At 29.8% G+C, this 56,486-nt stretch overlaps 4 protein-coding genes across 8 annotated transcripts; all 4 read left to right on the top strand.

Annotated features, from left to right (window-relative positions):
• The first annotated feature begins 8,284 nt into the window (after window positions 1-8,284).
• LOC109791028 (protein YLS7) lies at window positions 8,285-14,913 on the top strand. 2 transcript variants are annotated; one of them, XM_020350291.3, is made up of 4 exons: window positions 8,285-8,561; window positions 8,750-9,609; window positions 12,149-12,423; window positions 13,840-14,913. In XM_020350291.3, the coding sequence occupies exons 2-4, from the start codon at window positions 8,877-8,879 to the stop codon at window positions 14,641-14,643; spliced, it is 1,812 nt and encodes a 603-aa protein (XP_020205880.1). In that variant the 5' UTR covers window positions 8,285-8,561; window positions 8,750-8,876; the 3' UTR covers window positions 14,644-14,913. The 2 variants fall into 2 exon arrangements, with proteins under 2 accessions (XP_020205880.1, XP_020205871.1); XM_020350282.3 differs by having other exon boundaries at window positions 8,286-8,622.
• Window positions 14,914-18,021: 3,108 nt separating this feature from the next.
• Window positions 18,022-23,655, top strand: LOC109805907 (65-kDa microtubule-associated protein 3). The gene is made up of 13 exons (XM_020368195.2): window positions 18,022-18,236; window positions 19,123-19,210; window positions 19,328-19,534; window positions 19,769-20,014; window positions 20,137-20,346; window positions 20,447-20,602; window positions 20,698-20,857; window positions 20,950-21,101; window positions 21,194-21,281; window positions 21,727-21,800; window positions 21,894-21,968; window positions 22,098-22,371; window positions 23,020-23,655. The coding sequence occupies exons 2-13, from the start codon at window positions 19,139-19,141 to the stop codon at window positions 23,487-23,489; spliced, it is 2,184 nt and encodes a 727-aa protein (XP_020223784.1). The 5' UTR covers window positions 18,022-18,236; window positions 19,123-19,138; the 3' UTR covers window positions 23,490-23,655.
• A 3,757-nt stretch (window positions 23,656-27,412) lies between these two features.
• On the top strand, window positions 27,413-33,738 carry LOC109795573 (AT-hook motif nuclear-localized protein 7). Its single transcript, XM_020355116.3, has 5 exons — window positions 27,413-28,229; window positions 30,220-30,287; window positions 31,174-31,305; window positions 32,543-32,704; window positions 33,034-33,738. Exons 1-5 carry the CDS (start codon window positions 27,887-27,889, stop codon window positions 33,325-33,327), a joined length of 999 nt encoding a protein of 332 aa, XP_020210705.1. The 5' UTR covers window positions 27,413-27,886; the 3' UTR covers window positions 33,328-33,738.
• A 3,192-nt stretch (window positions 33,739-36,930) lies between these two features.
• LOC109795350 (damage-control phosphatase At2g17340) lies at window positions 36,931-42,663 on the top strand. Of its 4 annotated transcripts, none has more exons than XM_020354817.3 (13): window positions 36,931-37,158; window positions 37,493-37,655; window positions 38,457-38,522; window positions 38,762-38,828; window positions 38,994-39,062; window positions 39,329-39,469; window positions 40,347-40,475; window positions 40,581-40,667; window positions 41,578-41,652; window positions 41,725-41,802; window positions 41,944-42,021; window positions 42,305-42,367; window positions 42,464-42,663. In XM_020354817.3, exons 1-13 carry the CDS (start codon window positions 36,981-36,983, stop codon window positions 42,536-42,538), a joined length of 1,269 nt encoding a protein of 422 aa, XP_020210406.1. In that variant the 5' UTR covers window positions 36,931-36,980; the 3' UTR covers window positions 42,539-42,663. The 4 variants fall into 4 exon arrangements, with proteins under 4 accessions (XP_020210406.1, XP_020210408.1, XP_020210405.1 ...); XM_020354819.3 differs by having other exon boundaries at window positions 38,441-38,522; XM_020354816.3 differs by having other exon boundaries at window positions 37,487-37,655.
• Window positions 42,664-56,486: the final 13,823 nt, after the last annotated feature.

Genomic DNA, 56,486 nt, shown 5'->3' with positions numbered 1-56,486 from the left:
TATCTAACTATTATAAAAGTCTTAATTTTTCTAAAATTTTATATACATGATCATTGAAATATATTTAAGTTGTTCAATGATCAAATCATTGAAGATTATTATATATTAAGAGTCGTCGAGTAAAATAATTTTAGTTTGAATTATTCATGAAATAACTTTGTTAGGTATAGGTTTGTTTTATATAGTAGGTAATTGCATATGATATAGTCCTTGATAATTATATAGAATAATTAAATATGGCAAGTTTAATTTTTTTAAAATCAAAACTGAAGTTGAGATGTGTCAACTCTATTGTTACTAGTCTTAATTATTGAGGCACACTAGTTAATGCTAAATCATAAGTTCATGTAATTTTTTATTTTTACATTTTTATTAGAAAAATAAAATATATTGAAAGGAACATATATAAAGAGTATTATAGTCTTATACAGTCTAATCTTATATTCAAGAGCACAACATTCCTTCATGGTCTAGTCCTTGAACAAGTTTTTCATATATGAAAAAGGGATAAAAACTAATTAATCTGAAAAAGAAATGGAGTCTCCTACTTTGGGAATAATCCAAGATTATGAACACAATTTAATAAGTTCCTACAATCCCGTTAATATATATCAACTATCATCTTTCTAAAATTAGTATCATATTGTTAACGACACTATTTTTCAACTAAATGTTGAAGATATTTTAAATAGACAATTTTAATTAAGTGTTACGATACATTATTTTGATTAAGTGTCAAAAACTCAAAATATAGCATTTCTATTTGTTATGACTTTTGATAAGGTTGTGATAGAAAAAAGTTAATATTCAAAGAAATTAAGTACGTGAAGATGAAAAAGGTTATTAGAAAAAGTTATGGATAATTATGATTTTTTAATATAAAAAATATTATATAATAACTTACAAAAATTGTCATTATAAATATAGTATATATAAATATAAATTAATTTAATATATAATTATATACAATTTTAATGTTAATATTAAATAACATTTAATAATATATATTATATTTTATTATAGTTTATATACACTTTTTAACAATATCAACATATATTATATATATAATATGAGTAAAAAATAATTTTTAGTTATAAATATTATATATTTACATGACAATTTGTTTTTCATAGTGTATTTATAATAATTAGTTTACACTATGTAATAAAGATTAAAATTTTTTAAAACCCTACATATTCTAAATTCTTCTCCAAACTTAATTCTTTTCTTTTTTTCTCAATTTATTGTCAAAACTTTTAACTTTCTATGTTTTAACCCATTGAGAGATTTAACCACCATTTTTGTGTATTTTAATTGCTTAATTTGTTGCTATTTATTTTTTACTTTTTTGTTTACAATTTTCTCCCATGATTGATATTTGAGATTCGATAAATAAATAAATATATATATATAGAGAGAAAGAAAGAGAGAGAGTAAAAAAACCTTCATCACGGTTGAAGGCCTCCAAAAGAAATGAATTTTCACTTTCTCAAATATTTATGAGATTATATTTGCTCACAAAAAAAAATAAAATAATAATAATAATAATAATAATAATAATAATAATAATAATAAGCACAAAATTTCATAGTGAGCAATTGCAATAGAGTTAAATTGGTGTGATTAAATTAACTAAAGAGTTGTTAATCAAGAGACCACTAGATTTTCTGCAATTGTTTACCCCTAGTTATTGTTAGGGGTATGCCATGGATTGTCGTAAGTTAATAAGCTTGTTTAATTTGTAGTTTGCGTATGAGAGCTTGCATATATAAATATGGCTTATGCGGTTCACCTGTTTAGCTTGTGAGTTAAATATTTAATTAATCTATATAACATATATTTTTGAAATTAATTAGTTATTTGTTAACTAATTGCTAGATTAATTATATTTGAGATTTTGGTGATTACTTAATTGATTATATTCGAGACTATTTGATATGTTTGTTAGTAGTTATTTGGTAATTTAGCCTTTTTTTTTCTTTATCAAATTTTCTAATATTCAATAGTAATATAAAAGTTATTCCATCATTACTTACACTTACTTTACTCATGTCAACATTTTATCCAACTCAGCCCTAACATTTTCTCTTTATTTTCATTTTACGTTATTTTTAATGATGGGAGTTTTATGATTGTTTAGTTAATTTTATTGATTGAATGATTATGTGAATATTGTTATTTTAAAGTTGTAAAATTCTAAGGATTAAGAAATTTTTATGAATTTAATTGTGTTATGAGTTATTTTGAGTTTGTGTCAAAGTTGACCAAGTTTAGAAAAAGATATACAATATTTTTTTTAAGATTTAAACTTCATAAGTTCATATTCTAAAAAAAGTTAAAGAGATAAACTTTGGAATCAAGGGAAACTTTTCTCCCTTTTGACTTTGTGGTTTAACTTTGATTCTTCCCTTATAGCACTATTAGTTGAAGTTGAGATTTAAAACTTCAAAGTTAAGAATCATAGATTTGAGTTGTCATGTCACAGGAATCAAGGATTTAAGTTCTCTACCCGTTCTTCCTTTTCTTCTTCTTTTTCGAAAGATTTAAGGAAAGGGAAGTTTATTGATTCATGTTTATTAGATTTCTATGTTGATTTTTGCATTAATTCATCTCTTGATGGCTATTAAATAGATTCAAGAATGAGGAATGCTTGTATTATGTTTTGGTTCATTTTGAATGTGATTGAAAGGGGATTGGTGTTCCTTGTCTTTTGATGGTTGCATGTGTTGTACTTTGATGAAATTGAATTGATTAATGTGTGTAAATGTTGAATTGTGGAATGCATGTTGGGTTAAGTTGGTTTTTTTCGTAGGTTTTGAGTCAAGTCGCGATTTTGTCAAATGCAAAAATCACCATCGCTTCGGGTATGAGACAAGTTAGGGGCTCTTTACCTCATTGACTCCAAGCGTGAGATTCATAGTGTCAAGCGTGAGTTAATTAAGAGTTACCTGACTTGGTCACGTCAGGCATGGAATGAGAGGCACTAGACGTGATTGCTTGAGGAGCTCTTTGACTTTGTGACGTCGAACACAAAACAAAAAGACCTTAGGCGTGATTAAGATATTGTGGTGTCGAGCTTGGGTTAGGCAGATGCTCTCCTAAATAATGTTGGACATAAGTATTGTAACGTCGGCCATGGTGTACATAAGGACTCTTTGTCTCATTTTTTGTTGGACGCAAGTGGTTTGACATAGGGTATGAGTGAGCTAGAGGCTCTCTATCTCATTGACATCGAGTAAACGACATTAAGTATAATGACCTATCAAGTCCTTACACTTAACAGTTCACAACTAACGGTAAGAAACATACACAACTAAATACCTTGAATTATTATTCAATGGCTATTTGGAAAAATATATACTAATATATACATGTAAGAACTTCAATAACAATAGAGACATAAATTTTGTACAAGCATATAAAGATATAAAATAATCTAGATACAAATCATAATCTTAGTAGTCAGTCAAATCTACAAAATACACTTGATATCTCTATACAAGAGTAACTCCAAAAGATTAGCACCACCAACACAAAAACAACCTCAAAAGGAACTCCATCTTAATAAACTATCTATGCTTTGCTCCTGTACAAAATATAATCATCATATTTCAACCACATGGAAACATGTAAGATTAAGGTAGTGTTTGAAATAATCAACATAAAGAGTATGAAAGTAAAAACAACTACTTTATTTACTTACCTACTCAACTTATGCAACACATCATCAACAACTACCTCTTTCAAATACAACATACTATCAACTTGAACAACACAACATCAACACCTCAAGTTGCAACACCACAACACATCTCATCACGAGTCAACATCGCATATGAACAACACAATTCAATCAACACATCATATACACAACATAACAATTATATGCACCATCATACATTTCAATTAGGAAATTTCTTACAACACATGTGAGCAGTTTAAGTGACTTGATCCTATCAAATCAACAACCCAAATTTTTTAATTCAATTAGATCAATAGTTAATTGGGATATCAATTCCTAACAAAATGATTTTTTAGATGTCGTCAGTTAAATTAAGATGTCTAATATTTCTACTAGGATATATAAAACAACTTGTGTGTGAGTTTACAACAACATTGACTTCCATGATTAATTAAGTCACCTATATGATTAGTCTGTCGATTATCCTCTAAATATTTTTCCATTTCAATACTTAATTAGGGATTTTGATCCTTAACCTTGTACCTTACTCTAATTTGACTGTTTTATACAGTATGTCTCAACATTATCTATATATGAAGCAATAATGGTTGCTTATAGTTGGTATGATAACCTACCCCACATACCACATCAATTAAAGTCATAGAAGAGACACAACTATCCACTTCAAAAATCATTTCCCAAGAAGCATTTTCACAAACTAGGCTTCTGGAGCACCACAATACAATATCCTCATAAAGGGATATGCAACTTTAAAACAACTTCTCTTATAGTCCTAGTTCGATAAACACAACTTTCAACACCATGCGTTAAACATTCTCAACACAACTACTCAATAAACAACATACAACTAAACTCAAACTTTCAACCATTTAATCAACTATACATTATCATATATCAATGCATACAAATTCAACATCATACATCCATATACAACATATAACACAATTTAATCATCATATAACATGTAATAGATCCAACTATCTTATACATGTTCACCAATTTCATCATAAAACAACAAGTTAAGTTAAGGTAACTTGCATCTGGCATTATCAACCCTACACCCTACGCCATCGAGGTAAGGAGCCCTTTGCCTTGTCCAACTTGATGTTATTACAACCTGCACCCGCAATGGATGACTTTATGATTTCAAACTAAATTGACCAAAATTATTTTTTATGATTTTCAAACCATACATACATAATTACATAAATACATACATACATACATATATATATATATATATATATATATATATATATATATATATATTTGTAACATGAATGTCTAGGTATTGCATCATGGTAACTATAATGTATTTAATTAATTAATTATTTTCGTTGCTTACATGTTGGATTGTAAAATTTAGTAACTTGTCACATTGTTACACTTTAATGAAAATAAAAATAAAACACAAATACTATTGAGTTACTTTTTTTTTTACGTCAATGGGTTTATTTTTATTTTTAAAATCAATGATCAATTAATTAAAATTTATCATTTTGTAAAGTAATTATTATAAAAATAAACAAACTTAACACACATAATAACTTGCCATACATAAGTATAAAAATTCTTACAACATTATTAATTTACATTTAAAAAGTTTTCGTGTGATAGTGTATAGACACAAAATTCCATATTATTTATGCAATACTGTTTTATAATATTTTTTTTCTTTATTACATTACTTGTTTTATTATTATTTTTTTCTAATAAGAAAAATTGTATATTTTTTTTATACAAAAACAAATTTTCAAATAATAACACTCAAACGTGCGTATGGATGTCCGTTAAAAAAATGTGCAACATTGTTCTGTGACTCTTAAAGTGGAAAAATTGTAAATCAAATATATGTTTTAATGAGCTCTTGATATAGAATAGTAAGTAAGGAATATCATAAAGAAAAGACTATTCCATTTTGGATATGACCTGTTTGTCCATTCCAACTTTTATTTATCAGAAATACGCAACTTTGCAATATAACACTAATGCTTTTTCTGTGAAATTAATTAATGAAAAAATGATGATAACCGAAAAGGAAAAACCACTAAATTGAAAGGAGGCAAAAGAAAAAGAATTGGAAGAAAGAAGAGGTATCAAGTTGATTTGTTTATGAAATTAAAACGTAGGATTAATTAAATTAAAATGAAAATGGAGTCCAGTGGTGAGGATGGTTTTAGAGAGGACCCAGTAGCCAAATGAATGATGATAAAAGCATTTAAAAGAGATATTGAAGAAATGAAAGGCTCCCTTTTAATGTCAAACAAAACACTCATTTTGCTCTATCTTTTCTCTCTCTATCCCATATTTGATGGAGACCTATGTGTGTCTTACAAAGAACCCACTAGGAGTGCTTTTGGAAATTAAGGTTAAAATGGGAATGGAGGAGGCAGGGAAACAGAGGTTATGAATTAATTATGTCCTCACATTCATCAGAAATGAAGGAGTTATGTTCCACTTTGGGTGGACATTCCTTTAAAGAATGGTCCCCAAACGGTGAATAAGCAAAGCAAAGAGTGAAGAATGAGGAAACATGGCAATTGACAAATGACCTACATCATGCCTATTTTCTTTTTTCTTTTTTCCTTTCCTCATTTGCCCCTCAGTCATCAACTATAATGTGCACGTGTGTCATCATCATGGTAGGCACGTGGTAGACCAAATTATTGAATCTCACAAGTCACAAGCACGTGCATGAACCGGAACACAACCATTGCTAAATAGTTTGCCATTTCAAATTCAAGATGCATTTTTTTTTAATTTTAAATTTAAAATAGTTGGGCCGTTTGAGTGTCTCTCATTGCTAAGGCTTGAGTGACGGAAAAAAAAAAGTCTATACATGTGGGCCGTTTGCTGGTGATTAGAGTAGGAGATATGGGCTGCAATCCGCGGACTGGCCTGTTTAGCCAGTAGCCCGCGAAGGCTTGAGCCCAATTATGAGTTGTCCATTAAATATAGTCCAACGCAGGTTACCTCGTTTAGTCCACAAGTTAAACGGGTATGGTTTGCGAATTTGTGGACCATCCGGTTTAATCCACTGTTCATAGGTTGCTTATCATTTTAGAGTTTTTTATTATTATTATTTTTTAATTTTTTTTAATTTTTTTTAAGTGTTGGTCCAACTTGACATTTTAAGAAGGAGATAAGTTTTTTTTTGACGCCATTAATAAGGAGATAAGATAAAAAATTTATTTTAAATAAATATATCATAAAATTGTATCATAAAATTAAAAATAAATATTTAAAAAAAATAAATTGATTCAAATATAAAAAATAAATGACTAAAATGAATATTTTATATAATAAAAAGATCAAAATAAATCTAAAAATAAGATAAAAAATTAAAAGTATAATTTTATCTATTTTTTTAAAATTTTATTTTATTTTTAATTTTTTAATCCTTTCAAATAAATATCAAGATAAATAATAACAAATATTCTTTTTCATTTAAAACATATCGAATCATCACATTTACCACATTGTTTAGATTTTTCTTAATTACCTTTTTTGTGTATTTTTTATAATTAAAAATTCTATTTTAGTTTTTCTAAATATTATTTTTATTTTTTCTATGCTTTTAGACTTCTAAATTTGAGTTATATATGATTTTTGTTCTTTCAAATTTTAAATTTGAATTTTTAGTCCTCAAAATATAAAGTTAATCATTTTAATTTAAATTATTATTTTGATTCTTAAAATTTTAAATTTATCTTTTTAAATCTTTATAATATTTAAAAATATTATCTTAGTTACTAATATTATAAGATAATGACAAATTGAGAAATTAAAATAATATATTATTTTTAAATTATAGGGTTAAAAACACTAAATTTAAATTTGAAAGATATCTCTCTATATATATATCAAATTTGAGGAATTAAAAATATATTTAAATATTAATAAAAAAATACTTAAATTTGTTTCTATTTTAATTCCGTGATCTGATGATTATAGAACAATAAATAAAATTTACGAAATCATAAAAACAAAAAAATTGTATGCATAAAATTTAAAATTAAATATTTATAATAATAGAAATTGAAAGGTAAAATTAATAAAATTGTAGGACCAAAGATATAATTATTAGTTTTTTTAAAACTTTTTGAGAATGTTAAAAAAAATCAAGATTCAGAAAAAAAAACAATTTAATTTAACCATCTCATCATTAATCTATTTTGTATATAACATTTATTTTATATTTTTTTCTAAATTATAATTGAAGGCAATTAAAAATAGATTAATTCAACAAATGCATTAATTGACGGGTAATTAAATTATTCATCTAAAAGATCATTTATAAATTACTGCAGGAATATTCAATAAGAATTTAGTTAATTACTAGTTTCCATATATTTCCACATATATATAAGATATAAGATAAATAATCAGTTCATTCATTGATAACTTACCCAAAAAAAAAAAAAAACCAAAACCAAAATCAATTTATATTCTAATACCTAATTAACTGATTTAACTCTTTATAGTTTATAGGACATTGGAGTCGGTGGATCCTTAACCTTTGAAATTGAAGTGTGTCTTGTGTCCATTATCAAAACTTTTCCTATTTTTATTTTCCTTTTTAGAGAAACATCTATAAAAAAAAGTAAAAAAAATCACATGCATGTAACCTAGAAGTAGCCATGAATTTTAGGTGAGGCTCTTGTTGATAATTGATAAACAAACACATCTGAGGCTCTCTCTCTCTCTCTCGAACAACGTTTCATTCCTTGCGCATTGAGACAAGCATCCGAAACCAAGGCAAAACTTGTTGCCATTCCACCCCAATTCCGCGTCTTTTCGGTGATCCAACATTTTCACTATCCTCTCCACTGTATACCCACAAAATCTCCTCACAAAGGTTTCTGCTTTTCGTTCATTTGGGGATCCAAATCTGTTTTTATCTTAATTTTCTTTTGTGGGTATGTCCATTTACTTAATTTTTCTTCTTCTTTTAAATTAAGTTCTAGATATTTATTTTTTTCACATTTTCTGTCACTATTCTTTGTATCATATTGATTATTTGTTTTTTTGTGGTCATGATAACAGGGTTGCTCTAGGGGATTAATCTCATCTTAGGCACTAGTTGCTTGAATCTCTGTGGAAGCTTATGTATTTTGTCTAGTTTTGAAGGATTTGACGCTTCAGGGTTTAGTGTAGGGCTTGATTGTATTGAATGAATGACATGGCTTGGACTTCCCTCAAAGGTTCTCCTAGATTGTCTTCTCATCCAAGGCCTCTTTCTTGGATTGTAGTTTTGGTAGGAGCACTGGCAGTTTTCTTAATTTATGCTTCTTGGGTTCTTGTATCATCACCAGTTGGTGCCACGGTTCAGGGGTATTTTTATAGTGTAGGTAGTTCTGAGAAGTTAGATTTGCCTGTGTCTCCAGCAAATGAAGCTTCTGTTGATAGCCACTTGAATAAGAGTTTAGATCTTGTTGATAATAAATCTCCCTCTAATCAGCAACCTTCCACACTTGCCACGGAGGTGTCTAGTGATAATAAGGTAGAACAAACTGATGCTAAATCAAACTCACAAGTAGACTCAAGTGAGTCTATTTCGGCAAACCTGCCATTGACCAAGGAAGTGAATAGCGATCCTGAAGCTTCAAATTCAGGAGAACCAGCGTCTTCGTTAGGTGGCAGTGGAGATGTAGCCAATAGTAGCTTGTCTACTCAAGAAAATTCAAGACCTGATTTGAATTCAAGTGCAACTGTGCCATTGGCAGGTACCAATTCTTCCACCAAGACGGATAATATTAGAATGGAGGAACCCACTTCTGTGCCTTTGATCAATCAGACTAGTGCTGTAAGTACAGCATCAAATGATACCTCTATGTCTTCTGATGATTCCACACCAACTGCTGTCCCAGCATCAGTAGAGAAGCCGAATAACACATCCAATGCTGGTAAGCTGGTTCAGTAAATTCAGGTTGCAGTTGTTATTTTTCCTCCACTAGCTTGCTGTCGATGTATCATTGTATTTACGATTCTTGTTGTATATTATCAATTATATCAAAGTCACAAAATTGCTTTTGCTTTTCTTTACTTCACTTCCTTTTGGAAACACATTGGAGCCATAGTGTCAGAATTAGTTTCATTTTATTAATTTTAATTCATTGCTGTTGTCTTCTAACTTGCTACTGTGATCTTGTTTATGTAACACCCGTTTCATTATCTGTCCAGTTAATTTTGAGAAGAAAATGAAGGAGCGATAGATTTATTCTTTAACACGTGAATATATACATCCTGCTTCAAATTTACCGTTGTTCTATTAGACTTTGTTAGAGAGAGAAAATTTAATTTTTGTCTGGAAAAATATTTTTGCTGTGGGCAATGATATGCAATTGTGAGGGCCTGAAATGAGATTCCTGTTTCCACCAGTTTAGCTTGATTTTAGTATGATTGTCTAGTAGCCTTTCATTTACTTTGGTCTTTGTTTAAAATTTTAAATAGAGTTAACTAAGAGTGTGAAAATGCTTTTCCTTGGGGATAGGGAGCAGAGTAGTCAATAGCGCACTGTAGTGGTGCTATAGCAGAGCGGCCATACCACCCTAGGCCGCTATTGATTTCAGATAGCGGAGTGGTTTTCAATAAGAGCCATTGTGGCCAAAATAGCACCTTTTTACTTGCTATAGTAGTGCTACCATGATTTACACTTCAAAAATCCATTTTTTGCACAGGGTTTTAAATAGCACAGTATAGTGTTGCTATACCTGCAGAGTGGCCCCTAGCTGATGCAGGGGCTTCCATAGCAGAGCGTTCTAATGTAGTGGTCATAGCGGACCAAATAACGGGCTGAACAGTGGCTATAATAGACAGGATAGCAGCCCTACATGTTGATTTCAATAAAATCCCTCAAATCAGAGAAGTTAGGGCCTTTTTTTTTTCTTGGGGGGGGGAAGGAGGATGAAATCTATGGCTATGGCTGTAATAGTAGTGGAAGTGATAAAGAAGATTTGGATTTAGAAGGTAATGATTGATGCTTTTTGTCTTGGAAACTTATATTTGACTTTTATCTTTGGTGTTTACTTGTATGTTTGTTTAATACATCTATGACCTTTTGTTGTTAATTATGAATGCCATGAATTTTTAGTAGTTTTTATTATATATGAGGAGAGATTCACTTACTTACTAGTAAATCTTAGTAGACATATCTTACTGAATAACTCATGTTCTACATCAAATTTCAATGATCGAACTGTTAAAATTTTTAATGCATACAGTATACAAATTTGAAAAAACTATTTGATACTCCATTTCAATAATTCAAGTTAACGGATAATCATAAAATTATTTTATATGTTAAATTTGAATCTATTTAACGAAGTATGATTTTTCAATTTTTTAAAAAAATTTGTACATCTATGTATTAAGAACTTTTAGTTATTGTTTAACGATTAAATAGTTGAAATTTAATATAGAACATGAGTTATTGTGTGGAGTAAGTCTTGAAATAAGTGAATTCCTTCTCTCTCTCTTTCTATATATATATATATATATGTATATATAATTTCACAACAGTGGCTACACATCTTTATCTGGGATTTAAAACAGCTTGCTTTTACCATTGTTATCAATATCGTACGGTACACAATCCAATTCACACTACTGGCAATGCAACTCAGTGAATGAATCATTTTGGTTCTCAAAACGCACCATGAATAATTTGAATTGCATTCTGCACATGAATCATGCAGTTCTGTGCAACTAGAGTCCTAGAGTCCTGTTTCAATAAACCATAAAAAACACACTGTACAACAAACTGTGCACACCAATTCCTATAAACTACACCACATACAATCAGATAACTGTTACATAACTGCCCTATTACACAATTTAATAATTACTGCATAAGTGCATAACTGCCCCATTATAAATTCTGGCCTGCTTAATTGCTGCATAAATGTATAACTGCCTTACCATATAACTACCCTATTTTTAATTCTGGTCTTCCATTTTATTGTATTTCTCCTACAGTAAACAAGCCACAATATGAGTTCATTGCCTGCGTGTTCCATAACTAGACTGATGTCTTGACTTTGGGTTGTAACATTTCATTATATGGACTACTGAGTCAAATATGAAACATCTGATTCAATTTTGTTTACGGGTTTCAAAAACATACTACAATTTAAGCCCTCTGTAGTCTAGTTTGGTTGACAAACATGACACAGACACAAACACATACAGATGGACACAGATTACTAGGTTCGAATAATTTGCTAATGTTTCGCGACAAATAGCTATTGTTTTTTGAAGTGAGGAGATTTCATTTGTATTGCTACAGGTTTCAAATGTTCTCAACATATGTTAGTTGTTAGTAGTTGAATCCTGTTAAAAAAAAATTCTCATAGTAAATTGGTACAATCTTATTTCTTAATAATATTGTTTGGAGTTACTCTGTGCATAATGGGTTTTTTAATTCTTTCCCTTTCTGTTGTGTAGGCTGTGATCTGTACCATGGAAATTGGATTCATGATCCACTGGGACCATTATACACAAACAATACATGCCCTGTATTGACACAGATGCAGAATTGCCAGGGTAATGGAAGGCCTGACCAGGATTATGAAAATTGGCGATGGAAGCCCTTTCAGTGTGACCTCCCACGATTTGATCCCAAGAAATTTTTGGAGCTGATGAGAGGGAAGACCTTGGCTTTCATTGGGGATTCAGTAGCTCGAAACCAGATGGAATCAATGTTGTGTATTCTGTGGCAGGTTGGTTTTTTTATTCCTTATTGATTTGACTTGCCTAAAAGATAAAATGATTCCAAGATGATACAAGTATTCACTTTTTTGCTGACTTCTTGTCAATATCTTCTATTGGATGATATGCATATTTTTTGTGATTATGATTTTTCTTGAAATAGGGTTACCTCTTAAATATTTAAATTTGGATACTGGTATTCTGGTCATGATAATGAGATTATCCATAAGGTTGCCCAATTCAAACATGACTGAATCATAGATAGTTGATAGTTCAATTTGTCTGCAAATTATAGACTAAATCTTAAGGAAATTCCTGCTTCAAGGGAAAGACTTAAACATGATAGTTCTTTAAAGAAACAAATGGGATAGCTTTTGATGTTAATATCAAACTGTGAATTTCCTTTTGAGTTTAGATTTGTTTGGTTTTGGGTCACATGAAGAAATAAATTGTCTCTCTGATTGTGATGGATGCTTAATTTTTGTAAAATTTGCATGCAATACTAGGCTTAGATTTTAAAATTTCAAGAAAATCCTCTTGGCACTTGTGAAATACATCCTTTAGCCATTTTGAAGCAACCCTTGATTTCTTATACTACCTCCATTTTTATGTATAAGACCCAATTACCTAATTCAGCAAGATTAAAAAAAAGTAATTAATTTAGTTAATAACAATAAATTTGTCCTATTTATATATTTTTTTCTTTCTAAAACTATCCTTATACTACATTTCTTTCTTAATTAATACTCACATATCTTCTATCCAATTAAAGCGTATGTTGTATACTATTTTTCTCTCCTAATTAATATTTATCTTTCTTCTAACCAATTAGAGTGTATGATCTTTAAAAATTTATAATTAATGCATTTTACCAAATTAAGAAAACACACTCTAATTAGGGGTATTTTAATCTAAAAATAATTAACATGAGACAATATGAATTGGGTTTTATATAAAGGAATAAACAATTGTTCTAAGTTGGGTCTTATAAATAGGAATGGAAGTAGTATTTGATATGTCTATATGTGGCATTTTTCTGTAATAAACATGTTTAGAAGGTAAAACCAAGCTCCGAGTGAGATGCAGTTCATTTATCTCAATATTTCATTTTTTATAAAATTGCAGATGGTCCTGCAGTTCTTTATTTTCATCCTAACTTGGTTTTTTAATTTAATGCTTCCATTGCCTTTCCCATCAAACTCATTAAAATTAAAAAAAAAAAGACATAATTTTGCACCAGGTCAAGAGTTGTCTTCATGTGGCCTTGGTGCTGCAGCTGCCATGTTCATGATCAAATGGTTTGTTGCCTGTCAGCATCATGTATTTGACTTTCTATATTTGTATAAAGTACACATACATGGGTTCTACATACGTGAACAACCATTTTATGGCAGTGAGAAGCTTAAATAAAAATATTGTACTTTCAGGTAGAGGAACCAAAGAATCGGGGAAATCGTCATATGCAACGATATTATTTTAGGTCTGCCTCTGTTATGATTGTCAGGATATGGTCCTCATGGCTTGTCAAATTAACATCTGAACCATTTGATTATGCTCCAGCCGGTGTGGATAAGCTCCATCTTGATGCCCCTGATGAGAAGTTGATGGAACATATCCCAAACTTTGATGTGGTTGTTCTTTCTTCTGGTCATTGGTTTGCCAAGCAGTCTGTGTATATTTTGAACAATGAGATAGTGGGAGGACAGTTGTGGTGGCCGGACAAATCTCGGCAGATGAAGGTTGACAGCGTTAAAGCATACGGCATATCTGTTGAAACAATTCTTACTGCAATTGGTACAATTCCAAATTACACAGGCCTTACAATTGTGCGTTCCTACTCTCCTGACCATTATGAGGGTGGGGCATGGAACACCGGTGGATCATGCACTGGGAAGGTTAAGCCTCTTGCACTTGGTGAACTGGTGGAAAATGTACACACAAATATAATGCATGAGCAACAGGTCACAGGTTTTGACCGAGCAATGAAAAGAGTAACAAATAAATCAAAGTTGAGGCTAATGGATATCACTGAAGCCTTTCAATACAGGCATGATGGTCACCCTGGCCCTTATAGGAGCCCTGACCCTAATAAGATCACAAAACGTGGCCCAGATGGAAGGCCACCACCACAGGATTGCTTGCACTGGTGCATGCCTGGCCCTGTTGATACCTGGAATGAACTTGTGTTTGAAATCATTAGGAGAGAATATGAAGGTGGAAGGGCATCATGAGATTTGTTTATTTTTTTACTATCAAATGTTGTGCTTGTGCACTCAATTGGGTATGACTTGTGTAGAAATGTGATTGTTTGAGAAGGGGTAAAAGATAGTAGCCAACTTGAATCTTTTTCATAGAATATTTATTAATTATAGAGATTTTTTTTTTAAAAGATTGGGATGATAATATGTTAGGTTATTCCACAACCATCAAAAGTCATCTGTACTACTACATGATCCTGTACAAGTTTTGATATTAAATATCACCTTATATTGTTTCTTGCATTTGCGTGTTACCAGGGCATTGGCCAGGATAGTTTTTGATATTTTGTGCCAAGGATTTGTGCTAAATATTGTTCTTGTTTGGAAAGTTGTCCGACAGACACAGGAAAATGATGGATACTTGGTAACCTTTCAAAGTATTTTGAAATTTGAGGATCAGTATAATCTCTAAACACATTCACTTCTCTTAAATTCATTTTCATTTGTTAGAATTTATTGAAAATTACAAAATTATAAGAAAGAAAGAGTTGTTAAATAATGTCTAAGATAACTAAATTTTATGTTTTCTAATAAAATTTAACTAATTAGAAAGAGTATGTTTAAAAGAGAGTATGAGAGAGTATTGTGCCAGCATTTCTCTTCAAAACTATACTTCTTTAAGTTATCCAAGTTTTGAAAACTTTGGCAAAAGAAGTTCAATTAAGTTATTCTTAGCTAATGTTTGACTTGATTTATTTTGAGTTTCTTTTTTCCTAAAACAGGCAAAACAAAAAGTTAGAAAGGTATCATTTTTTCATAAAGATAAATTTAAGAATCTTACAAAAAAGTTTAAGAGTAATTATATATTAATATTATTTTTTAAATTTCAAGATTTTGAATTCAAATCTTATATTTGTAAGAATAATTATTTTTTAATATTTAAAAATTTAAAAGTAAAATTATTTAAAAAAAATACGTACATCAAATCAAATTATTATCTTTATTTATATGTTATAGATTATAGATTATAGATATAGATATTATTGTTATTATTATTAAATAATTAGTGGAAATAAGATACTTTATGTTTTTTTTTTATATATTTTATTTAAAAAAGTAAAAAATGAAAAAGAAAATAAAAGTTAAGATAAAATAGATTATTAGTTATAATAAAAAGTAGAAAATATCCTATACAAATGTGTTAAAAAAAAAAAAGAGAGTCAACTTTATTAACATATAGAAGTATAGATATGTGACGGTTTGTAATTTATTATTATTATTATTATTATTATTATTATATTATAGTTAGACTTTACTTTTATTATAATATATTTTTTAAATAAATAAAAGCTTGTACATAAAATTTATATATAAATTACTTTATTTATTATAATTTTTGTTTTGTAGGATATATAAATTTTAGGTTAAATTATATTTTTAATATCTCTATTTTCATCAATTCATAATTTTGGTCTCCCTATTTTAAAACAAACACATTTAGTCTTTTTAATTTTAAAAATACGAAATTTTGATCTTCCTATCAAATTAATATCTACTAATTGTTAATTATAATATATATTCATATTTAAGTTATATGACATTTAGTAACATGAAATTTTAAAATAAAAATTAAAAAAAATATACAAATAAGATTTTTATTAATAAAATAAATATCAATCACTTATAAAAAAATAGATCCAAACAAAGATCTTTTTCATGTTATTTTTAATTTTTATTTATGTATGTCATGTCACTAAATATTATATTACTTAAATTGTAATAAATCATCATATAATGTTAAAATGAAACGATCAATGAATATCAACTTGATGAAAAAATCAAAATTTTATATTTTATAAAATAGAAAGATTAAATATTTTATTTTAAAATAAAGAAATTAAAATTACGATCAACAAAAATAAAAGAACAAAAAATATAATTTAATCAAAATTTTATCTTCAATAGATAGAAAATAGTCAAAATGTGCTTTCTATATTGATAGTTTTTAGAGTAAATTTAATTATATATGTAATTAATTTTTAATTAAAAATGAAGGATAATTGTGGATAAATAACTGTTACGAGAAGAGTAATTTTTAAAATCAGTTAAAAGATAAATGAGTAAAAAGAGAAAAGTGTAAATCAAATATGATTATTCACCTTATTATTATTAAATATATTTTTTCTTATAATTTTTGCAGTGTTTTATTAATATTTTGTATAATATTAAAATATTTAGAATCATTAGAACTTAGGAGCAGCCTAGTGAGATATTAAGTTTGCATTTGATAAAGAGAAAAGAAAAAAAAATGTAAAAAATATAAAGAAAACAAAGTAGAAATAATAGTCATTTGATAAAGAAAAAATAAAATAAAAATTTAATTTTTATACATATTTTCTTTTTCTTCTTACACACACCCTAAAATAGTATGGATAAGGTTATATATTTAAATTTTGTTGTCATCATAATAATTTTTATTAATAAAATTTTTAAAATCTTTGTTGAATTAATAAATCATGACATCTCTATCACTTAATTGGTCTTATTTTAAGAATATTAGAAGTATCAATAATCTCATATTTAATTTTGACTTTTATTTAAAGAAAAAAATTAAATGAAGGAAGAACTGAAAAGTTATATAAAAATAGTTAAGAGTGCAAATGGACATTTTAAATTGAATGGTGAAGATAGTTTTATATTGTTAACTAATCAAATATCACTGTTAATATTTATTTATTATAAAAGTTAAAATATATCATAAAATGATAAGCTTGTAATTTGATGAAATGTAAAACTGTTTTTAAATATTTGGTGCATCACCTTATTTCACATACTTTTTTTTTAATAGAGATGAGAAATGTCCAAATGCAATATATTAACAATTATTAGTATCCTGCACTAATTTTATAGTATATAATTTTGTATTTCTTCGGTGCTAAAAGTAGCATTCATGTGAAAATGTCATTATTTAACAACAATACCTTAAAAAAAACAAGTCAAACATTAAACTAAGAAATTCAACAAGAACAGTAGTCCATCTTACAGGTAAAAGCATAGTGTAGGTTACGTTAATCCAATCCAATTCTAACCAACATTAATATATTATAACTAAAATTTCCAATTCAATTAAAAAACAAAATACCAATTCATTTACCAAAAATGGAAATCCCAATTCATCCAATTGGTAAGAATTGTGTAGCAAGTAATTAATAAATAATACTTTGAAATCAAAACCTTACGACTTTCTCTCTCCTCTGAATTTGAAATTCAAATATGTTGTCTTTTTAATTTCCCATTTCACTCTCAAACCTTTTTCTTTTCAAAGAATCCGAATCCCACACAAAAATAAAAAAATTATTATTATTTTTTTTAGAGAGAAGAAAAGCAATAAAATCGAAATCGAAATCAAATCCACAACGAGCGCTCTTCAACGGTCCCTTTTCTTCAAAATCAAAACGGCTACATTCTCTCTCTCTCTCTCTCTCTTTCGCTCTCAACAATTCAAACTTCAAATCCATTTTCTTCCAAAACTCATTTTCATTTTCATTTTCACCACAAAATCAACTCATTCCTCTTCTCAGCACCGACCACCACGAAGCGATTCGCAGATCCCTTGTGTTTTTCAGGTCAGTTCTCGCATCAATGAAAAAACTGGAACCAGTCAAATCTCAAATCCCTAATATGGGAAATTGAAACCTCTGTCCAAATCTAGATGGTTCAATTCACTTCATTTGTCGCTGTCTAATCGGTTACTCTGTTTCTCGCTTCTTGAACCCACGCGACTTTGTGCTTCCTTTCTCGCTTTTCTGAAATTTTAATAATGTAGCTACTTCCACTTTCTTCCAGCTGAGATCGCTGCACTCTTTCTCTGAATCGGATTAATACAACAAAGCTTTATGCTCTTTCCTCTATTTGGGTTCAATTGATTTTTATTTTTTTTTGTAAATGTTGTTTTGTTATTTTTATTTCTATTTTTATATTCGAGACGATGAGTTTGAGAAAATGAATGTACTGCTTCAGCACTAGCAGTAATGTCACTCATGTAGTGTTTTGCTCTTTAGTTGTTCTGCCGAGCCCTTGGTTTTGTCCTTGTGATTAAGGTGTGGTGGATTTTACTTTAGGTTTCACAGGTTTTTGTTTTGTGAAGTGTAACTGTAGAGGCTGTATATTTGCAATTCACTGTTTAGGAACGAAAAAGTTGTCTCATTATGGATCGTTTCACTTGCAAACGTATTTATTTGAATTGAGCCCTAACCATTAACATATTGGGAGTGTTGGCTGCCCTTTTGGCATTGGCTATAAAATTGCTTTTGAACCGCGATCAAAATTCAAAGTCGTTTTCTAAATTGGTACCCCTTGAATGAAGGCTTCTTTGATTTGTAGACAAGTGTTTTGTTACTATCTATATGTATGATATATTGATTGTATGATACAAAAATGTCCTGTCAATTTAGTATGACAGCTATTTTGCGATGTGGTCTTTCTGAATTTTAATGAGAATGTCTCTCGCAGATATAAGTTCCCCAAAATGTCCAAACCTCAAAATGATCCGCTTTTGCAATCGGAAACAACTTGTGGAACACTTCTCTACGAGCTTCAGGTACGTATTAAATTTTGCTGCAGTTGTCTTTCCCATCGCCCCTTTCTCACCAGCCGGTGGTGAATATTCAGTAAATGTGCAAGAATTTCTCATTGTTTGCCTCGACCTATTTATTAGATAATATGGGACGAAGTTGGGGAGACTGAGTCTGACAGAGACAGAATGCTGTTTGAGCTTGAACAAGAGTGTCTAGAAGTATACAGAAGGAAGGTTGATCTGGCAAATCGGTCTAGAGCTCAATTAAGGCAGGCAATAGCTGATTGTGAGGCAGAACTTGCAGCCATTTGTTCATCAATGGGAGAGCGACCAGTGCATATTAGACAGGTTAGATATTTTATGAATGTTGTAATCTGATTGCTGTTGTTTTAAGGCATGTCTGTACTATCTGAATCCGGTGGAAAAAGTTCTTAAAAAAAAATCCACATTAAAAGAAAACGCATCCCTAAGTGGATTTACCGCCCTATATATAGCTTTAAAGACTAGTTATTTGCTATTTTCGGTCAGGATAGTTTGTTAGTTTGACTACTTGTAATCTTTGTGTCTTTCTCATTTTTCTAGTCTGATCAAAATGCTGGAAGCCTGAAGGAAGAGCACGCAAGAATTATTCCGCAGTTGGAGGAGATGCAAAAAAGGAAATCTGAGCGTAATAGTCAATTTATAGAAGTTCAAGAGCAGATTCAAAGCATTTCAATTGAAATATATGGTACCAGAGAGTACGTTCCTGCTACTGTAGATGAAACTGATTTATCCTTGAGAAAACTTGAAGAATTGCACAGGCAGCTGCATGCACTTCAAATTGAGAAGGTCAATTATCTACTTCTACTTTAGTTTTTTTTTTTTTTTTGACTGTTTCATTGACTCGTATAATCATTTTTTGTGTCCCTTATTACTTTTAGTAACTATGCTTGTATCTTATCTTCATGCAGAGTAGCCGCTTACAGAAAGTACAGGAGCAGCTGTATACATTGAATTCTCTTTGTTTAGTGCTTGGTTTGGATTTTAACCAAACAATTAGCAGAATTCATCCCAGCTTGGTGGACTCAGAAGGATCTAAGAGTGTAAGTAATGACACCATTCAGCAATTAGCTGTTGCTATACAAGAACTGCGGGAAGTTAAATTACAGAGAATGCAAAAGGTAAATAATGATTTAGAAATAAATTTTATTGCTCTGTATTTTTGAATTTTGTGTTTTTTTCCCTCTGGTAATAGTTGTAAATAACTTATGGTTTTGACAGCTCCAAGACCTTGCAACAACAATGTTGGAGCTCTGGAACTTGATGGACACCCCTGTTGAAGAGCAGCAGATGTTTCAAAATGTTACTTGTAATATAGCTGCTTCAGAACATGAAGTAACTGAACCAAACACCTTGTCCGTGGACTTCATCAACTGTGTGAGTTATAAGTTGCTCGAGTATAATAGGGACTTTATTTTTTATTTTTATGGTTCACAATTCATGGAGTGCCAATATTGTCATTCATCACACAGGTTGAGGCGGAAGTAGCTAGGTTAGAAGAGTTAAAATCAAGCAAGATGAAAGAGCTTGTATTAAAGAAGAGAACAGAGTTGGAGGAGATTTGTCGAAAGACTCATTTGGTTCCAGAAATAGATAATGCAGTGGAATATGCTGTTGATGCCATAGAATCTGGTAACTTTCTGCTTTCTAGTAAGGTGTTTCTGATATGATTACAATTAATTCCTTTGCAATCTTAAAGGTCTGCCTCTTCCTTTTTGATGCAGGAGCTGTGGACCCTGCTTGTGTGCTTGAACAAATTGAACTTCAGGTTGCCCAGGTCAAAGAGGAAGCTTTTAGCAGAAAAGAGATACTTGAAAAAGTTGAGAAATGGTTAGCAGCGTGTGATGAGGAGTCTTGGCTTGAGGAGTACAACAGGGTTAGTTATTTATAACCTTCAAAATTGCCATTTTGACTCACTTTTTAATCATAGCTATAATAATTTAACTGTTTATTTTGTTTATCTTCCAGGATGATAATCGATACAATGCTGGGAGAGGTGCTCATCTTACTCTCAAGCGAGCTGAGAAAGCTCGGGCCTTGGTTAACAAAATTCCAGGTATTTATAGATCTTAACTTTTAGCTATATTTGTAACTAATGTGTTACTTGTTATTGGACCTTTACCATTATGGCTCAATGAGCTAACATCAAACTAAATCACGAACCAGCATTATAGTGGATTACATTATAGTATAGTGAGTCCGAATATTTTGACTTTGCTTGTGAGTTCCAATAGCAATTATGTAGTAATGATAGTTCTTATTGTTCTGACTTTGCTCGAGTTCCAAAAGCAATTATGGAGTAATGAAGTATGGACGTTAGTTTAGTTATTTTCTTGATTGATATTGTTTTCTTCAAGTTTTGTTTTGCACTACATTTTTCTTTCAACACTATTTTTCTATCCAATGTCCAAGCCATGTGATTCTGCTTGTTGGATGGAACTTTTGTTTTTCTCCGTTAGTGTTTGTGTATAATTTTAAAACGTCTCTCCTTTTGCATATAGCCATGGTGGATGCTTTGTCTTCAAAAACTATTGCATGGGAAAAGGAAAAAGGCATTGAGTTCACATATGATGGTGTAAGTACTCTCTCCAAGGAACTTGTCTGATAATGAAGTTTTGGTTGTTCAAGTAAATCCTCAAAGTGATTTCTTCTGTGTGTGGTTTTGTAGATTCGTCTGCTTTCAATGCTTGAAGAATACACTATATTAAGGCAAGAGAAAGAGCAAGAACGTCGTAGGCAGCGGGTAAGGGCTTCTAATCACATTTAAATATGAATCCCAAATAAATTTCCAAGCCTCATTATTTTGACCTTACATCGTTTTTGAAATAGATGTTTTATAAATTTGTTTAAATGTTACATTTTTTTGTTTCAGGACCTGAAGAAACTCCAGGGACAAATGATAGCAGAACAGGAGGCACTATATGGGTCAAAACCAAGTCCTTCAAAGCCCCAGAGTGTAAAAAAGGGACCTAGGATGTCAACCGGAGGTGCATCTAGTAGAAGAGTGTCGCTTGGAGGAGCAATGCTTCAAACTCCAAAACCTGATTCAAAAGCTACACATGCACGTGCTATGAGAAAGATGGACAAAGCACACCAAATTGAGCATCTAAATTACCTGGATGATGGCGTTTCATGTTTGTCACCAGGTAGTTTCTTTAAACTCTATTGTTCTCTACCTTTATTTGGTCATACTATCGGGGGTTGGTTACAAATACCTCGCTTAGAGTTCATAATTGTTTATTTTTCCTGTTTGTCCGAATAGAAGAAAAAACTCTATTGCTCTCTTAGTTTTTAGCAGGTTTTGGCTCAAGTGGTCAGTGTCTGTTTGATCGGTCAAGGTTCTTTTGCTCCAGATCTTGTGAAGCAAAATAAAAAATGTTGTTTGGAAACACTAGCTTTTCTTCTCTTGCCTTCTTTTTTCTTCGTTTAAGGAAGGAAATGGTTATGTAATATTCCAGTATCATATAATGTTTTCCAATCTGTGAATTTTATTCTCAAAATGGATGACACAAGGACCTTGCTCAATGTAGCTGATGTATCCAACTTGTCACAAAAACCAGCTATTACAGATTCTCTGAAGTAACTCTTCTTGATGATGGCTTTTTGATTTAAGGTTTTTATGTGGAATCAAAGATATTTTTATGCATCTCGTTTTGGTTTGATATTGAAGGAGGAAGTCAAAGCCACATCTATCTGGCACATTAAGTTACCAATATATAGGCATTATCATTTTTCTTGTACCACATGGATCTATTTAGAAATTAACAGTTGTGGTTTTGCTTATGTTTTCACAGCTAGAAGAGGACTGGATATTGCTGGCGTTCCTGTAAAAAAGTACTCATTTGGTGCGGGGACTCAAGTCATAGAATCTCCTCTGACGCGACAACCTTTTTCTCCCATCTCTTCTAATGTATCTTCAAAATCTAATATGTCAAATGCTGCAGATGAACGGAATAAACAGAGTGAGAAGTTGCAGAAAACAGTGCCGCTTAACAATGTGCCATTTACTACTCCGATCAAGACAGCTTCTGTGGTAGATGAAGAGAATAGAACTCCAAAGGCTATGCCTATTCCTGTCCCAGCGACCCCTTCCACAGTATCAATTCCAATGAATATGGCCATGACTCCAGTTCCTTCATCAGTGTTGAAAAATATAAACTTAAATTCAACTCCCACATCCACATCAGTTCTTTATGGAGGTGACTTGGTTCAAGAGATTGAATATTCCTTTGAGGAAAAAAGGCTCAGTTATATGTTAGCATGATTCTTTTCTTTGGTGTTTCATTTTACTTCTTGTAGTTTACCTGTGATGGATAATGATAAGTCAATTGTAATTGGCTTCCTGATTGTGTACATTTGGAGAAGTGGAACAACAAACTTACTAATGTGAGATTTTGCGGTCTAATGCCATTTACTTTCCGATTGTTTCATCTGGATTGGATATCCACTTTATGGGGATGGATTATTAATATTTTGAATTCAAAATATTTCATCATGAGATTTAGCGTTAATGTGCCTTATCGTTATTCTCTTTCGGTGATTAAAATTTCAACAGGAGCTTGATTGACAAGTGGAGTGAATTGTAATGTTTTTCATTATTTTTTTTTATTTTATGGATATGATATAGTATTCTAAAACTGAATAACCAAAGATTAATTTATATTTGTAGGACATTATTTTTATTGATTAAACATTATTTGAATAACTGAAGATTTAATTTATATTTGTAGGATATTATTTTTATTGATTAAACATCATTTTAATAGTGACCAAGCTTTTTCCTTTATTTTATTTTACCACTTGACTTTTTTCATCAAAATTATTTATTATTAACTTCAATGTTGATTATAATGCCATCAAACATATTCAGTTTTCATGGGCTCTTCATTTGTTGCCGCTAAAGCTACATTTGTCAAAGTGATTTATTAGTCATCGGATTCTTTAAAATTGTTGAAAAGAAAATTGTGTGGACATAAATAATATCATAAAGCCAGGCTTTGAGAAGCTATAAGTCAAAGAGTGTGTTTGGTAGAGTGGAAAACGAAGGAAGAGTGTGGAAGTTAGCTTTGAGAGTGTGCTTGATCGAGTAAAAATAAGTGAAAGTGTAAGAAAGTTTTGGTGGCTCCAAATGAATTTTAACTCTCTCTAAATTGAAAGAATTTGTGTAAAAATTGTTTTAAATTGCATAACTATCTTTCACCAATTAAAAGTGTTTATAAAAGTAAAGTAATTTAAGGGAAGTGTAAATTAGTTTTAGTAGATTTGCAGTGAATTTTAGCCTCTTCTAAAATAAGAGGATTTGTATGAAAGTTGTTTTAGACTACAAAACTACTTTCCGTCACCAATTAAAAGTTTTTGTAATAGTAAAAGGTAATTATGTAATTTAATCAAATATAAACCAATTAAAAAATATCAATTTTTCATTTTTCTTCTACTTTCTTTTACTTTTTTTTTTATTGAACAATAATTTTTACTTTATTTCTCACATACTTTCCTTCTTTTCACTTCTCTCTCTCTTTTTTTTTTCCCTTTTTTTTTTACCAAACACAAGCACAGTGAGTTATTTGCACATATATAAAATTTGTTAATGAATTAGGTCAAACTCAAAGCACCGTAAAGAGATGCATAAAAATATCAAACCCTTCGTTCTAACAATTTTATACAAACCTTCGTCAAATCAACAAGAAAGAAGATAAAAAAAACGTTAATATCAATTTTATAATTTTATATACAATTTGACTTGTTATCAATATTCTGTTTAGGATAAATCATATCAATTTCTAAAAATTATTTTTTCAAAATATGTTTTGAGTCATTTAAATATTATAAGATTTTATTTTAGTTCCTCAAATTTAAAATGTATTATAATTTTTTTTTAAAAATATGTGCAATTCATTTTACTAACAAGGTTAATTTGAATAGATGAAAATGGCATGTTATCCACTATCATAGGTACAACAATGTTATGCAGATGTGATGTGGCTTAATAGTTCTAGCTATGTCATATATATGTTTCAAATGGACTGAAGCTAATAGAATGGGCTTTAGGGAGAATTTTTTTTAAAATAGTTGAAAGAATTTATAGACTGGTATTAGATATTTATCTTGTAATTATATTATTTTTATTTTCTTAAAATAATAAGATAATGACATCGGTAGAATCATTCTCAATATTTATTAGGTTATAAAAATGTATTTTTAGCTTTTAGAAACATCAATAAATAAAATTGAATATTATTTTTATTGTAATCTTATCTTTTTCATAGTTCTAATAATAACTATAGAGTATTTTATAATAGTGTAGTTTTAACTTCCTAACAAAAAGTTTATTTTTTACATCTATATGGACCAAACATTTTATCATATTAATTTGTAAATATATCTAATAATATTATTTGCTTAATATATTTAAAATGTCATTTAACATTGTAATTTTACTTTGTAGATTAAGTACATCAAATCTAGAAAGTATTCATAAACACGCAACAATAAAAAATAAAAAATAAAAACCATTGGCACAGTAGAACTAGTTGCATATTATCCTGTTAATTTTGATAAATAAAGTCAAATTAGTGATGCATTATTTGATCAATATTTTGAAATTTGTCACAAAAGAAGGATAAGATCAATGATGAATATATGTTACTACAAGTGGGGGCTAAGGTGTACAAACACATGCTTTTGTTATTTAGCAGCAATACATGATTTTTTTTAATCTCATAATGTAATAGATAAAATATACTTCAACTGTTGATATAAAAATTAAACCAACATAATCAGTTACTCAACTTTCACAAATTTCTTGATTTACATAAAAAAAAAATAACTTCTACGCACTTGATGAAACATACAATAAGAGATGTTTATTACTGTTGTTGTAATATTCACTCTGATTAAAAATTATGATGAGAACCACCAAAATCTTGTATACATATGATGGAATATATGACTATTTAATGTTAACTTACTTCATTGTTATTAAATTGATCATGCATGGAATTTTTCTTCAATAAACAATTTTACAACTAAGCTTTATTTCAATAACAGTAGACAAATTAATAATACTACACTTTTTTAAAAATTAAGAGAGCAAAATAGGATGATTTAAACTTAAGTGACTAAAACTAAATTTTGACAATGATAAATAAAAAAACTGAATTTTGACACATTATATTTAACCTATTTTTTATATATAAATTTTACGTACAAAGTTTTAATTACAAATTATGTTATCACGAAACAGGAACTCAATTCATAAATACACTAGATTTTAAAGTAAGTTTGCGACTTGCATACTCAAAATTTACATTCATATGTAACCAAAAAAATTGGGTCAAACATGTACCTACTTTTTATTTTGGTACAAGGAAATATCTATTATCTACCTACTTACGAACAGAGTTGTACAAACCTGACGTACTGTAACGGGTCCATAATGTCAGTACTCTGGATTCAGAAGACACAAACAGCAGATTTTGAGCATCATAATAAATTTTAAAATTCATATGATGACATACCAAATTTCAACAAAATTTTGTGAGAAACATGATATTGTCTGTCTTTTTTATTTCCTAAGTTGATTTAATTTTCCTGATAAAAAGGGAAAAAGTGGAATTTATGAAACAGTACTTTTGGTCAACAGAAGCTGTAAATGAGGAGAAGAAAGCGGAAAAAAGAAGAAGCAGATAGCATGCGTTTACAGTGGCATTTACAGTAGATTAACCAAATGAAGAGGGCATTTCAATTTTCATATTATTTTTTCTTTGGAGTTCATCAATTTGAGTTTCTTGGTCAACTTTAATTTATTTTAACTGAAAAGACAAAGAACTTGTCAGTAGTTGGGAAAATGTAATGGCTCCTATCTTAGCTTTACAGCTTTGAATATTTATTTTTTAAGAAATGCTTTATTTAAATAAATGCCGGTTTTATATTAAACAAATGGCAATTTCTTTCCTTTTCAAAAATGTTACGTATTTTTTTAATGCATTCAAATTAAGTATCTGCATTCACAGTCATTTATTAAATCACCTTTATTAAATTTCCAAGACGGACGTGAACCAATTTCTTAACCAAATTTTATACTTTCAATTTTACAATTAAAATATTAATTCATAATTAAATTCTCAATATTTAATTACTTTATTTTAACAATTATTTAATTTTTCAATTTTTTATCAACTTTATTTATTTACTCCACCTTTTCCTGGAAAACCCTAAATTCACATACCACTCTGGAGAATTTATGAACTGGAGTTTGTATTTTTCTCTGTAATTGTAGATTTTTTTTTCTCAAAATTTTTTGTTAATTTCAAAGCTTTCTGTGTTCTCTGCAATGGTGCAGATTTGAGCTTGCAGCACTGCGATTTTCTCGGAGGAAGCTCAATCTGCTTTAATTTCATTTCTGGGTTCTCATCTTTTCCCCATTTCATACAAAAAAATTTGTGGTTTTGAAGTTTCCTGTGAGATTGTAAATTTTTCCGGCACCCAAATCTGTTTTCTCTTGAATAAAGTTAGCATTTACCCCCATTAAAAAATTTCAATTCTTTTTGGAATTTTTTTGGGTGATTGGGTGCGGAAGAGTTTGATACTTCAATGGGTAGGGTTTAAGTAAAGTTTTTTGAGGTTTTGGGGTATCTTAGTTTGTCTTTGATTTGCATAAAAATGGAGGGAAGAGAGAATTTTGGTGTTGTGGTGGGTGATGAAGCCCCAGAGAGCTTCCATGTGGCTCCTAGAATTGAGAACAACTTGGACTTTTCAAGGGCCACCGTGCCGGTGCCGGCGCCGGCGCTGGGGACGGAGGTGAAAAAGAAGAGAGGGAGGCCTAGGAAGTATGGGCCGGACGGCAAGGTGGTTGCGGGGGCGGTGACGGCGCTTTCTCCGATGCCGATTTCGTCGTCGATTCCGTTGACCGGCGAGTTCTCCGCTTGGAAGAGGGGTAGAGGGAGGCCTATTGAATCTATCAAGAAGTCTTCGTTTAAGTTTGACGTTGAAAGCCCTGGAACAGGTATTATATAGTCTTTTGATCTTTTGAATTGAAGACTTTGATCTCAGTTACTGCTTATGTTTTTAATCTTTTGGGGTTTTACTGTTACATCTGCTGCTAAGGTTTTATTTTTACTGTTACATTTGCAATTTGTTGAGATGAGAGTAGGGGAGTCATAATAAATGAGTGAATCCTTCTAACCTGGTGGCTCTTGTCATTTAGCTCTTTAATGGAGGAGTATCATAAATGTTATTTTTTTTTGGGTCCTAATTGATTTGGGGTAAATCACTTGGAATAGTAAGTTATTTACTTTGATCTGTGTTTTAGTGTGAAGTGAACTTTTTGGATTTGGATTTTGCTCTTGTGAGAGAGTTTATATAGGGGGTGGGGGTGGGGGGTATGAGTGGACCCTTAGCGCTGATTCCTTTTCAGATCTGAATACAAATTGTGAGGTGGATGGGGATATTTCGTGGTTGACAGTGAGGTTGGTTTTTGTTTCAGGGTAGCATATGGTATTCTTTATTTTCCTTTATGAGGGGAAGAAGATAGCATTATCTGACCATGGAAACGGTTAGAGTAAATGAAGGGACCAGCTTATTTAGTAGGTTGAGTCCAATAGTGTTTGTTAGCTGATGTGCCACTCTTGAACTGGTCTAAAGTCTACACTAATAATTATTTTTAGAAGCTTCTAACTGCCTTGTTGAATATTTGCATGTTTTGAAAAATGGGTTTCATAATAGGAATTTTGGTTGACAATGTTTTCAAAAGGTGGAACTTATTCACTCAAGGACGTGAGAGTGGCTTCTGAGAATGATAGTATCCATTTATGTAACATTGAAATGCAATGAAATGGTTTTCATAGTTCATGCTGGAGATTTTTGGTCTCCTAAGGTATGTGTGGACAGATGATTACTGAAGATTTTAGGTGGACCTTACCATATATGGACGTTTTATAAAAGGAAAGTTAATAAATGTGAGATTTTCATTAGATCATTTTAAACTATTTTTCTGAAATTAAAATGTTCTCCAAATTTTGGATGATTTTATGCATTGAAACAAAGGGAAAGAAAATAAATCATTACTTACTCCCTCATTCTCTCTCTCTTTTTTTTTTTTTTTTTTTTTTTTTTGTATTTTAGCCTTTTTCTGCCTTTCTCTGCTGACTATTAAACATACCCCTATGTGCTGGATACATTTCCACTTCATGACAAGGGGACATGTGAAATTGAATTGTTTTTTTTTTCTAAGACGTTAGAAATGCTGTGCTACATGTAGCTTGGTGGTAAACATGACTTCCATATCTGAACTTATTCTGGGATCATGTATTGTTCATGAGGTTTGACTTTCTTTGTATGTAAAGGTTCTGAAGGAGGTTTTTAATGACATAGGTTATAATGGAGTTGCTTAGAACCAGGGTTATAGGGTATATTGTGTGGGGAATGGGTAGGTCAGGTGTGATTTCTAGTTTCTACCATGTTATGGTATAGCAGAGGTTTAGAAATTCATATACATCACAGAAGTTGAGATGCTATATTGACTTGGCTGGTGACAGAGTAGATCCAGGGTAATGATGAATTCAAAATTAGTGTTATATTAGGTTCTCTTATTTGGTTATTTCTCTATCGTGTAATATTTTGATATATGAGTCTGAACTTTGCTGTCCAATTAATGTATGAAAGAGGTGGACCTAAGACATAAGATGTGGCTTATTGAGTGCATCTTTTGTTTCTGGCTACAGTGTGTAAAATGTTTTATTTGTTGTTTAGTTTCTTCTGAAAGCCTCTTTGGCAACATAGTTTATTCCTCCAAATTTACTTTGTTTTTTTCAAAACTTATTTTCTTTAATTTTATGAATTACTTTTGTTTGATGAACTGATTGTTGATGTTTCTTTCTTATCTTTTTTTAACTTTAAAAAAAATTCCTCTTTGGACTTAACATTAATACATTCTTTAATTGTTTTATATCCTGTCCTTTTCCTTCTACTCATCTTCCAAAATATGCATTTTATAGGTGAGGGAATCGCATACTCAGTTGGTGCCAATTTCACACCACACGTGCTCACAGTAAATGCTGGCGAGGTATTCTGCATTTCTGCCTTTTTCCTTCTAGGTCTATATGCTAAAGCTTAATGAGAATTCTAATCCAGTTAATTTGTGTATTAATGCCATATCCATTAGGAATGCAAATGCCATTTATTTTGATTACACTTGAATGGAATTTTCATAAAAGCAATTTTTTGATGAAAACAGAAAAGAAAAAAAAACAATTATCTCATCTCTAAAATGTAATAACTTAAAAAATGTAATTATTTTCCTTTGTGTATGTTTATTGTCCTTAGTCCATATTTGTTTCTGTACTTTATGTTTGTTCATTGCTCATGCCTTTAATAGTGTTCATTTTTTGTCCTTTACATTTGATAACCTATAATATTCCTTATGATTAAATCATTTGACTGTTTATTACTAATAATAAGAAATTAGGATATCAATTAGATAAAATTATTATCAATTAGATAAAATTATTTAAGTGATAATTGTTACAGAATTGGCTAAACATTTTAGAATAAACAACCCCCCAACTTGCAGGGCAGTGAACTTCATTAGGTCAGAGGGAGTTATGGTAAAATAAATGAAATAAGTTATGAATTTTTTCATTTCTAATGAACTCTAAATTCCAACTATGTAATGTATAATTTATCCATAAATTATCAATAGAATCATTAACAAATTAACTTTATTATGATGTTGTAGAGTTTTTTTTTTCAATATGCAAGAGTTATATATATATATTTTTATCGATATATGCAAGAATGACATGTATAGTTGTATGGATCATATCTTTTGGTTGTGTACAGTGTCATTATTATTGAAGTCAACTATTGACTACATGTTTGTTTTTTAATTTCATTGTTGTTGTGCAGTGTGCTTACTTTGTATTTGTGATTTTCTTATGGTCTTATACCAGGACGTCACTATGAAGATCATGTCCTTCTCTCAACAAGGATCACGCGCTATATGCATTTTGTCTGCAACTGGGACAATTTCAAATGTTACACTTCGTCAACCGTCTTCTTGTGGTGGTACTTTAACGTATGAGGTGAGTTCCTTATGTCATCAGCACAACAAGAAAATAATTTCAGTTATTTTCTACATTAAGTCTATTGCTTAATTTGTAACAATATTCCCTAATGCACATTTTTATATGCAGCTCTGTCTATCTGGCATTGCATGTATTGATATTAGATATCACCTGCTAATTTTTATTTAAATTTTTTTCTGCTTTAGAAAAATGTGTACAGTTTGGTGATATTAACCAGAAATGGATGCATACAATGCAGATTGTTTAAGTTTTAGCGAAAATAAATTAAAGAATCAGGGCTTTGCTGGATAAACATTTTTATTAGATCTGATTTTTGCTAGTGTATGGGGATAACAACCTTTATTATGTGATTAAGCTTCTCTTGCGAAATTAATTGTAACTGCAGATTTTATTTGTTAGATTATACTTGGGTTGTCAGATAATTGGTTGCTATGATAATCTTGTTATTAACCAGTTTTGAAGTGACACTTGTATAAGGACTATTGTAACTGTTCTTGTTTCTTACTACAAATTCTAGATTTGAAGTGCTGTTTTATTTTTATATATTCATCATTTCTAGCCGAGTTATTTGTTTGAATTACTCTAGTAGCTTAACATAGTATATCTGAATATTTTTCCTTTAATCAAACCAAATGGTGTCGTGTAATGTGATCCATGCAATAGAGCTCACTTAATCAAACCAAATGGTGTCGTGTAATGTGATCCATGCAATAGAGCTCACTTAGTGAGATAAGGCTTTTGTTGTTGTTGCTGCTACCATCTTAGCCTAACACTATCAACTTAGTGTTTGGCATCTTTCACTTATGAAGACTGTGGATGAATCTGTTGTAATGCGTTTGCCTATGCTTCCACATATCCCGTACATTCACTCTCTTCAATCCATCAATACACGCTGACTTATAACCAAGCACACAATTAGTTTTCATGTTTTCATGCTTGCCGGATCTCAAAACCCACTTAGGACCTTATTTTGTGCTCTGACAACTAATGTGTCTTTGCATGCTATACTTATGGAGATTGATTATATATGGTTTTAGGATAAAACTTCTCTTGCTTTTGGAATCAGAGATTTGACACATGGTTAATTCACTAACTACCTCAATAAAGATAACTCATCGTTTGCCGTTAATTCACTAACATCAAACTGATGTTGCATATATCTTCCAATTTCATTTGAGTTATGATCGTAGTGAATAGATTAAATGTGCCCACACTTAATTTTTTGTTTATACAGGGACGGTTTGAGATTCTTTCCTTGTCTGGTTCCTTTATGCCAACTGAGAATGGAGTTACAAGAAGCAGATCTGGTGGGATGAGCGTCTCTTTGGCTGGTCCAGATGGTCGAGTAATGGGGGGTGGACTTGCTGGTTTGTTGGTAGCTGCTGGTCCAGTGCAGGTAGATCTCATGCTATATAGAGAGGGATATTTCATAAAATATTCAAGAACATTATGAGATTGTTAATCTGAGATTTTATAGGGAAACATGATAATATAATATTAAATCAGTATGCTGGTTGTTCAAATTATTCCCATCTTCATAAAGCATGTTCTAATTTGTTTTATTGGTTAGATGACCAATGTTCTTGGATAGGAATTAGTATGAATTATTTTTAATCTATTTCAACTACCCCGGAAAAGTAGGAATAGAAACCGAAAACATGAACAACAAAATTATCTGGGTCTGGGCATTTCAGTTGGCATTTCACTCACTATCTTCTGCATCAGGTTGTGGTGGCTAGTTTTCTCCCTGGTCATCAGTTGGAGCATAAATCCAAGAAGCAAAGGGTGGAGCATATATCAACTATTACCCCTACACCTGTTAATCTTATCTCTGGTGAGGAAGTTAAAGTCAGTTTTGGTGGAGTAAAGCCTATTATGACACCTGCTGCTTTTCAAGAAGAGAATATTGCTTCTTTTAACAATGGTCAAGACTCTAGGAACTCATCTGCTGATGATAGAGAGCCGTTACCTGAAAAGGAGTCTAACCAAAGTCAATCAAATGCTGAGGCTGCACGCTAAACATATCCCTGTGAATTATTTGATATTATGCAGAGTCAACCTCATTTAGGCTCTCACTCATGCTTGACTGACAGCTGACAATTAACTTACTAAGACAACTCTGATGGTCAGATGAGTGTCACACAAAGAAGGTTTTGACTCAAAAGTTGCACTCTTTTGGTACTAGGTGTTAGTTGGCAACTCTGTTTGTTAGGTTTTCCACGTGTCCTTTCTTCAGATGTATCTTTAGTATTGTTTACTCATTGTTGTAGCAATTAGATATAGGATATATGTTGTGCCATTTCCCCCCTTATTTATTATGTTCTATATGGATGTTAAAAATGTGAGTGGATGTGAGTGTTTCTGAATTGTAACTCAATATTATTTGTTGTTAAAGAAATTGCATATCAGTCTCCTAGGCCTTACCTTTTAGTACTGAGTTTTTGCTCAAAATCATCCTATCTAAAAGCGGCCAAACAGGAACTAATAGTACCTTCTGGTACCATGATTCTTTGCTCAAAATTATAATATCAACACATGGGTAAACGGGTACTAATAGATATCTCTAATAACTTGAAATTTATTTATTTTAAATGAATTTAGTGCCATATATATCCGATTACTTGAAATTATATTTTCACAACCACTTTAACTTGAATTGGTTCTAAAGGATCAATAATTTTTCCGAGGCATACCTAAATTTATTGAATTATAACAGGTGCGACAATTTGGCTGCATTTCTTGCAATATCTTGATGCTCTACACTCTCAACTTTTTCTCTATTAATACACTATCAAGAAAGAGAACTATATCGCCCGATTTGGCTAGCGCATCAAGTATGAGGGGAAAAAGGAAAGGAATGTCATGGAACCATTTCTTACTGACAAAATTTGAAGATGAAGATGAAAAAGGAATTCCCACGTATGCTGCTTCGTAGCATGCTTTTCATAAGCATTACTTTTTCTCCTTATCCATGTGACTGTTAGCTAGAATAAACTTCGGATCAAAAAATCTATTCATCCTTTGCTTGGTGGAGTTCACTCACTCCATTTGTGCTCAGTGTTAGATTTACTAAAGTACCAAAATAGTAAAATACAACGAGTATTTCCTAAAACACAAAGGAAAGAGTAATTTTCAGAAAGAATTCAGACATGAAAACTCATTACCCACTTCTAAACAACTCGTTTCTAAGTTATTTTCTTCACTGATACAACAAAACATAGAAATCAGTCTCATCTCCCTACAAACTTTTCAAGAATGAGGGGAATATCCAAACAAACTGACACAAATCAGAATTCTCACTCCAAAAGTTCCCTATTATTATTCTCACCCCATAACAAACTTGATGCGCACAAATATTCTGCTTTCCATCCTTCATTAACTCTCTCTATAAACTCTTCCACTTTTCTCTTCAGTTCATCATCATCTTCCTCACTGTTGCAATTATCACTACCTTCAGTTTCAATTCTGTCCACCACCATATCTTCCTTGGCATGTGACACTTCTCTTGCTTGTGGAGATAATGTGTTTTTGTTGACCAAGAACTTGGAATTTGCTCCATGTGTACCTGTGTTTGAGGGCATAGACAGAGGTATCTCTTCACTCTCTTGATCAAAACCGAGCTTTGGCTTCAAGTCCACTAGGATAAATACTATGATCATATTGCAGAAGCAGAAAATAAAAGCATAGCTGGAAGCTGCCTGATTGATGTACTCCATCACAGAATCTAACATGGCTATGAATATGATGATATGCGAAGTAAGGAGAAAGAGGCTGAAGAGAGAGGGTGGTGGGCTTGAGTTAGATGAAGGTTTAGGATTTAAGGCCTTTTTAAAGTGCTGTTTGGATAGGTGCAAACGTGGGTAGAACCTTATTTTTTGTGGCAAAATTTAAGGAGGTGATGGGTGAATGTTATCAGAAAAGAACGGTACAATATACTTTTGTGTAAGGATTGATGCATAAATACGTAGGATGTTTCATCCAACTGTACGTGGGGCTTTTATTTTATTAAATTATTAATAATAAAAAGTCTGTTGTACCAGAGAACCTCACATGCAACTTTCTTAATTGGTCACAACCACAGCGTTCTATGTCATCAACTTAGACATCACACACCAAACTTTTATGTAGCATTCATTTTCTCTCTCTGGATCCTTACCCTGATTGGCTTATTAGTCATTTTTCCCCTTAATGATCTTGGGCAGTTAGGGCTAAAATAATACTAGAGATTGATGGGGATTTTCTGGGGTTGTTGAAGATCTTGAAAATTTGGAACATGACATGACTCACTGAAAACGACCAAGAACCTAAGTAACTAAACCATTTGGCTCTTGCCAATTCGTTTTGTCTTGTCTTGTTTTCTTGAAAATTGTTATAGTTAATGTTCATAGATCGTCTATTATTGGTGTTCCTACTCTGATCTTTCAATGAAATGTAAAGATGAAGCATAACCCCATCACTCTTAACGTTTTTCTTAGATAAGTTCCTTTAATTTTGAATCAAACGTAATTGATCTTTTTGCTTAAGTAAATTTTAGGAAATCTTCTAAGTTTATAAAGCAATATAAAATAAACTTATATGTTTTTTTTTTTCATGAACATGATACACACAAATCCTGAAGTTATAAAAAAATTAATTCACATTTATGGAGTGTAATTTTTATTGACTAAATATTATTTTAATTTTACTTATTTTTTCATATAAGAAATTGCACGCATTATTATTAAAATGTGATTCTTCCATTTTATTTTATATTATTTTCATTTCTAACGTAATAAACGAGAAATATTGATGGCATGATTGGATTCCAGCAGAAGTACTCTCAAATGATCGGTTGAAAATGTCAAATTAATGTACACCAGAAAAATGTTTCCACGCCAATTTTCAGCAAATTAAAAGAGCGAAAGATATCAACAACACAATAATTAAAACCAACTCTGATATGCCTTAAAAACAATCAGAAATGATTAAATCGATAATAAAAAAATCGAAAGCCAAGAAAACCACATTTTTTTTTATTTCAGTTTAATTCGATTTTCAATTTCTCTTATTAAAATTAAAATGAACTAAATTCAATTGAACAATTAACATATTTATAAGACATTTTCCGTTATTATACTTCAATATAAAATTTATTTCTTTCTTTAATCCGCGTAGGAGTGTTTCCAAGGCAATTTTTTTTAATATTTATATGTTTTTCTTTTAGTATTAAGGAGAGCTAAGCCCAAGAAATTACAAAAGAATATAAAAAGGGCCGTTACATCTCTAAGTAACAGAGAACAACACCCAATTGGTGGATTGTGTATAAAATGAACTCCAACTACGTAGGATTGAGCCATTAAAGTCAGAAAATCAGCTACCGTATTTGCTTCACTCAAGACATGGGCAACACGAATTTGCCAGTCTCTGTCTTTCCTATGTTCTGCCCCATAAATATTTTACAACCCCTTTTCTAAATATTTTTTATGGAATTATTTAAAAATCCTTTTTTACAGCTAACAAGAACTCAAGTAGTTGTTAGATTTTTTTTTACTGGTCAATTTTTTTTATTAGTTATCAACTTAAAAATAATTTTGAAAGTGATATAAAGAAATAAAATTAATGAGGTATATAGGATGTGAGGAAAGTTTGTTTTGTGCACCACAAGTGTCAAGTGGAGTGGCATCCCTAGCTCCATGGTAAGGTCATTAACAGCTTCAATGGGGATTGTATCAATAACTCAGACTCACCTCTATTTGGTCCCCCGTTATCCTTCATCAATCTCATCCAATCTCTACGCTTCTTCTCTCACCCTCTCAACCAAGGCCTCCATTCATCAATCTACACAACCTTATGTTCACTCCAAATCACTAGGTAAAATAATGTCATCATCATTTTTTTTATAAAAAAAAAAGAGAGAGAGAGAGAAACACATTAAAAGTTATGCACTTAGGCTATGCCTAAAAATATTGTTGTATCTAACCAAAATAGGTTAGCATACACATTGTACTTGTTAGAAATGTTACCAACTAACCAAAACAATTATTAGAACTCACGTGAACTTACTCAATTTTGTGAATCCTGATAATGTATGAATTGGAAGATGTGGGACTAGCCACTACCCACTAGCTACGAGCTAGAGTTCCTTTGCTCTTCTAAGTTGATATCATTTAAAGTAATCATTGTGAGTGACATATATCAGAAACAGGAATGGGGAGTTCATCACAGTTGGTGCCATTCCCGTTGTTGATGAATGAGAGTTACACAGCATGCACCATTCCTTGGAGGTTCCCTCCCGACGATCCACGCATTCTCACTGCCACCGAGCTATCATGGATTAATCTCCTCCACAAAACTATCCCCACCTACAAGTATGTTTTTTTTTGTTTTTTTTTTTCTCCCACAAAACAAAACATGGGGTGTGGTTCTAATTTCTTCATCCATTACTTATCTTATCTTTTTATTAAAAAAAAAAAAAAGAAGAACAAAATGGGGTGTGGATCAAATTTCTATTTTCATAAAAAAAAAATCTTTTTTTTTTCTTATAAAAAAATTGTATGTAGTTTGTGGTTCAGAATTCGATTATTAATCCGTATCTTGCCTTCCCTTTAGTTGTTCATGTGATGCACTGACCCCCAACATCATTTTTCTCCGGACTTGGATATTAGGATTTAGTTTTTGAGAAGCAATATAAAAATCTAATGAGTACTGGGTTATGTAACTTTGGTATTCTGGTGCTTTTTAAGATAGCAAAGCTACCAGTTGAGTGATTGGTAAACATTAGCTTTTGATATCGCACTCGTCGATTTTGAAAAATGGACATGCAGAATGAAGCAGTAAAGTTTACAACAAATGAATGTTTCAATTGTTGGATTTTGTTATAGTTTCTGATTTTCTCTATGTATTTTTCAGGGTTTCAGTTCCAATGACCAACAGAGTTTGAGTGTTTCTTAACCTAACTTTAAAAGCACAGTGTAGCTGCTGCTTCTCGTTAGTAATTATGGTAAATAGAAGCAACTGGTTAAAAGCAATGTTAATAACAAAATTAAAAAAAATGTTAATATAGCCATTACCTGTTCTAGTGAAGTGTGACTTTTATATGATTGCAGGGGATAGGGATTATATTATAACTAATATTGTTTACATTAAATTGTAGCTTTGATTTGGTACAGGAAGCATGCTGAGAGTGATACTTCTGTTCCTGATGCTGCAAACAAAGCTGAAAAATTTGCTCAAAGGTGGATCTCTTACTGCCTTCCTTTTATGGTCTGCTTTGAGAGGTTTATTGCATGATAAGGACTTATTTATTTTTTTATAACCAAATTGGTAAGGAATGATGTTTCTTGTGGATCTTAGGCTTGTACTGTTTATCCACCTCTTGTTATATTTATGTAATATCTTAAGTAATTCAAATAAATACGGGGTTGTTGATTGCATTTCATGTTGCATCTTTTGTTGATGCATTTCCTGCAAAAAGGTTTGCTAGAATACTTGAAGATTTCAAGAAAGATCCAGGAAGTCAAGGCGGTCCTCTTGATATACTTGTATGTTCTTTAGCTATATACAAATTTGTTTCAACAACGTACCCTACCCCTTCTGTGTTAATCAAATAACAAAACGAAATTCAGCAGTTTTTGTATGTCTAATTTCTCCCTTTTTCATTTTCCTTTATTTCTTTCTCTCTCTTTTTCTGGGAGTGGGGGTTCTAGCTTCTGTGCAGACTTCGTGAGCAAGTCCTTAGAGAACTTGGATTCAGAGATATCTTCAAGAAAATAAAGGTAAGATTAACTGTGCAATATGGGTTGTGTGCGCTAAAAGCTAATACTATTCAGCTAAAATGTTGAAGAAAAGTATGCATATATCTGACTATAGGGGGTTGCAATAATGTAGTATCTCACATGAAGAATATAGTGAAATTTAATGGCATTTTTCTCTAAAGTTGTTGGCTAAGTTGAAGAAACTTAACATCATTAATCTTCATCAATGAGTCGTGTTGTTTTATTTTGCTCAAGATTTGTAATTCCTCTCTAATTTAATGCAACAGGATGTAGAGAATGCAAATGCTATAGCCCTATTTGAGAATGTTGTTCGTCTTAATGATGCCATTGAAGATGAAGGGGAACGACTAGAGAATTTAGTTAGAGGAATTTTTGCTGGAAACATATTTGATCTTGGTGCTACCCAGGTAGGTTGATGATTCTCGGTATAATAAACCCCACAAACTGTGAATAAACTCAATTAAGAAATTAACCAAAATCTATAGAGTGTTGATTCAATACTCAAGGAACAACAGTTGTAAACTTATATATCACTAAAAGAATCACATAAAAATGACTTATGTTGAATAATGGTTCCAGATAGGGAAGAAGAAAGTTCAGAGAAAAGGAGGAAAATATCCAGAAAGGGGAAGGGAATGAGCTCTTAGTAATTTCTTGCTTGGTTGTTTTCCCCTTCTGTCCATGCCTTAAACTCATTACATGTCAATAACTTGAACTATTGAGTCTTGGAACAAGCTGGACTGGCCTACTTGTCGATGCAAACATTGGTTTTAGTTGCGTAATGTTCCTTGTTACCGTACCAAACCTTTATTGCTCCACTTTCCAATTGTCTGGTTTCGTTTAGTTATTCTTCAATATTGTTTGTAGTACGCATTGGTGGCTAATAATGTTTAGAATATGATGGTCCTTCACTACCCTCAATTGACATTTGATAGTACTGGGCTAGTAGTTAGTGGCATTTACCCATTCTCTGATCTACATCTGTGTACACAACCATGGGCTGACAATTTGAGTAGGAAACCAGATATTGAGTAATTTAGTAACACTTTTGAGAGTTTTTTTTTGTAGGAAAATACTTTTTTATTTCCAATAAAGAAGTTCTCAAAAACGCTTCTAATGTGTATCCAAACAGGCTTAAAGTTCAAAACTAACTTCATACAAAATTTATTTGCCTAATTGTCAAAGACATTTTTTAATATTTATTACAATCATGCCAGAGATTTGAGGATTATATAACTCTCTGTAATTGATGGGTTACCTTTTTCTTCCCTCAATTTCTTGAAGCTTGTCGAGGTTTTCTCTAGGGATGGAGTGTCTTTTTCAACTACTTGTCAAAATCTCGTCCCTCGACCTTGGGTTATTGATGACCTTGAAACTTTCAAAATAAACTGGAGCAGGAAGTCCTGGAAGAAGGCAAGTTTCATAAGACTAGAAATGTACAATTTTATGATGCATGTTATGTCTTCTTCCTTATTTTGTACAGTGGTAGTGTCCTAATCAATTATTTTACATTGGCAGGTAATCATATTTGTTGATAACTCTGGTGCAGATATCATTTTGGGTATTCTGCCATTTGCAAGGGAGCTCCTTCGACGCGGGAGTCAGGTTTGCTGGCATTTTTTTTTTCCTTCTTTCATTTGTGTTTTTTGGTCAGGCAGTTTAAAACCTATACCATAACTGAATTTTGTCATTTGTAGTCCATCTTTCTTATGTCAGTTTCATTTTTTGTAGCCTTTGTATCATTGAGCACAATAGAAATGTATTGAAAATTTGAAATACTTGGACTTTATTTTGCATTATAAGGAATAGGGATGGCAAAATGGACTGTGACTTGCAAGCCAGCCCGTTAGCCCACCAATTTTTGGCGGGCTAGGCCCATCATTTCAACCCGCCAACCTGTCAAACCCGCCAACCCACATAAGTAATTGGACTTCAGTTGCTTGCATAAGTAATGGACTTGTTTTGTGGAATATAAAAAAATTTAAATTATTAGTAATTTGTAAGTTTATAATTTGATTTTGATTAGTGGACTAATTTCTATTTGATTTTGTTCTAAGTTTGTAATTTGCTTTTGTTAAACATATATTATGTACAATATGTATGCATTTTTAATTTCATATAGTTATATTTATTTATTTGTAGCATTTTTTTTATTTGAACATAAAATATATCTTTTTCCATTTTTTTTTTGTGGTATGCGGGCTAGCCCGCCAGCCCGTCTTTAAGCGGGGCGGGTCAACGTTTCCAACCCATTTTCCATTGGCCGCCTGGCCCATTGTTGGCGGGCCGGGCTTCCCGTTTTGAATATAGAGGAACTAGAGGTTTTGTTAATTTAGCAAGTGCTTTAACTAGATCCACTTAACTTCTTCTTGGAGGATGACATGATTCAATTTTAGGACTGCTTTGCTTTTAGACGTAATAGTATTTGTCCATTTTGAGGTTTTTTTTTTGAAAATTCTCATGTGCAGCTCTTATGGCTACCTGCTTCAACATATTTTATGTGATCTGAATGCAGGTTATATTGGCTGCTAATGACTTACCTTCCATCAATGATGTGACCTACTCTGAGCTAATCGAAATTATATCAAAGGTAACAAAAATATTAGGTCCGGCAGTTTATGGTATGGCAAAGTTCCTTCCTAACTCACATGTTGATTGCCAGTTAAAGGATGAAGATGGATCTCTCATGGGTGTCAGTACTTCAAATCTTTTAATTGCCAACTCTGGAAATGATTTGCCTGTAAGAAAATCACAAGTATTTTTGTGTTACATTAGGAAAGTTTTATCTATGTAGTTATAGGCCTATGTTGTCAGTTCATTGACTTGTATGTATGGTGGTTCCATTACATGTTTGTTTCTTGTTTTGTTCAATGGATTCCAGGTTATTGATCTTAAAGGGGTATCACAGGAACTTGCAGACCTTGCCAATGATGCAGATTTTGTCGTCTTAGAAGGGATGGTAATCAATTCTTCCACATTATATGTTTTTTTGTTACCAACAAGTGATTGGTCCAAGTAACACTCAGTTATCTACTATAAACTATTTTGCAATCATATGCACCACAAAAAGAAAAAATATATATATGCTTTCGGTTTTGGGTTGAGCAAGTTGTAAGCTCTAGTTTTGGGTTGTTCTTACTTTCTTCAATGCTTGCTCCAATGGGGCCTCTACACTTATCCACTGAGCTTTGTTACATATTGGTGCTTCGTAAATATCAACACTGACTTGTTTCTTCTGACAGGGTCGTGGAATAGAAACAAATCTTTATGCTCAATTTAAATGTGATTCCCTCAAGATTGCTATGGTAATGCATTTTTTTACTTGCGTCTTCTTAACAAATGAAAATTTGAATGCTGATGATTCTATTCTTCCTTCTTGTTTTTTGTTATTATTTTTATAGGTAAAACATCTCGAGGTTGCAGAATTTCTTGGGTCACGTTTGTATGACTGCGTGATCAAATACGACGAAGTTTAGAACTTATAATTAAGGCTGATTCGTTACTCTGATAAATAGCTAATGCTACATTTGCGATTAGTCTAGGCTTGTTTTTTTAAAGCTGCATATACTTCCAAATAATACGTTAGTTGCTTTTTTCTTCATGTTTATTGATCTTTAAGATTAGTGTACACAAAATAAGGAATATTTAATGAATACTACTTAGGATAAATGTTTATTTTTTTATTTATATAATTAACATTTATAAAATAAATATTTTTAATATATAATAAAGTATACTTATAATTCATTAAAAGTAAAATATATTTGAATATATAAATCAAGTTAGATTTATAATGAATAATTCAAATTGTGATATAAAATCATTTTAACTATTAACAATATTTATAAAAAAATATTGAAGTTCAATTTATAGACAGAAAGAAAAAGAAATGTAAAGATAAGATGAGAATAATTTGAAATAGTTTAAAGATTTTTTTTAGTTAACTGAAGGAATAATGTGTGAAATGCATAAATAAAGGAGAGAATAAATAATATTAAGAAACTGTAACAAAAAAAAATTTATTAATAATGTTTGAGAGAGTGAGAATATTACTCTTCATGTGTATTCTAATTTATAATATAGGAGTAAATAATGTCAAGATAGATTGTTTATAATTGAAAATAAAAGTCAAAATAATTAAATTGGGTTTAACAAAAAAAAGGTTTCAGTTAACCCGTTCAAATCTTTTTTAACAAATTTGGGTTAGATTGTTAAGAGCATAAGTGTTCTTATTAGTAAGGGATGATGTATATAATATTCATCGTACTGATATTTTAAGTAATATAGTGAAAAAGTAAGAGTATTGTGTACACAAGGATTAGCAGTAAATTAATTACCCTTTGATTTAAGAAGAAAAAAGGATTTGTAAATTTTGGATTTTATATTTTCATTTAACAACAAAAACAAAGAAATTAGTTAACAAATTTATAAAATCCAATTCATTAAAGCGACCAAATATTATAATCTCTTCGAATTTTTTCTAAGGTAATACTTTTCCTTCTAGATTCATTGTTATTATGTGATTCAAACTCAATTTCTCTAATTTAATTTAAATCCAATTCTTTGGACAATAAACTCTTTATCTCTAATGATTAAGGGTAGGAAAATGACACAAATAGAGACAATGTATTGATGTCCCTAGGTTCAAGAATAGAATGATTATGGTCTCCCTAAACCAAATGGGTGAATTGATAGTTTTATATTGGTATAAATATGTAATTTAAAAACATTGAGTTTATGATATGAATGTGTGTGTCATTTGACCTGATGCTTCTTTTCTTTCCCAAAAGCGACGGATACAATCCAGTCTCCACATAGCAAACTGAAAAAGAGGAGAAAGGCTTTTACCGTGCGTGTGCTTTAATAAACAGAATGAGACGTATTCCATAAGAAAATGGATTCGTATAAATGGTCATCATTAAAGCTAGATTCTGCTTTTCTATTTTTAGTTAGGGAAACTATGTCTAGTTAGTTGATATGTGTTGGGATATATAGATATATTATTTTCTAAGCTTGATATTTTTATATATAGAATTATATCAATATTAGAAAATTTTAGAATGAGTTGAAAAATGTTAGACAATATATTATTTGTAGGACAAGATTTTTTTTTATAAAAAAAATGTATTAAAATTAAAGGATTCAAACACTTACGTTGAATTCAACAACAAAATTTTATATTAGGATGATTTCAACCAATGTTATTTGACTAACTAAATCAAATAACACTTATTTTAAAAAGTATTATATGATTTACACAACGATTTCTTAAGTAAGTGTTATTTGAGGTTTTTTTTTTTTTTTTGTTCGTCCCTGAAGTATCCACCGTCAATAGCAGTGATTAATCTCCTCGCTACATTGGATTTACCTCAAAGGGTGGGATAGCTGACCCCAAGATTTAATGCGGCTGCATACACAAAACAGGATTCAAACTCCTGACCTTGCTTAAGCGTGGATCAACCCCTACCGCTGAATATAACACTTTGTAAGCATTATCTAAAGTTACTTGTTTTATTATGGAAGAAGAATATAAAAGTCAAAAACATTTAAAAGTAAAATTGATGTATTCTAATTCTATAACTTATTTTTATATGCATATAAAACATATTTGGATACAAGTTTAGAAACATTTTTTTAGAGCTTTTGTATTGGAAAAATTATTTATTTTCAATAGAAAAGTTTTAAAAAATATTTCAATCTTAACGGTTTCATTTGTTTATCATAATAGATTTCTTATATAACTTTTAAAAATCCCATAATGATCTTTTTCATAAACTAACCACTTATCTATCAAAACTAATTCATTGGACTTTCATTCCGTTAAAACCAACTTGGAGATGATTGATTTAAGAAATTTTGCTTGAAAGTGATTATCTTAAAGAAGTAATTTGGAGAAGATTGGTCAAAAACTCAAAAAAGTATACAATCCTTGAAATTTGAGCATATAAGTGCAAAAAGACTTATAATTTGATTTAACATGATCAATTTTGATTCAATTGGATTTAGTCCTTGCAATATATATAATTCTCAATAGTTGAATACATAAATGTGAAGAGACTTGTAAATTAATATTGATGTAATAAATTTTGATCCTATTTTATTTGATCCTGAACGTGTATAGAACCTTATAAATTCAAGCACCTAAATACGAAAAGACTTATAAGTTGGTCTCTTAATCCAAGGAGATTTGTTCCTAAGTGCATACATTAGCCATAGTGGATCTTTAAATAGTGCGAAAATTGGGATTGAGCATTGGTCGAACCAAATTCCAAAGACACCAAGAGGTGGTGATCTAATGATATATGGAGTCTTAAAATGTTTGAGACATCTCCTTGTGGCACTCTAATAATTGGGTCTAAGGGCCCCCCGACCAAGTTTTGAGTTTTTGTTTGAATGTTTGTTTCATAACAGATTGGAAAATGTAGATACCCCACGACTTCATCATACCTCCCTTCTGTGCCTTAATCAATGTTGTACTATTTCTCTTCATTTTGGCATCCCAAGCCAATATGAGATTAGATTTTTCAGCCTATTCAACTCTAGTTCTTTCCATTTTCTAATTAAACTTCCAATGCTTGAATTTGGTGGAATACATATTATCGTTGGATGCTCAAGTGGAGTGTAGAGCCTAATTGAAATGAAATATCTCTTTAGTAAGAGGTCAACTGAAATCCAAAATATTCAAGTAAAGAAAGAACTGAAATTAAAAATAACTGATTATTTTTTAGGTTATCATATTATTAATGCGAACAAATCTTGAATAAATAGTGACATTAGATACGTACATTAGCCATAAATGAAAATTTGGGGCCTGAAAACGAAACATTATTAATGACAAGTGCCATTTCCTTTCTTTTTATAGCTGTTGTTTAAATTTCTGCATTCCCTTTTCAAATTATTATCAAATAGCATGAGTCATTTTTAAATTCAAAGCATATAGCAAGGAAAGTCTAGTTCGATTGGTTGAACATAGTACATGAATGTTCTAAATCTCCTTAATATCAAATTTGATTCTCGTAAATAAAAAAATTTAGAAGATATAAAATAATGAATAAATATAAAGAATTTGACTATAAATATATTTCTTCTATCTTGTAATAAATGTCTTGTTTAAAGACAAATAAATTATAAAACAAGTGACATTTTAATTTTTCTAATATAATATTTTAAAAATATTATTGTCGTGCTACATTATCTCTAGTAAAGAAAGTTATCTTTACAAAAGTATTACTGTCTTTTATATTAATTATTTAACTGTTTTTAAATTTTGATTTATTTTTAATCATATTTGATTTTTATTTTATTTTCAAAATGAAACAAAATCTTATAAATGTTCATATAATAACAATGCTTGGTTTTGTGTATATAGTATGTACTAATATATATATATATATTCAAATTAAATAATCTTCAATTTTAAATATTTATAATATCAACTCCTATATATTAAACACGAATGTCTATATGATGTTTTTAGGGATTTTTTTAATAAGAGAATTTGTAGGATTTTTTTAATCTAATTTTATTTTTATTTATCAAAATTATTTATGAATTAAATATTATTATTTTAAAATAAATTATTAATAAATAAAAAATTATAATAAAAATTATTTATTATAAATTTAAAATATTATTTATATTTAAAATATTTATATATATTAATTTTAGATATAATTTATATATTTAAATATAATATATATGATTTATTATAAATTTTAGTTGTGGTCTCTATATTAAACATGAATTTATATTTTATGTGAGAGCGTTTTTAAAGACTTTTAGGTTTTTATAACTTTTTTTAATTAATCTAATTCAATTTTTATTTATCTTAATTATTTATGAATTAAATTTTATTATTTTAAAAATAAATTATTAATAAATATAAATAATATTGTATTATAATATAAATTATTCATTAAACTGTTTTTCCAAACAGGACGTTACTCTTATTTCATGACATAAGTGCTTGTAAAAAAAATTATTTGAGAAATTCGTGAGAATAATTTATAATATATTTTTATTAACATATAACTCGTAAAACAATTCAACCCTATTTCCTCCTTAATTATAAAAAATATTTATATAAATTAATATTTACTTAAAGGACATTTATTCAATAAATTCTTAATTAAGCTGGTTACCCCCATACCCACAAAAAAAAAATATCATTGTCGACATTATCTAAAACCTAAATCGTATTAATCATTTCAGTATTTTGCAAACAAATCTCATAATTAATTGGTGTATCTTGTATAATGATAATATATCAATAGAAGTCTGAGGATATGACTAAGCTCATTCAGTATTTAGTCATAATTAACATGGAGCGTTAAATGTTGCTAATTGGCAGCGTTATTTTTTATTCGCCAATAATTTTCACATGGCATGCAAGTTAAGATATGGTAGAATTAAAGTCATTCTAATTATTACACTTTACATTGCAAAGCCAAATCTCCGGACCAAACTAGGAAAGATGGATTATTGATTGAGTGTGTTGAATTATTATGTGTACCTTTCTTGTTGATAACAAATATAAGGTCAATATTTAAAAGATACACATGTGGTAATATGTATTGTGTAATCATTTACGACCACAATTATAATTAATTATAGCCACATATAATACGTGGGAGGAGGAGGGACTGTATCTTACCTTTTTTTATCCTATGGATGATGATGGCTTTTGATTAATCTTTATCAGGCTCCAAAAAGTTGAAACACCAGTTTCAAAAATGTTTTCCTTTTCCCACCCATATCCGGTTATCATATTAGACATCTAATTACTTTGAATCCAGACAATAATGTATCTGCATTTTTCAAATTTTGAATTCAAAATCTTTAATCAGGTTTAAAACAGTTTATTTCCTTACATGTTTACGGGTAGCCATAAATAGCATTTGCAAGCTGGTTAAAGAATGATTCAAGCTAAACAAACTCCATTTATTAATTAAACTTTGTTTTCCTCCTTTTTCCTCTATTTTCACAATGAGATTTTGATTTTCTAGTTCAGGGGATGAAATTTTCTAACATAAAGTCTATGTATTTATGGATTTCGTGCTCAATTCAAGTTTATTTGGTTTTATTGATTGTTTTTGTTTTTATTGATATTATGAGCCAAACATGCATGCATGTCTGATGTTAGTATTACGATACAAATTATAACAACTTGTTAGATTTTTACACTTAATCATTCACAATTAGTAATAGAAATATATACATATTTTTATCTTAGATTAATATACAATGACTCTTGAATATATAAGTAATAATATATATATATATATATATATATATATATATATATATATATATATATAAGGAGCATATCAAGTGAGAGAAAATTTATTATGAGAGATGAGATGGTTAAAATATAACCCTTAGATTAATCAAGTGAGAAAAAATTTGGAGTTTAATCAAGAGAGAGAAAATTAACCTAAGAGTTATATTTTAAACCTCTCATTTCTCATAATAAATTTCCTTTCACTTGATATGCTCCCTATATATATATATATATATATATATATATATATATCATTTTGAGTCAAGCAACAACTAACAACTACTAAGCTAGCTACTCCAAGGTAGTCAAAAAATAAGCATCGCCAATCAACCTAGTCTCTAAAGGATTCCATATGATAGCTTATCACTACTTTAGTCTCATAGCAAATATGATCATCACAGTTCAACCACACAGAAATATACAAGGATAAACTAAAATTCAAATAAATCAACATAATCAGTATAGAAGTAAAAACAACTATGCTATCAACATAAACAACTCAACTTAATTCAACACACAATATCAACTTACAACTTTTCAATACAATACAACATGTTCTTCAACTTGAATAACACAACAATAACACCTTAATGCAACTCATCACAATTCAATATAACATATGAATAACACAAATTAGTCAATACATCATATGCACGACACAATAATTATATGTGTCATTACATATTTCAACTAAGAGATCTTCAACAACACAAGTAAGCAGTCTAAGTAATTTGACCCTATCGAACCAACAACCTGATCTTTTCAATCTAGTTAGATCAATAATTAATTTGAATAAAAATTCACAACACGATATGATTTATCAAATTTTGCTCTTAAATTAAGAAGTTTAGTATTCTTGAAAGAGTAGAAAAATTTAGGTGTGAGCCTACCACGACATTAGTGAACATAACTAGGTCATATATGAGATTAGTCCACCAACTATCTTCCAAATACTATGTCCTTCTAGTATTTAGTTAAGGATTATGGATCTGACCTTGTACTTTACTCTAGTTTGGTCGCCTTATACACATATATCTCAATCTTGCCTACATACAAATCAATAGTGGTTGTTTGTAGTTGATATGCCTCGACTTGGCCAACATACTACATCAACCAAGGTTCTAGAGGAGACTCAACTATCCATTTCTAGAGTCAACTTCCCAATAAGGGTTTTCAAACAAAATTGGGCTCTCAAAGCACCACAACACAATATCTTTGCAATGAAATGTTCAACTTTAAAAAACAACTTCTCTAGCCCTAGGTCAATTAACACAATACAACTTTAATGCCAAAAGCATTATCAACACAACTACTCAACTAAACACAATACAACTCAACCCAACTTCCAACCATTTAATTAACTTATATAATATACTACACCAAGGTATAAAGATTCAACATCATGAATTGACACATGACATATAGCATAACGTAATCATCATAAAACATGTAATAGATTTCACAAACCTATATATATTAAACTTTCTTAACAACACATATGTATGAGGTAGTCCACGCCCAATGCCATTCTTCTCGTGCTTGATGACAATTGAGGTAGAGAGTCTCTAACTCGTCCATGCTCGTCACCAATATTTTCGTGTCAGACGTAGATGAGACAAAAAGCTATGTTGCTTTAACACCATGGTGTAGTCAAAATCCATGCCCGACCTTGTTTCAAGCAAATAGTCTTGACTCACGCTCAACGTCACCCCACTAACATTCGACATCGTCTAAGTAGAGAATTCTATCTAGGTCATGCTGAGCGACACTCAACCTTGACGTTGCCAAGTCGAAGACATTTCTCTCTCTTCATGCCTAGTGTCATTTAACTTACGTTTTTTTTCCCTTATCTCACACTTGGTGCCACCAATCATGCACCAAATGTGAGTGAGGCAAAAAGCCTCTAATGGGTGGCATACTCGAAGCCTTGAAGTTTCACCCAACGCAATGTGAATTCTACACTTAATAGATTCACATTTTTTGCACAAACTCAAAAAATCTCCAACATGCCACACAATATATCATTCATATACATCATCAATAACTTGAAGCAACTCAGAATAACATGCATTCACAATTTATTACAAATCATCAAATTCTCTCAACAGATTCAAGAAAACACCAAAATCTCAATCTAAACATCCAATCTACACAAAATTAACCAACACAACTACGAATTAAGTAAGATCAAGCATCAAGTAGCTTCACAATTCAACAAAATTTTGAAATCTACTTTTTTTTACCTCCAAGTCTCAAAATCTGAGAGAAAAGAGGAAGAAGAAGAAAACATTTTTGAGCTACTTCTCTCCAACACAAATCTTCAACTTCAACAACTTAAGATCACAAAGAAGAAAACATTTTTGAGCTACTTCTCTCCAACACAAATCTTCAACTTCAACAACTTAAGATCACAGCTTAACTAATCAACAAGGATCTTCTACATCCTTGGGGAGTCTAGAAGGAAGAAAAGAAGAATCAAAACTCCAAAGTCCTCCTCTCTAAGTTCTCTAAGAAATAAGTTTATAAGGCTCAATTCTATAAAAAAAAAATCTTATATACTTCTTCTCTTAAGGTCAAAATTAACTTTTAATAATTTTAATTATCATATATATATATACATGTCAAATTATAATTAGATAATAATAATGTAAAAAACTTATACAATAAATAAACTGTAATTAAATTCTTATTTTATAGCTATGTTTGGAAAACTGTAGCGTGAATAAGCAATCGATTGGCTTAAGTTTTACTCAATAAACTAATTAATAATTGGTCTAAAAGACAAAAACGGAAAGGTAATATACTCGAACGAAGAAAAAATAAACATGAAAAAGCACTCAATTAACATTGATGCTTTGTTGATTATGTGAGTACATTAGTGCATAATTTGCAAAACTTGAGGCATTATATTAAAAAATAAAATACCGTCTTGGCCTTGGCATGTTCAAAAGTTATGAATACAACATCTTGTTCCCACAACACAACCCCTTTTCTTCTCTTTTTAAAGCCGAATAAGACATTACAACTTATAAGACTAAAGTCTATTATTAACAACCACATGCTTTAGGTGAGATTATGTCATCGACCCTCTTCACCAAATCCAGGTATTTAAAGCTTTGACTTCTCATCCTCATCATACACCATTGTTTCCCCCTTTTATGGACCTTATTAATTATCATCAATTACAAGGGATTATATATTTATTTTTTTTAAACTAATTCATTTTAGCATTCTAAAAAAAAAAAAAAAAAAAACTAACACAATTGTCATCCTCGTCATACAACATTTTTTTTCTCCCCCTCCCCCTTTTGGAACTTATTATGTTTGAACCAAATTATTGTCTATTATTATTTTTTATTTTTTTTTGAGAAATATGATAGTCTCCGGAGTTGACTCAAGAGTAACACTATTAAGGTTATTAAAATTTAAGTTTTAGATCTATAAAAATATTTGTATGCTATTTTTTTATAAAGTAAAAAAATTAGATGCATTGACAAAAAAATCTCACATGTTAGAAAAAATATTTAACATATATTTTCTCATTAAAAAAATTTATATTTTTCAAAATGTACTTTAGATCTCTTTGTTTAAAAGGCTCGCCCTCACCTTATTTGATAAGTCCCTTTATATTTGATAACTCACTTTTATATTAGAGTTTTGATTAAAAGTGAAAAAAACATTAACATATTTTCAAATGTTTTCAAAAAAAGGACCTATCATTGAATTGTTTAAGGTTAATAGTTTAATTGCGATAGCATTAATAAAATAATAATAATAACTATTATCATTATTATTATTAATATAAAAATAATATTAAATAAATATAATTTTATAATTTTATAATAGTAAAAATTAAAATAAAATATTATTTATAGATTTTTAACATTTAATACATGTGCAAAATTTTAAACTAAATATAATATAACATTTAAGTTAAATTATAATAAAATATAACAATGTTGATTAATAATAACAAGTTTACATTTAAAATATATATATATATATATATATATAAATATTAAATTAATATAATATAAATTATAACAAAAATAAATATATTAAAAATTATAAATTAACATAAATGATTAAATTATATTTATAAGATAATTATTAAAATAAGTTATTCTAATTTATAATTTTAACTAAATATGTGTTTCTATTAAAAATATTTTAAATTTTAAATTTCAAATTATATTTTTTTAAATTGAATCCGTTCAAACTATAACTTTTTACTAGTTTATTGGAAAATAATTTTTTTCGTCAATCAAATCGATTAAAATTGTTTGTTTAGTCTAATTTTTAAAATTATGATATTTTCTAACATATTTCTTTTAATATATTTTATTATAAATTAAAATTTGTAGAAATTACACAATTATGTCCATCTTGTTCCTTATTTAATGAACTCTACTTAAGATTTTACAGTTTTAAATAATTTTTAATCAATGCAAGAGTTGTAGAAAAAGAATATGTTCACTCCTCTTAGTTAAAAGTTCATTAATTGTAAAGGTTTAATTGTAAAGTTTCTATTTGAATAAATTTCTTTAGAAGCTAATCTAGGAAAAGGAAAATGAAATAAATTTCTCCATAAAAAGTTAAAATTAATTTATGTATAAATTAATTTATAATTTTATGAAGAAGTTATATAACAAAGCTTCTACAAATTTACTTATACATAAACTAATTTTAGTTTATGGATAATTTTTTTTTTATTTTTCTCTCTTAAAAGTATTTATAGAGAAATTTGTTTGAATAGACTCAAAACTATAAATAAGACTTATTAAATAAGAAATGAGATATATTAAATTTATAAGAAATGTGTGTTGCAAACATTTAAATATTTATTAACTTCACTAATGACTAAGTTTTATCGATGAACTTGAATGATTCTTTAATGAAATCTTTCATTCTAATCACATTTTTTTCATACATATAAAAATTAAATTTAAAACTTTACTTTAAAAGATTGAATCTAATACCACTTAAATCAATAATTGGTTCAAAATTTAATTTATAAGTTACAAGAGTGTAAAACAACTTGATGAATTAAAAGTGTTTAATATAATATTGGCTGATAAGTTAACTAAAAAACATAAAAGGACATTCGGACAAACACCCATGTGTGTATAATATGGTTTTTTAAAAAAAAAAAACAGAAGTCACACAATTATTTAAAGTGATCATATTAAATTTTTAATTATTTGACTTAGTTTTACTCTTCTCGTTCTCTCATTAAAAACATTCCAGTAGATATACCTCTTGTATGTTATAATCGTATTTACATAAGCTATTATATGATTCAATAATTTTTAATTTCATGATTTTATCTTAAAATTTACTATTAGGTTAAAACATCATCAAAATAAATCATATATTAAAATTATTAAATTAATCAAAAAATTTAATAACATTAAAATTAATATAATATAAACTTTTTATAATTCGTATTTAAAAAAAAAAAAAAAAACTCGGCTGAATTTACACCACAATTTTAATTTAGTGCGTGATTTTCGAGAATGGAGTTACTTAATAATTAACCACAAAGATAAAATATAATTTTTTTACTCATATATAAATTAGAGTTTGAGTTTTTAAATATAAAACTAAAATGTAAAATGTGGATAAATATAGTACATGTCAAATAATTAATTAAATCAATTAAAAACAATTCACATGCAAAGAAAAAAATTGTTATGAATATAAAATGACTTTTGAAAAAGAAAGTGGTCACATTTTTCCATCAATTTGTTAGTGTGCATCATGAATGAGACTAAGGGTCCAAGCAATCAAATCAAAATAAGAAACCAAAACATAATGCCTTGGGCTTAATGAAATAAAAAGAAAATGAATCATTAAAAACTTCCGGAATCAACAATTAATTTGAAGATCCATCAACTTAATTACTTAAATTGTCATCTTCTACCTTTCTCTCTCCGAAAAGTTGAATGGCATTGAAAATTGAAAGTCGCGTTTAGCTTCAAGTTGGAGAGGAGCGAGAGGATCATCATCATGTCATCATATCAACGTTAAATAAAATTTTGAAAACGTGACCAAACAAACTTAGGAGAATGGTTGTGCAGAGCATTAGCTAATAAACACCATTTTTACGCTAACTTAATAGTTATCACGAGGAGTATTAGTAGGGCGGGTTTACATGAGTTTTTATTTTGTTGATCTGAAAATTGATAAAATTATTATTTTTAATTTAAACTCAATCTTTTCTGATTAAGATACATGAATTATTAAGATTGACGTAATGGTGAGAATTAAAATAATATTTATCGGAATAACATATATTTTTTAATTATTATTACATAAATAAATGTAATTAAGTATTTTATTTTGTATTATTTTGTTGTTATAATTCAAGTGTGTGAGAATTGATCGGAAAGAACTGAGATATATAAGTTGAATTTTAAGGAATGAAGCTTACAAATTCATAATTCTAGAATATTGTAGAGAGAATACATTAAAGAGAGGAGTTTTGGAGCTTGAGAGAATCTTTCTTTTTTCGAGGCCTCTTTAGATTGTTGTGATCTTTCCCATAGCTCAATTGTAGGAGTGGTGCAGAGATTCAAGACTCAGAAGGTTGAGAATCGAGTGATGGTAGTTCTATGTGGAGTTTCCCCAATGCTTGATTTCTTCGTTCTTCCTTCTCATTCTCTTTGAATTTGAAGGTTGATTCGATAGAGTCAAATCACTTAGACTGCTCAAATGTGTAAGAAATTTTTATAGGTGAATATATGACGACGTATTAATTGAGGTGTATACATATGATTGAGTGTTATTAAATGTTGTCTATATATTTGGTTAAGAATGTTGTTGATTGACATTGATGTAGTGAAATATGAATGTTCATATGTAATTGAATTACTAACTCTTGCAAAACATTGAATGTCATGTTGGAGTGCTTTTGTTGTGTTGATATGTTGTAGACTATAAAGTGTTTGTTGTGGTGTTTACATACAGGTGTTAGTAGGATAATTGTATTTTCTTTTGTATTTGATATGTTGATCTATATTGTTATAGTATAGTATTATTTCAGTTGAGATACTATGTTAAACATTATGGAAAAGTTGGAGATTTCGTGATATTACTTATGTGTTGGAATGAGATGACAGTAAATGTATGATTATATTAAAAATTGAGAATTTGTAGTGTTGTGTAATTACATGCTTATGAAAAATCATGATGATTACTTGTAGTAAGAATTTTAAATATTTTGTAATAGAGCACGAGTTCAATAAGTCTCTTCTATTTTTATCAAAAAATAAATTATTTATATTGGAAATTCACCATATTTCTAGATTTAAAACAAGCTTTAATAAAAATCGAGACATTATAAAAAAAATAAATACTCTTTTTCAATGATATTCAAACTATATTTAAAAGTAAATAAATGTTAATTATCGTTATGTTAAATTTATTAATGATAAAAGTTGTATAAATAGTAATATTAAATATATATTGTTTTAGACAATTAACTTGATTCTTTTTTATATTTGGTTCGGTCTATCATTTATTATTAGACTTAATAGTTATTATGTATTGTCAATGTATCAATTAATAAAAATATTATTGATATGATTTTTAAAATAATTATTATAAGAGTTCATATTGAAGGATAATATAAAATAATTTTAAATTGTGGTGCATAATATATTTTCTTTTATTATTAAAAATATCATTGTTTTAAATTAAATGATTCTAATTATATTTTAAAATATATTTTTTCAATAAATGTAATTGCACCATTTTATATGGATAAAAATAAAAACTTAGACCATTTTATGACATCTTCTACTTGATTTTTTTATTGTTTAATTTATAACAACCAAACACGGTATTAGGAGACTTATAGCAACAATTCCAACATGTTGTTTAACAATTAAGTAAACTCTTGTATTTTCTTATTGACTTAAAACTTTCTATCAACGAAATTTAACACATTATTTGTAAAAAAAAAGAAGAAAATAGTATTAGGAGAATTAGAATGAAATAAAGTTTAGTTAGGATATGAAAAGTAAATTATGGTGTAGCAGTAGAAGAGGGGTGACAGCATAGTTTTAAAAACTGGACCGGTCATCGAATCGGTTAAGGTATTGGGTCAGTAGGTCAAAGATTGAACCGGTGAGTCATTGGTT

This window comes from Cajanus cajan, chromosome 7, assembly GCF_000230855.2.
Source record: "Cajanus cajan strain Asha chromosome 7, NIPB_CcT2T_4, whole genome shotgun sequence".
Classification (NCBI taxonomy): domain Eukaryota; kingdom Viridiplantae; phylum Streptophyta; class Magnoliopsida; order Fabales; family Fabaceae; genus Cajanus; species Cajanus cajan.
Note: the sequence above shows the minus strand (reverse complement) of the source record. Positions and strands in the feature narration are given on the sequence as shown.

Bases quoted from the DNA above. Each gene is read 5' to 3' on its own strand.
- LOC109791028 (XM_020350291.3), top strand. From the start codon at position 8,877: ATGAATGACATGGCTTGGACTTCCCTCAAAGGTTCTCCTAGATTGTCT. The intron at 9,610-12,148 runs GTAAGCTGGTTC...TCTGTTGTGTAG, and splicing joins GAATAACACATCCAATGCTG to GCTGTGATCTGTACCATGGA. The intron at 12,424-13,839 runs GTTGGTTTTTTT...TTGTACTTTCAG, and splicing joins TGTTGTGTATTCTGTGGCAG to GTAGAGGAACCAAAGAATCG.
- LOC109805907 (XM_020368195.2), top strand. From the start codon at position 19,139: ATGTCCAAACCTCAAAATGATCCGCTTTTGCAATCGGAAACAACTTGT. The intron at 20,347-20,446 runs GTAAATAATGAT...TGGTTTTGACAG, and splicing joins AATTACAGAGAATGCAAAAG to CTCCAAGACCTTGCAACAAC. The intron at 21,969-22,097 runs GTAAGGGCTTCT...TTTTTGTTTCAG, and splicing joins AAGAACGTCGTAGGCAGCGG to GACCTGAAGAAACTCCAGGG.
- LOC109795573 (XM_020355116.3), top strand. From the start codon at position 27,887: ATGGAGGGAAGAGAGAATTTTGGTGTTGTGGTGGGTGATGAAGCCCCA. The intron at 28,230-30,219 runs GTATTATATAGT...TGCATTTTATAG, and splicing joins CGTTGAAAGCCCTGGAACAG to GTGAGGGAATCGCATACTCA. The intron at 31,306-32,542 runs GTGAGTTCCTTA...TTGTTTATACAG, and splicing joins GTGGTACTTTAACGTATGAG to GGACGGTTTGAGATTCTTTC.
- LOC109795350 (XM_020354816.3), top strand. From the start codon at position 36,981: ATGGTAAGGTCATTAACAGCTTCAATGGGGATTGTATCAATAACTCAG. The intron at 39,063-39,328 runs GTAAGATTAACT...TTAATGCAACAG, and splicing joins ATATCTTCAAGAAAATAAAG to GATGTAGAGAATGCAAATGC. The intron at 40,476-40,580 runs GCAAGTTTCATA...TTACATTGGCAG, and splicing joins GCAGGAAGTCCTGGAAGAAG to GTAATCATATTTGTTGATAA.